Source organism: Cupressus sempervirens, chromosome 6 (genome assembly GCF_028749045.1).
Source record: "Cupressus sempervirens isolate cs-2001-9-10 chromosome 6, ASM2874904v1, whole genome shotgun sequence".
In the NCBI taxonomy this organism is placed as follows: domain Eukaryota; kingdom Viridiplantae; phylum Streptophyta; class Pinopsida; order Cupressales; family Cupressaceae; genus Cupressus; species Cupressus sempervirens.
The window spans coordinates 529,210,722-529,282,810 of record NC_143123.1 but is presented as its reverse complement, the minus strand read 5'-3'; the positions used below and the strand labels follow the sequence as shown (position 1 = coordinate 529,282,810).

Here is a 72,089-nt window from a genome sequence, read left to right as displayed (position 1 = left end):
AGTGTTGTTCTTGCTAGACATGGTTTTGGTAGGTTGGTTATTGGGGTGGAGGGTAGATGTGAGACTATTGTTCAACTAGATGATTCTATATGGAGGCTTTGTTGGTCATGTTTTCACTTTGTGCCCTTCTGAATATATATTGAAGTGAGAGCATATTCTAGTTTTTCTTTGCAAAATCAGGTTTGATGTTCTAAATTTCCTTAACCCTAGAAAAACCCTAATTCTTGTTAAATTTGAAATGTGTTGCCCTAGAAATTATTTTAAATTAAGTGCCTTTTCATTTTATTTTCAAGCGGGAATTTTTTTTAATTTTCCTCTTTGTATTCCTAGGAACCTTTTAAGGTGGGTTCCATGAATTCCTAAAGTTCCCAAAATATTTTTCACCGTCAGATCTCTCCTTGAGATTGACAGTGGTTACCTTGTCATTATGAGAAATAGCATGCCTTTTAATGTTAGTGACATAGCAACCAAAGGATGGTTACAAGTGGGACCCAATTGGTGAATAAGCAATGATTTTAGGATGAGTTGTTTGTGTTGTCAGATCAACGGTGGTCACATTGTCACTATTGGAAGTTGTAGGAACTTTACCGATTGTGACATAGCAACCACCCATAAAAATAGAATATGGTGGGTCCAATTTTAAAGGTGACACCATAAAGATTACATGTCATTAATGGTCATGTTAGCATGTCAGAATTATATGATGTAATATGCCACTAAGGATCTGCACTCAAGGAATCATACTTGATAATATGTAACATCAAATCTCTTCAAGATCAATGGTGGTCATTATGTCGTTATGAAAACTTGCTTGATCATTACTATTCATAACATGGAAACCAAAGGAAAGTTATGCAAATCCACCACATTTTCAATGGAATGATCATAGAGTTTTCACCATCTGATCAAGGCATCATTAATGATGGTTGCTATGTCGCCATGAGAAATTGCTTGATGTCTATGTTGGAAATGAGAATAGAGTAACTGAGAGGGGGAGGGGGTGAATCAGTTACTCCAAAAACTTTCACAGTCCCTAAGATGTCTGAATATCTCCTCGATCTAATTAATATGAAGTGCTAAAACTTGATAATGCAGCAAATGACAAATATTAAGAACTGATATGTTATCATGCACAAAGCAATTTAGCAATTAAGAACACAGGAGACACCAGATTTAACGTGGAAACCCAACATGGAAAAAACCACCAATGTAACTAGATATTGTTTTTCACTCTTCTGAAGTGAGCCCTATTAGGAGCCAACCCTGTTAAAGGTTACAAAAACACACTGTTAGATGTGACCCTGTTAAAGGATTTAATCACCCTATTAGGAGTGGCCTTGCTAGAGGTCTTTAGAACAATTCAACTAAACTATCACCTTGTTAGAGGATTTATTGAATGGCTGTTAAACCAACTCTATTAAAAGATTTTGAATTCACTGTTACAGTGGTTAGAAAGAAACAATGAAGTGACCTAACATAAGGTACAACTTATCTTTGCCGATTGCAGATCTCTATTATGCTTGGCTAGATCCTCACTGATCAAATGCAACTTTACAGTTCCTTCAACACATCTGATCCTTCATCAAACTTTGCTCAAAATTTGCCTTATCATTTCATACTATAATTTGCATTCATAACTTCCCTTTTTTTTTGATCTCACACGTTTAATTCATAACTGGAATGACCATATATACCTTTTAGATTATCTAAGTTGGCTCGAATCACTGACTAAACAAACAATTACAATAGTCAGCTAGAAGTAATTAATTTGCAAATCCCTATACTGGCTGACCCTACACAGTAATTTTTGTCAGAAAATAATTCCTGTGTTGATCGACTGAGCTCGATGAATACGACGAATTTCATGACAATCCTTCAATCGCCGGGAGAACTCGGTAAGTACTAAGTTTCCTAAGATAACCGAGTGAGCTCGATGGAAACTATCCTTTGGAGATCGAGTGAAGCTCGGTTAATACTGACTTTTCCGTAATTCCTTTGATGACCGAGTGAGCTCGGTGGAAACTTCCCTTTGGAGACCAAGTGAAGCTTAGTTAATACTGACTTCCTCATTTCCTTCGTTGACCGAGTGAGCTCGGTGATCACTGTCTTTCATCTTTCCTTTGTTTGACTGAGTTAGCTCGGTTGACACTATCTTCCACATTTCTTTTGATGATCAAGTGAGCTTGGTTGACACTGTAGATTGCATTGCAGACTGTCTGAGCTTGGTGAATATGAGACTAATGACTGATATGACATTTGTGTGACATCAAGGACAACATTATCCAACAATCTCCCTCTTTGGCATTGATGGCAACACAACATGTCATAACAGAATTAAATTTTGAAAACAAGTCCAACAAGATAACAGACTTCTCCCTCTTTCAATAATCTCCCTCTGTTAAGGGACTATATGACAGACTTAACAAACTTTTCAAATTTCACAAATTTCATAAGGATATGACAGTAAATCCCTCCCTCTTTGACAACACATGCTAAAGACAACAGAAGTTAAGTGAATTGTAATGTACCTTTAGTACTGATTCATATGCAATGATTTTTGATTAAACTGCATCAATAGATAGATCTTCAATCTTTCATGCGTTGATGCATTACTAGAGCTCATTTTTAGTGAACTTCAGATAGGCGAATGACCCCTAACTTACCTCTGAGATACAAAATGCATCCATAGGTAAAGGTTTTGTGAATATGTCAGCAATTTGTTCCTTTGTATGGACATATTCCAATCTGATCTCCTTGTCTTGCACCAATTCTCTGACAAAATGATATTTTATTGCAATATGCTTGGTCTTGGAATGCATCACGGGATTCTTAGATATGTTGATTACACTAGTATTGTCACAGAACATGACAACTGGTTCTTTGATGTCCATCTTCATTCCTTGCAATAACTACTTAAAAAAAACAATATTTGAACAGTTTACTGCTACAGCAACATACTTTGCCTCTGCTGTAGATTGGGATGTACAATTTTTCTTTTTGCTTGTCCAAGAAACCAATCTTTTTCCAAGAAAGAATGCTCCTCCACTTGTGCTTTTTCTGTCATCAAGGTTTCCTGCCCAATCAACATCAGTAAACACTTTCAAATCTAAATTACCTCCAAATTTGTACCATAAGCCATAATCTTCAGTTCCTTTCAAATATTTCATTATTCTTTTGATTTCCATCAGATGAGTTTCTCTTGGTTTTGCTGAAAATCTTGCAACAATACCAACTGCAAGGGCAATATCTGGCCTGGTATGAACTACGTATTGTAATTTTCCAATCATAGATCTATACAATGTTTGATCTACCTCTTTGGATTCATCATCTTTGGTAAGTTTCAATCTAGTACACATAGGAGTTCCAACAGGTTTACAATCCTCCATACCAAACTTTTTCAATATCTCTTCGATGTATTTTGATTGAGTGATGTAGATGTCATTCTTATTTTGTTGAATTTGGAGACCAACAAAGAATTTTATTTCACCAAACATAGACATTTCAAATTCTTTGTTCATTTGTTCTGAAAATTCTTTGCAAAGATCATCATGCCCTGTGAAGACAGTATCATCTACAAATATTTCTGCCATGACAATCTTATTATTTGGTCCTTCCTTTATATTCAAGCTACTGTTATCATTAGTTCTTTGAAAACCAAGTTGAATAAGATAGTTATGAAATCTTTCATACCATGCTCTAGGGGCTTGTTTCAGACCATACAGTGCCTTGTGTAAATTGCAGACCATGTTCTTTTTATCTGGATCAACAAAACCTTTAGGTTGTTCAATTTAAACCTCTTCATCTAGTATTCCATTGAGGAATGCTGACTTGACATCCACCTGATAAAATTTGAATCCTTTTTGAGCAGCATATGCAAGTAAGGTTCTGAATCCTTCCAATCTTGCAAGAGGAGCAAAGGTTTCTCCATAATCTATGCCTTCTTCTTGAGAGTATCCTTTGCATACTAATTTGGCTTTATTTATGGATACTTTACCATCTTCAATCAACTTGTTTCTGAATACCCACTTGGTTCCAATTACATTCTTATTTTTAGGTCTGGGTACTAGAGTCCATGTCTTGTTCTTCTCTATCTATTCTATTTCCTCATTCATTGCCTCAATCCAACTATCATTTGTCAATGCATCTTTAATGCTTCTAGGTTCAAAATCAGCAAGTAAACAAGTATTTTTCAGCTTGCTTCTTGTCTCCAATGATCTGATCTGGTGCATGATGTCTTCTGACATATTTAGCTAATATAGGTTCTTTACCTCTTGAATGAGTTTCATTGCTATCTCCTTGTGCTTCAATTTCATGTTATGGTTGTTCTGGCTCGGTAAGAATTGGCTTGAGTGCTTCAGACTCGGTAGATATTTGCTTGGTAATGTTTGAATGTTGTTGTGGCTTGGTTTGAAATTTTTGTAACTCGGTTACTGATGACTCAAGAGTTGAGGATTTTTGAATGAACGGTATGCTTGGTATAGTATCAGGTTCAATGTAAACAAATCTTCTGTAATCTTCAGGTACCTTTTTGCTTTCTTCCTCAGATTTGTCTGCAAACTCATCAACTTTCACATGTGCACTTTCTATGACTTTATGAGTGGATAGATTTAAACATCTATATGCTTTGCTTTTGCAAGAATATCCTAAAAATATTCCTTCATCACCTTTTACATCAAATTTTCCTTTTCTAGATTCTTTCAAAATATAACATTTGCTTCCAAATACTTTCAGATAACTTACATTGGGTTTGTAGCCATACCATAATTCATAGGGAGTTTTGAATGAGTCCTTTTTCAACTGTACTCGGTTTAAGGTATGAACTATAGTGCTGATGGCTTCCTTCTAGTATTTGATAGCAATGTTCTTTTCTATCATCAGGGTTCTTGCACAATCCATGGTGGATCTGTTTCTTCTTTCAACTATTCCATTTTGTTCAGGAGTTCCTAGTGCTGAAACCTGTCTTTTAATACCTTTTTCAATGCAGAAGTTGTTGAATTCATGTGAGATGAATTCACCACCTCTATCTAACCTTAAACATTTTAGTCTTTTTCCCGTTTCTTTTTCTACTCTTGCTAAATACCATTTGAATTTCTCAAATGCTTCTTATTTATTCTTTAGATACATGACATTCATCATTCTTGAGTAGTCATCAACAAAAAGAATGAAAAACTTTTCTCTAGTATAGCTTTCTATTCCAATGGGTCCACATAAATCAGTATGCACAATTTCTAATATATCTTCAGACTGATAGTTCTTACTTTTAAAACTAGTCTTTCCCATTTTACCAATCTAACAATTCTTGCATAGACCAACCTCAGGTTTCTTAATGTTAGGAATGCCTCTCACTTTCTTGAATTTGTTTATTTTTACCAGATTATCAAGATTGACATGACACAACCTTTTATGCCATAACCAACTTTCTTCAATTTGAGCAATAAAACATGAGCATTCACCAAGTTCTAGATAAAACAAGTTACCTTTAGTTTGGGTGCCAGATCCTATCAGCTTTCCTTGCTCATTCAACAGTCTTGCCTTTCCATGCATGAATTCCACCTTGAATCCAGTATTGAGTAATTGTGCCACACTTAGTAAATTATTTTTAGGACCTTCAACCCAATAGGCATTATTACATACAAGTTCTTTTATTAGACAGATTCTTCCTCTTCTTTTTATGAAACAAGGTTCATTATTACCAAACCTTACACTACCACCATCATAGTCTTCAAACTGATCAAACTTAGTTTTATCACCAGTCATATGATGTGAGCAACCACTGTCTATAATCCATGTATCATTCTTACTTATATGAGAAACAAGTGCCATTTTATCTTCCTCATCACTATCAAAATCATCTTTAACGGCAATATAAACAATTTCATCCTCACTATTATCAGAATTTTCAGCCATGAAGCATGATTTCTTACCTTTGTTCTTGGATGATTTGAAGTCTTTCTTGCCATTCCATTTCTTTTCATCATGGTTTTGCTTGTTTGGACACCTTGCTGCAATATGACCAATTTCTTCACAAGAAAAATAGATTAGGGGAACTTTACCTTTGTATTTTCCTCTGCCTCTAGAATATTTCTTTGCTAGTAGAGCTTCAATCACTTCGAGGTCACTATCTGAACTTTGGCTTGATTCATTTTCACTTTCTGACTGAGATTCCTTCTCCTCTTTTTTTTTCTCCTTGAGTGAGAGCTTGGCTTGAAATGCTAATTCAATGTTCTTGGAAGCTAGAACATAGTTGTCAAAGTTATCTAGTTCAAATGCAGTTAGTCTTCCAACTATGGCCTCAAGATTTATCTGATGATTTTCTTCACACCTTTCCTGAATTGTAGAAACTCTGATTGCATAAATGGGAAGCAAGGTTCTAAGAACTTTGCTTATATCTTTTTCTCCTTTGATATCACCTCCAGATGCTCTGATCGTACTCACACATGCTTTAACTCTTTCAACATACTTTGCAATGTTTTCATCCTCTCTCATCCTCATTTGATCAAATTGTCCTCTTAGACTTTCTGCTTTTGCTCTTCTCACATTATCATCTCCTCCATAGATTTCTTTTAGCTTGTTCCACATCTCAAAGGTAGTTTTGCAGTCCTTAATGTCATCAAATTCTTCATAACTAAGAGCCGATGCTATGTCTATCATCATATTTTTGTGAGTCTTCTTTTCAGCAATGTCATTGACAAACAATGTGCCAGGAAGTTCTTCATATTTTTCTTCAAGGTATTTTAGTCTAGTATCACCAACAGTAGCCAAATGAAGTCTCGTCAATCCTTGCCATGTGGAGAAGTTATCTCTGTTGAGTTTTGGAATTTCTCTTTTGTAAGACATCTTGATCTTTGGCTTAGATCCTTGAAATCTCTTCTTGCAAGCACTAGATTCTTTGATACCAATTGTTGGAAATGAGAATAGAGTAACTGAGAGGGGGAGGGGGTGAATCAGTTACTCCAAAAACTTTTACAGTCCCTAAGATGTCTGAATATCTCCTTGATCTAATTAATATGAAGTGCTAAAACTTGATAATGCAGCAAATGACAAATATTAAGAACTGATATGTTATCATGCACAAAGCAATTTAGCAATTAAGAACACAAGAGACACCAGATTTAATGTGGAAACCCAATATGGAAAAAACCACCAATGTAACTAGATACTATTTTTCACTCTTCTAAAGTGAGCCCTGTTAGGAGTCAACCCTGTTAAAGGTTACAAAAACACATTGTTAGATGTGACCCTGTTAAAGGATTTAATCACCCTTTTGGGAGTGGCCTTACTAGAGGTCTTTAGAAAAATTCAACTGAACTGTCACCTTGTTACAGGATTTATTGAATGGCTGTTAAACCAATTTTGTTAAGAGATTTTGAATTCACTGTTACAGTGGTTAGAAAGAAATAATGAAGTGACTTGACATAAGGTACAACTTATCTTTGTTGATTGCAGATCTCTGTTATGCTTGGCTAGATCCTCACTGATCAAATGCAACTTTACAGTTCCTTCAACACATCTAATCCTTCATCAAAATTTTCTCAACATTCGCCTTATCATTTCATACTATAATTCGCATTCACAACTTCCCTTTTTTTTTGATCTCACACGTTTAATTCATAACTGGAATGACCATATATACCTTTTAGATTATCTAAGTCAGCTCGAATCACTGACTAAACAAAAAATTACAATAGTCGACTAGAAGTAATTAATTTGCAAATCCCTATACTGGCCGACCTACACGGTAATTTTTGTCAAAAAATAATTCCTGTGTTGACCGACTGAGCTCAATGAATACGACGAATTTTGTGAAAATCCTTCAATCGTCGGGAGAACTCGGTAAGTACTAAGTTTCCTGAGATAATTGAGTGAGCTCAATGGAAACTATCCTTTGGAGACCGAGTGAAGCTCGGTTAATACTGACTTTTCCATAATTCCTTTGATGACTGAGTGAGCTCAGTGGAAACTTCCCTTTGGAGACCGAGTGAATCTCGATTAATACTAACTTCCTCATTTCCTTCGTTGATCGAGTGAGCTCGATGATCACTATCTTTCATCTTTCCTTTGTTTGATCGAGTTAGCTCAGTTGACACTGTCTTCCACATTTCTTTCAATGACCGAGTGAGCTCGGTTGACACTGTAGATTGCATTGCAGACTTTCTGAGCTTGGTGAATATGAGACTAATGACTGATATGACATTTGTGTGACATCAAGGACAACATTATCTAACAGTTTATGCTTAGCGACATAGCAAGAGCATGACACCTGTCTCAAAAACACAAGTGGGTTCACTGTAATGTGCCAATAGTAAAAGGAAAAGCTTATTTGGATGGATTCAATTGGTTTGACTGCGAACTTGTAAGGAAGAAGCTAAGTCATCAAAGTTTTAATCTCTCAATCGTCAGATTTTTCAAAAATTGATCACTTATGTTTAATTTAGAAGGTGGTGCCACCCATTTTTTCCTTATGATCCATTTATGAGAATTAAGTCTACCCGTGCTAAGTAAAAACTAGATATATAGTGTAGAATTTCACAAATTTCTCTCCATGCAAATAAATTTCTAATTTTCAGAGAGCCAAGAACCTATTGAAGCATATTTTTCTACCTGGTCAAATTGTGAAGGAATTTTATGCATCAACAATTTATTACAGTAATTAGAAAGAAGATAGTAGAGAGCCAAGTGAGTATCTTAATTTTTCATATAGTGCAAAGCATTCTGGTATTCTACATTATTATCAAATATGCCTCCAAAGAAGGGTTTCTCCAAAAAAGTAGAATATGCTAGTAGGAATATACATGATGATTTTTTGGAATAGTTAACTAAGTCCACAAATGATTTAGCTTAAATTAAAAAGCTAGTCCCTATGAACCCTAGGCTTAAGATTGTAGATGGTTTATATAATAAAGAGAATTGGGTTAGGGATGCTACTACCTCAAAAATAGGACTCAAGTTTTTGAGGAAATGGATCTCAGAGAGGAAGTTGTTTGCCCCCATGGGAATATTTGGAATTTTTATTTGGGTAAACTAGTAGTCCTTGGGGTTTTCATGGACTCGGACCTTCTTACATCCATAGCCCAAAATTATTACCCCATAGCAAGATAGTAAGGAGAGTAGATGGGGAAACTCTGATAAGGATTAATGCTCAAGAAATTTGAGAGGTTTTTGGTTTGGAGCTAGTCATAGATTACCATGAACCCATTGATTTTCAAGGTTTGCAAAAGGAATATATGTCTAATAAAGATCAGGTCAGGCAAGATGCATTGAGAAAACACCTAGCCACAATTGGAAATTTGACCTTTGCTACAACATCTATCAAAGAGCCCTTTAAGAAGGGATTTTTTACTGGTAGGGCCATAGATATTCACATGACTTTGTGTAGGGTTTTTAGTGAGGATGAACAAAATTTTATGCCCACAAATTTCATGTATATGATGACACATCTCTTCTTTTAGTGGTCATATCATATTTGATTTTGTATCTTATATAGTTTTAGGAGATTCATATAGGATTAAATGGGATTTCTAAAAGTAAGGTGGAGAAAACAGTTGGCCATTATTCGATGTTGATGCATATGTTCTTATTTAAAAGGGTTACCTACTTTAAAAAGGAGATGATTATAAACAGAGAATATGAGGGAAAAGCTCTGCCAGTCCAGTTTTGGAGTGTAGATATGACCTAGGATGCAAAGGAGGATAGCTTTCTTAGATTTGATAGATACTTTGCATCCAAGTTGAGACACCTCATATTAAGGGACAATCCTAGAATTCCCAAGGCACTATTAGGCCTATGTACAACCCTTCTGGTTTGAAGATATCCCACAATTGGGAAAATATTATACCCTACCCTATATCTACAGTGTTTAGAGTATATGGTTTCCAAGGGACTCCCCATGTAATTCCTTACAAAGTGCCTTTGAAGGTAGGGATAGCTGAAATGCTATGGTAGATAGGTGGGTTCGAGGAAGCACAATCGACTGGTAGGTCCAGGGGTTCAATTTTCCCCTCTTGTACTATTTCTCATCAATTCATAATCACTAAGGGTGGATGGGTGTTCCTATATAAATTTTTGGACCAATATAAAATTCTTGTCTCCCATACCCTTTTTTGTGATAGTGAGGGATTTTTTTATGTATTTAGACAAAGGGCTAAGACTAGTGTAAAGGATCATCAACCCTACTTCCCTAAAGACATAATGAGGAATGAGTTCTCTTTGCAATAGAAAGAGATCAAAAAGGAGAAATGGAGAGTTTACTCTAGGGTTTTGGAATTCATTAATTGTTTTGATAAAGATTATAAGCCTCTAGATGATGCAAAAATAGAGGCAGGTAAAATAAATAAATTGGTGATTACTTTTCCTAAGATTATGGAAGTTATGAATGAGAAGAAATTATTCTTTATTAATTCTTATACTGATAAGGCCCGAGAGGTCACGAAAAGGTTATCTTTCACCCCTATAGTAGGATCAAAGCAATTAATTGTTCAAAAAATACCTAGCTACAACATAATTCAAAATAAATCGCCCATAGTGGATAAAGGGAAAAAAATAATAGGGTCAACCAGTGCTATTCTAAAGGAGAGGCCTAATGAGCCTATGCCCAAGAGGTAGAAGGTAGAAAAGGAACAAATGCCTCAAATAGAGGAGTATTCACCCTCCCAATCCCCATTACATATAGGAGATGAATAACTCACTAAGGAGCAGGTGGAACAGTTGGGATCCCAAGGGAGAGTTTTCATTACTACATTAGAATTGGAAGAGGGAAATCCTCAAGAACCTCCTATGCCAAGCCTTGAATTATCTATTTCTAATTATAGTGGAAAGGAGTTGGACCTTGTTGTGGAATAGGCCAGCCAAGAGTTCATTTTTTATGACAATTTTGTTAAGTCTAGAGCCTTCTATCAGTTTGCTTGGAGGAAAAACATTGGACTTATTGAAGAAAGATGCAATAAATTGAAAATAGAGCATCCTTAGATGGAGGAGGCAAATCTACAAAACCAAATAAAGGAGGAAATGATGCAAGAATTTAAGATTTTAACCCCTGAAGAAGGAAAGAGAGTGATAAAATCATCTAGGGTTCTACTGTTGCCAAATTGGGATATTGTAGATGCAATGGTCTTTAATTTTGTTACCAAGAAAATAAGTATAAATGAGAAGGAAAAGAAAGAAATGAGAGGTACCAAGTTCAGTGAGGATCATGTTACATTGGTAATATGGTCGATGAGAAAAGGATCTAGAACTAGTTATTTCCAACCTAATGACATTGGCCTGATAGGAAATTTAATTGTGAAGAGAGTTGACGAAATTACAAGTGAAGAGGCTGCAGAACTGGGTGTTGGATCAGCCAATTTCACCTTAGCCACAACTTTGAGGTATAAAAGAGAAAGGGTAGAGTTACAGGATAAATATGAGAAGTTTTTAGCTGCCTATAGTAAATAAGTTCAAAAGAGGATTGAATTGGAAAATAAATTGATGGGACACCAAAGGCAATCTAGTAGGCCTAAGATCACTTACCCTTACCCACCAATGGAACCTTTTGAATCCACTTCTCTTATTGAAATTCCAGACACACCACAGAGACCTTGGTATTACACTATAGATGATTTTGAAGAAGAAAAGAGTACTGTGGGAATTATATGTAGAGTTAGATATTCAGTATGGTGATAGGCTAAGGAAATCTATCATGTATTTAGTTAATAAAATTGATTGGCCAGCTTTCTATGAGTAGTTGACAAAAGTAATAAATATATGGGATGAGTTGAAAGCATATGATGATGCCCTAAAGACAACTATCAATAAATGGAGTAGAAGGAATAAAAGTGTTACTCTTCTATATTTTTTTGTTATTAGTGTATCCTATGAGTACATAGAAAAGACTTATGATCTGACTAATGATCTATCAAAGTTTGATGATAAAAGAATTGTATTGCAAAAGAGAATCATAAATTATCTTGACAAGTATAAGAGTATTAGATTTGAACTCTTCTCACATGCCATAGATAAAAAGGATAAGTTGAAAAATAAAGAGGAGTGGGACTAGAAATTGAATGACCTATTATGCCTTCGAAAGAATAAGGTCATAAATGAGAAAGGAAATGCATGGTGGGAAAATACAACTAAAGAAGTTATAAATTGCAATTATTTTATGATTCTTTGAGAAGAGATTTTATTGAAATTGATAAATTAGGGGAATATGTGATAAGGAAGCAACATGACATTCCAAATTTTAATTGGCCAGATGACACACTTTTTGACAAGTGGATGGTAGATTTTGTTTATGAAAAGAAAATATAATGTCACAAAACTGATGATGATGAAATGGAATAGGATGAAGTACAAATAATTGACACATCAATAAACGTAAGAGAGGGCAAGGGTAAACAACCAACTATAGTTACTAGAATAGGGGCCCAAATAGATGATTTGGCAATAGAATAGCTGATGGTAACTACCAATTTGTTAGTACAAGATGGCATGGATGGAGTATCTCAGGTTCATCTAGAACTTCAAGTACCAGAACAAGGCCCATCACATGTAGAACCAATGATCATACACTTTGAGGAAGAAGAAAAACAACAAGGCCAATCATAAAATATATAGCAACAAAAAGTGTAGCATAAAGTGGTACCTACTAAAGAATATTCATGATGAAAGACATTCTATTGCACCAATTTTTGTTTCTTGTGTCAGTAACATTGTAAATATTTGTTCTATCTTAAGGGCAGTTCTCAGTATTCTCTATGCTTGAAGCTTGTTGCATCTCACACTATATAAGTGAGATTCCAAGGCTAGAGAAAGGGGTTTGAGTCTTTGTGTAACTTTAAGTTGTGCTAGAATGCAATTGGTCCATTACTTGATGCAAGTTCTATGATGTGTTTCTCTACAAATTCTGAGAACACATTAATTTTCTAGGATCATAGTGTGTTATCTTGAATTGTTTTGAGTTCTATTCAAATGTTATATAATTTTCAAAGAGAATTAATATAAAGATGAGTTGTCCCCACATCTTTCCTCTCTAAATCTTACCTCCATCTTATTGTCTGGTTATTTTGAGATTATATGAACAAAGCTTGTTAAGTTTAATGAATAGGACAAGTTGTATGCCAATTCATTATTGCTTTTGATTTAATGAATTGAGTAAATGCTTCAGTGAATGTGATAGGATCTCCATATAGTAAGAATAAAATATGTAAGAATAAGTTTTAGGAAGAATTGCTGATAATATTGATTGTAATGTAGTCAATTAGGTCAAGAAATTAGATAGACTCTTAATCCCAATGGATGAGGCATTGATCAATTATTTTAGTCTACATATGAAGAAACCATGGATAAGCATCAAGCTTAAAATCAAATCAATTTTACTTTAATATATGAAGAATTTCATAGATGGTCAGGACTTGTTTACACTTAACCTCTAAGTCTTAGTTAGTTGCTATTGCCCAGAATTATTTGTAGATCTGAGAAGAATTGTGACCAAACTACTATAAGGGATGAATATTGTAATGAAATATCAAGGAATAAATGAAGTGTGAAAGTAGTATCAAGTTTTGAATTTTTTTTCCCTCAGGTGCACCCACCTTGGTTTCGTAGAGCCAAAAGAGTAGGAAATCTCTTAGGATTTTGTTGAAGTTGGGTCTAGAGGTGAAGGTCATCTAGTTGATTATGGGAAATAGATAATCCTTAGGTTATTCTGATCTTTACCATCCTGGTATTAAGTATTTAGTTTCTTTATACTGTAAAAACACCAACAAGTTTAAATATATAGCTATTGTAGTGGAGGTTGTTAGAAGGGTCGTGTTGGTTGATATATTGGGGCTACAAGTTAGGATCGTGTGCTTGGTTGAGGTGGCAGCTGGGAGTTGCATGGAGCCAAATAGTTGGTATAAGGAAATGCTCCTATTGATGGCATCAATTTTTGTGGTATTTTTTGGTTACTTCCTAGGGATGGCATGGAAAAAAAATTGTGATACTAGGTATGGGGTTGATTGAGGATAGTGGTGGTGGTTGAAAATTGGTCATGAATGGATTATCGATGAAAATATTTGTAGTTGGTCCTTGTGACTACAAAAAACTCCAAGGACCCAGTAGAAATGTGGTGCCATTGTTTTGAACATAAGAGAAAATGGGTTGATAGTGATATTGGGTGTGATAAAAGGTGGATTGCTAGATCCCAACGGAGGCATCCCTATGGTGTACTAAAGTTTTGATGGGATGTTATGCTAGAAGGGATTGGTTTTAGTGCTAGCATATGCACATGAGGTGAAAGTGGTAACTTGAGGAAGGGAAGGCATAGTACTGCTAAGTGGGAATGAAGCAAATTGTCAAATTGGAGTAGTGATGGTGGAGGTGTTTGTAGATGCGGACAATGTAATAGTGGTATGCTAAGATGTTGTGTGGACTAATGTTTGTGCTATGGTGGGTTGGTTACTTTGTGGGATGGGAGCACCGAGTTGGGTTGATGGTATGTTTGGATTCATGAGTTTTGGTTGTACCGTTTGATGTCCTCTTTCTAGTATGAAAAAGGGGTTGTTATGATCAGATGGACCAATGGGTGGTGGTAGTCTGCCAAATAAACGATGGATGGGATCAGATATATCCAAAAGTGGTAGTCGTCAAAAGCCAAAGGTATCGAATTTTTCTCATAGGAAGTTTGTCATGATTGTTTCTCTATTTTTATTTATAATACCATTGGCAATGGTTGTGTGCCTTGGTTTATTCATAAAGGAATTTTTATCTAGTGATGGACCAAAATCATCTATATCTTGTCACGGTGGGTCATGTGTGGTTACAGACACTAGTAGGTCTGGTTGTGTGTTATCCGGGCTACTACTAATACTAGGATCCATGTCTTTCTTCTTCCTTATGTTTTTGCTAAAATGTGTGGTAGGTGGCATGAAATGATAATGATTATAATGATGAGATGTAAGGTGGTATGACAATAGATGCAAGTATATGTGGTGGGATGTTTTGCTAAACTTTCCAAGGATATGACAACTATAATGTAATGATTTTCTAGGATGTAGAGATGTATGATAGATGCAAGAGGACATTGATGGAGGATATTACATCTAATGATATGATATCTAGGAGGTCCAAAGGATTACTGATGTGATATCAAAGAAAAGGGGATGTGGTCTTATGTAAGAAGCTCAAGATATTAAGATAAGGCAAATGTTAGGATGGACTTGTGATCTTTTGGAAGATAAATGATGATCAAGTGGGGAGCCCAACCTTCAATTCAAGGTGATGAGGGACACAAATGACAAAGATAGACTACCATAGACAATTCTTAGTCAGAAGGGATAATCATGATGGGATGATGGGTGTAGTGTTGACATTAATGTCAATTTGTCTATTAGTGACTTATCACATAGTTAGTTGGTTTCAATTCAAACCAAGCTTCATTATGTCTACTGAGCATCTGAGATAGTTTATAGTATTACCTGAGAGTAGTAGAGTCTACTAAGCTTTCTAGTGTAAGTGATAAAGATCTTGTGTTAACCAAGCTCTATAGTATTAACCAAGTATGTCATTGTCTACCAAGCTCCCAGTGTTCAAAAATTGAATTTAGTGTTGATCGAGCCATGTAGTGTCAACCATGAAATTCAATATCTACTGGGTTTCTCAGTGTTCACCAAGTCATACATTGTTGACCAAGTTCCTTCTACTCAAAGTGATTAGTATGGACTGAGATTCAATGTCAGCCAAGTGCTAAAGTATGTTGAGTGTTGACAGTGTTCATCGAGGCTTAGAACATCACTGATTTGTCCACAAAACTTGAGTTACAGCAGTGGGCCTACTTTGTGAATTATGATGAATTTGATATTATAGCCAATTCTAGAAAGTAATTAAGTGGATTGGTATATATGTAATGCATTGTATCATATCCAAATTAAGTAAGAAAAATGTATGTGAACAAGTAAGAAGAAGATGAGTGTGAATTTAAGAAGGCTACAATTAGTATAAGGAATAGCAAAGACTTATCTATCACAGTTAGGTGATCATTGCAATTCAAGGAATCTCATTCACCAAATCAAAGTTACAAATTAGAGACCAACCACTAGTTTATCCTAACAAGTGCATCAATCAAATCCTCTAACAACATGGACTTAACTGTCTTATTCCAAATCTCCTAATAGAGTGCATACTTCATTGTATGTTTATAAACCCTTTACAAGGTGGAACTAACAGTCCTTATTGCTCCTAATAGGGAAAATCACCAGAAGTGGTCAATTGTAAGCCTTAATAGGCCAAATTTATATTGTAGTAATAAAGCTTGTGGGTATCATCCCCACCCAAATTTACTTTCTATTTTGGAAGGTTTCTGGGTTACCATATCTTAAATCAAAGTATTATGAATTTTTTATTGCTTTTATTCTTTCATGCATGCAACTGGATCAGATTATGTGGTGATGGTTTAATTGGTAAATTAATTTTAAATTTTTATTGGTTCCTAAATAAGCCCTCCCCTCTCAATAACCTAGTCTATATTACATTTCCAACCATTGGTATTAGAGCTTTTGGTTCTCAAATCAAAAGTTTTGAGAAAAGATCAGAGGCAATGTAAGTTTATAGACTAAAGAAAGCTATTGAAAATGAAAAGTTGGATCTGCAATTAGCAATGGATCAACTGAAGAAAGAAAAGGAGAAAATCTCTCAATCTCTAAAAAGAAGAAAAGATCTTGCACCACAAATGAATGACAATCTCTACACTAAAGAAATAATTCAAGACATTTGTCAAGAAAGAAGTTCAGATGAAGCTAATGCAGTAATCATAGAATTACTTGACAAGAATCTTACTCTCATGAAGAAGTTAGAAAGTTGAAAAGAGAACAAGAAATTCAATCGGTCAAATTATGTGAGTTTATGGAATAGAAGGACAAAACCAATGAAGAAATAGAAGAAGAGGACAATAAAATTAATCAACTATCTCTTCAACAAGTAGACCTAATTGATCAACTCAATGATGCAAATCAAGAGATTATCAACTTAAGGATAGAAAATGAAAGATTGAAGAATGATCTCAACATATAAAAGTATACCAATGAGAGGATAATGAATTCACAAGAAAGCATGAATCAATTGGATAAGAAAACTCAATTCAGATATAAAAGAAAAATTGGATTAGGATATATAAAAGAAGGTGAATCTTCTTAGCAAGGAGCTCAAAAGAACAAAAAGACTACATGTAGTCATTGTGGAAAAATAGTTCATACATCAAACAATTGTTAGAGAACTAGTAAACCAAAGTTCAATGGAAAGTGTTACAATTGTAACAAAGAAGGACATAGAGAATGTGAATGCATAGAGAAACCTAAGTTTGAAGGAAAGTGTCACAACCGTAATAAACAAGGACACAAATCTTCAAAGTGCAAGACCAAGAGATGGAACCCAATAGAACAAATTGTCAAAGCTATATTTGGGTTTGATTACAATACATGGTGTAGATGTCACTATAGTGGTGAGTTTGGGCACATTGGAGAAAACTACATAAAACATCGCACAAGGAAGAGAGATACTACAAAGAGATGTTTTGTATGTATAGAACTTGGACATCTTGCCAAGAACTATATAAACTAAGGAAGAGTAGAAGATGAAAAGAAAGCTAAGGCTAACAATATCAAAAAACAAATAAGGTAGTAATGGGTGTAGAAATCTCTATAGAATGCAAGCCAAAGTCATGAAAGTGTTGACACCCAAGTCAATGAGTTGGGTGACTCAACCATTTCAACTTAGACATCTATGGAGATTACTGGAACTAAGATTCAAAAGAAGACATCCCATACCAGTCCTAGCCAATAAGCCAAAGATCCATATCAGCATTCAAGATGTACAAGGATCAATGAGTGATGATGACAAATGAAGAACTTACCAAGAAAGATTGGGTCGCAAGATCTTACTGTGCAAGGTCAAGTTGCATATTCTTACCAAGTTCTAGATGTAGATATTAAGTTACTGACTCTACCGAGTACCAAGTTCAAAGCAAGTGGTGGTAGTTCCTATCGATTCAAGAGACTTTACTGAGTTGAAGGTATCTTCTAAGCAATAAAGTTCAAACCCAATGGAGGACAACTTGTCATCGAGCGAACATTTGTACGAAGCATTAATGGTGATCATAAAAATAGAATTGTGTTAAAAGGAGGAAATTCATTGAATTATTTCACCATGAATTTTAAGAGGTAAGAGTGAAGAGAAATTTTGAGCCCCTAAGAAACTTGAAGCATTAATTGGTGAAGATTATTTTTCATGTTCAAGAATTAACCAAATGAATGGCATCTTCAAGTAGCAAAGCAAAAAGGGTTCCAAGATGTTGATTTGTGGAGTGGATTGCAAGGCTCCCACATTTAAATTGTACCCAACTATAGAAGAAACACTTGACCTAGTTGGAGTGCAACCACAAATCCCTTTGAAGGTACTTCTAATTCATGACATTAGGTCATTTTATCACTATTCAATTAAAGAGCTTGGAACCCTATAAATGAACCATGCATTCAATGAACTTTGTGTGGATGGTGTTTTAAAACCCAAGTATAAATATTTGGAGACGAGGGGTTTGACACACATTATGCATATGCCATGAGATTTTCAAGGAAAATGGATCAAATACATTTTAAGTAGAGTTCACAAAATGAATTTTTGGTTGGATCACCCTATCTAGATCACAAAGAAGATGATATATAGGATTATTGAGTTTCCAATGTTAAGCAAGGAAAAAACCACAAAAACCCTAGGTTGGGTTGAACTAGCGAAGAGAACTCTTGTCGAGTGGGATGGTAGAGGAACAAAGCTTCATGGCGTGATAGACATGGAAATCAAGTTTGGAACACATGTTGTTATACATACTATAGCTTGTGCATACTAAACAACATTCCCTATGAAACAGTTGACCTAGTGCTGGAGGTGGTGAAAAAAATTATCTTTTGACCTTGCTGAGCTACTGTTGATTCAATTGGGAAAAAACATGGAGAGTATCCAAGTCTCTAAGAACAATCCATGTAAACTTAGTTCTCTTTTAAACTGTTTATTTTTCTATGTACAAAAGTTTTTCCCTTCTCAAGGAACTATGGTATGGAAGAAAGATACACCTTTATTGTATAAAATTAATGAGTTCATAGAAGAGATGGGAGAAAATTTTGAAAGTATAATGGATACCTACTTTGGAACATTCAAAGAGAAAATGTAGAGCAGATATAGGATTCCTAAGAAATTAGTAGAATACTATAACTAGGATATATGTTTTCTAGTAGATTGTGACAAAGTTCACATCCAAGTAGTCAGGCCAAGAGTGGCATGGGTAAGACTTTTGAGTTATGATGTTAATATTGATGAAACCAAAGGTATTTTTTGTCACAAAGGTTTGCACCCTTGTCCAATTTTTTTACCTAAGGACAACCTTGTGAAACATGGAAACAACCTCCAAGGTGTGGGACTTGAACTATGAGGTTGAGTCTCTAGAGAAGGCCAGCTTCCTTTACTATCAGGGTGCACCTAACTACTCTTGGAGAGGAAAACGGAGAAAGAATGCATAGAAGAAAATCTACCTATTCTAACGAAAGGGGGGTGATGCACCAAAAATAGAGTGTTCAAACCAATCTCTACCCATACATGCACTATTGAACCATTATGACACCAAGAGATATACACATCCAGACTTGCTTTAATCTAACAATCACATGTAGATCATAAAACCCAAATGAATGACATAAGGAAAGAGAGGATTCACTTATATACCATTCATAGGCCAAAAGAGATACAATCATGCAAGATTGCAGATATTTACAATACACCAAGGAGAGGAAAATAGTTCTTGCACTTCACATCAATGGCTAAAGGAGATAAGAATGTCATATAGTTTAGAGGCAAAGGGGATTTACAATGAAATTGCAGAGCAATATCAGAGAAAACAAAGAAGAGTCGACCAATCCAGACAAATTCTACAAAAATTGCCTTTATAGCTTAGGCATAAATGAGATGTTCACTAACTAAAGTTACTCCACAACCACTGCCATTAAGTCTTGATAAAGATTTGGAGAAACTCTGATCTAGGTATAGATTCAAATACAATGAAATATGATATTTTGTTGAAATAGGACCCTGATAGAAATGGTGCCATTAAACCATTCTGACCAAGTAGATGGATAAACTGGGGTGGTGGAGTGTTCTCTTGTTGTTTACTGGGTTCAGCATTCATTCAAGAGTAGTTGGAATTGATTGTGAGGATCAAATCATGCAAGAAAACTCGATTTCCTTTATTTCTAGCTCATCAATCAACAAAGTCAGCAAGTCAACTGAGTCTTACAACCAAAATGGGCCACGTGGACCAATAGTCTCATTTCATTTTGCCACCCCGCAAGGCCTTCTCGAGTTTGACCACCAAACCAACTAATTGTGCCACCTTCCCAACTTAACCACGATGTCACATAACCATCAACCTTAACTATGCTACCTTTCTGTTAATTTCCTTAGTCGGACCCACTGGGACATGTGTCCTTTAGGTGCTTTCCTACATTGTTTAATTTCCTTACATCTTCATAATGTGGGAAAGCGTAGATCGTTGATCTCTGTAAGATCAATGATCATGAAAGATCCTCATTACACTACACCTACCCTTAATACTTCTAGGCCCACGAACCATTCAGCATGACCTTGCACCACCTTGGCATCACCCTGCAGCTTCATAATAACTTGACCCCACAAGGACATGTGGCAACAAGGTGCTTGCCCACATTTCTTAATCTCCTTATATATTCGTAATGCAAGGAAGCGCCAGCCCTTGATCTCATCACATCAGATGGTGTACATAACCTGTACCCTTTGAACCTACGTGAATATCCTCTGTGACGTCGTTAGGACATGTGTCACCAAGGTGCTTGCTCACATTGTTAGGAAGTTTGACAAAAGATAGAATGCAATAAAGTGGGTGCCAATCAAAATGCTAGCTGGACTAACATTTCTTCCTTTCTGCAGCCCACACAAGAACATTTTCCTCACCTGCCACACATCACAAAGGGTCTTCCTCGCATTATGTAAAGGTACTGCATTTTGAGAATGCGGGAAAGTGCCTATCGTAGATCACAAAAGATCTGACGGCACAGAAAGTTGCAGGCCAATGGAAACAAATTAGGAAATAAAAGAAATACCATAAAGTTTTAATCATTTTATTTTTTGTATTTCTAGGGCATTTAAATAATATTAAAGATGGGAAGCGGCCATTGGGTGGGCTCAAGTATTTGAATTCAAATTTTTGGTGGGGGGGCAAAAATAGGTAACAGTATTATTGAGGCTCTCCTAAATGAGCATGTGGACCCCAAGGCACCTTTATTTTGGAATATATGATGAGGCTAAGGCTAGGATTGAACTTGAAATCAAGTTACCTCAAGTAGTGAAGAGAGGAAGGAAGAAATTGGAGAAGTTACTTAAGAACACCAAATCTTCTAGTTCCCCTCTCTTGATAACTAAAGAAAAAGGTGATGACCTTGAAGAAGAAGAAGGTGAGGAAGAAGATGTAGAGGAAGAAGAATTTGAAGCAGAGGAGCCTCCCAAGAAGGGGAAGGTAATTATAACAAGACCCACAAATTCATCCCCTATTGTGTTCACCAGAAGAGTTGCAGAATCTAGGAAGAAACTTAAGCTTGGAGAAGAAGAAGATGAAGCCAAACAAATCATATTTCAAAAGACTGCCCCTACATTTGTAGAAAGATTGAAAAGATTAGAAGAAGGGGGTGGCATGGGATACTTCAAGTCTCTTAGGTATGATTCTAGAAGTGTAGAGGAGAAGAAACAAATTGAGGATACCCCAGTGGAAAAATGGAAATACTCTTTGGATGAGTTGAAAGCTCAAGTTCCTAATGTAATTCTCAAGGAAGTTGCACCAATATGGGAAAATGTAGTCAAGATTGCAAGAGACATTAGACAACAAACCTTGAGATAACTCATGCCAAGTCTTAGTGAAAAAGAGGTAAAGAACTCATTAAAGGAAAATGAAATCAAGATGACTCCAAAATTCAATGCATTATTGATCCTATCAAAGGATGAGTCAGTTGTGAAATCCAATACTATTGCATGGAAAAACATCTATGGGTTGCACAAGCCTAGTGATAATAGTGTTCAAATTGATGATAAGGATGGTGAAGAAGATGACATGGAAGAGGATGCAAAAATAAGAGATGATGAAATAGAAATAGATATTGATGATGTTGATGAGGAAGAAGAACAAGAAGCTATAGGAAGAAGTCTTCTAGAAATTCAAAGTATTGAGGATACTGATGTAGAGAAGATAGCAGCAGAGGTTATGACCTCCCTTCCTTATTCTCTAAGAAAAGACTTAGTCCAATCTAGCTCAGAGAAGGTTTCTACCAAGTTGGTTGAGGTTAAAATTGGATCACCAAGCACCCAACCAATCTCTGGAGCAGCATTACCAAGTACTTCAATGAGTGAAGTGTCTAACACTTCATCTACTGAGTAGTAAGCTCAAATCATTCCAGTATCAAACTCTACCGAGCAATAGTAAGGTATTCCTACTATTAGTATTGTTTCTATTGTTCCTACATTTGTTTCTGTTTCTATTGTTTCTACTATTGTTTCCAATATGGTCAGTGCAATGATAGTTGAGACTCAGTTTCAACCAAGCATTGAAGTTTTGAATAAAGGAAAAGAAATTGTTTCCTCTATTATTCATAAGGAAAAGAGTCGAGGTTGAAACCTCTAAGGAAGAGATTGATCTAGAGGAGGAAATTGTAATACCAGATTGGGATCTCAAAAATCTGACTCTTGGTCAGATAGATACCCTTGGGGAGCTCTGGAAGAAAAGAGCAAGGCAATAAAAGCTCAAAGAGGAAAAGAAAAAGAAAAATTAGGTGCTTGAAGATATCCAAAGAATATTTTTTGATGCTCTGAGCATTGAGGTTGATGAGAAACAAACTATTTTGGATCAACTAGTTGAAATTATCCACAAATACAATGAAAAACTGAATGGACAAGAAAAACTTTTGTAGAGGGTAGAGAGAAAATTTGAAAACAAAGTTTTGGAGCAAGTAGCACAGAAGATAGCTATTGATCAAGTAGAATTATCTACTATTCTTGCTACACTGGAAACATATGTAAATAATGTTGTTTTTTTATTTGCCAAGTTGAGTGACATATCTATCTTCACTAAGGAAATCAAGGGTAAACTATCCAAGATAAATGAAGACATGAAGGCAAGTGTAAAACAATTGTTACTTGATATCAGTTGCAACTTTGCACATTTCATGAAGATCAGGTACTTGACAGATCTTCAGGAAGAATTATTAAGGGAAGAAGCCAAGATTAGGGTCATACTTGCAGATATACAAGGCATGAATCTTCCAAACATGGATGCATTGCAAAATTATATTGCACATTCCAAGACATTGATCCATGACAATAAAATCTCCAAAGATGACCATATAATGGAACTTTCAATAGAAGTATAGATAGCCTTACATTCATCCAAGGTATTGCAAGAGAATTGGGACAAGACCATGACAATCATTTTGAAGGTACATAGTGATTTCTTGTCACATTTTGGTATTAACTTGTAAATATTTTACACCTTTGGCATATATGGCAAAAGGGGGGGAGAAGATTATTGGTATACTATCATACTCTAGATATATGTATGGGAGAGATATATGTATAGGGGAATAGTAATATGAAAGGAAACACATGTACAAATAGCAAAAAATTTGTTTACAAAAGCAATTTTGAAAAATAAAATAAATATAGAGTAAAAATAGAGTAAGAGGTTACCGAGCTACAGTAGGAGACAGCAGTCTAAACCGAGTTGAAGACCTACATTATTGACTAAGGGAATTTTGACTTGTAATTTTGAGAATTTAGAACTTTTGGTATGATAAGTGTTTTTGTCACTAATGTCAAAGGGGGAGATTGTCGATATTAAGGTTAATTTATCTATTAGTGACTTAACACTTAGTCAGTTGGTTTCATTTCATACCAAGCTTCATAGTGTCTACCGAGCATCTAAGATAGTTTATAGTATTGCATGATCATAGCAAAGTCTACTGAGATTTCCAGTGTAAGTGATGAAGATCTTAGTGTTTACTAAGCATTGTAGTGTTAACCAAGTATGTCAATGTCTACCAAGCTCATAGAGTTAACAAAGTGAATTTAGTATTGATTGAGCCATACAATGTCAATCGAACAATTTAGTATCTATAGAGTTTCTCAATATTCACCAAGTCATATTGTGATAACCAATTTCCTACAACTCGAAGTGATTAGTATGGATTGAGCTTCAATATCAATCGAGTTCCAAAGGATATCGAGTGTTGATAGTGTTCGTTGAGTGTCAAAACATCACCGAGTTGTCTTTAGAATCCAAGTTATAGTAGTGGGTCAATTTTGTGAATTATGATGAATTTGGTATTGTAGCTAACTCTAGCAAGTATTTAAGTGGATTGGTATATATGTAATGCATTATCATATCCAAATGAAGTAAGAAAAATGCATGTAAACAAGTAAGAAGTAATGAGTGTGAATTAAAGAAGACTACAAGTATAAGTAATAGCAGAGACTTGTCTATCACAGTCAGGTGGTTGTTGCAATTCAAGGAATCTCATTCAACAAATTAAAGTTTTAGATTAGAGATCAGCCACTAGTTCATCTTAATAGGTGCATTAGTCAAATCCTCTAACAAGGTGGACTTAATAGTCTTATTCCAAATCTCCTAACATAGTGAATGCTTCATTATATGTTTGTAAATCCTTTAACAAGGTGGACCTAATAGTTCTTATTGCTCCTACTAGGGAAGATCACTAGAAGTGGTCAATTGTAAACCTTAACAGGCCAAATTTATACTATAGTCATAAATCTTGTGGGTATCATCCCTATCCCAGTTTTACTTTCTATTTTGGAAGGTTTTTGGGTTACCATATCTTTTATCAAAGTATTATGAATGTTTATTGCTTTCATTCTTTCATACAGCAACTAGATCAGATTATGTGGTGATGATTTAATTAGTGAATTAAATTTAAAGTTTCATTGGTTCCTGAATCACCCCTCCCTTCTCAGTCACCCAGTATATATTACATTTCCAACATGTAGGATGTAGGATAGACAACTCTAAAAGTAGGACACCAAATACTCAAGGATGATGGAAGATTTTGACCTATGATTTTGGATAAGGATGGATTTCTAAAGAATGATCTAAGAGGGATGGACCTAAAAAAACCTAAGGGGGATGATAACGTATATGATAACCCTAAGGTTCAAATCTATTATGTGATATGTGTAAAGTGTGTGTGGAAGAAGAGGGACCTAATCAAATTGAGTATAGCTAGTGTAGTTTATGAGGCTTTGATTAACTCCATATCTTAAGGTTATATTTTGAATCTTTTAGACACACTCAATTGTAAGGAAACCTCAATACATTCTTTCTCAATTTTATCTGGTTTAGAAATTCTTGGATTAGGTGTGTGTTTCTTGTGCCTCTTTGTATATTGATGGTTGCTGAAGTTTGACCTTTTTAAACTTGGGTTTTGGTTGGTTTGACATAAGATTTCCACTAGCTTTATCTCAACTTTGGGTTAAGGAAATGACTATACTAAGCATAACATTCACTTAAGTTGGACAACATAAATCTTTGGATAGAAAATGAGTCTAAGTGGAAAGATTTTTTTTTATCAAGGGATGATATATCATGGTTTTAGTTTAGAGGTAAGAGGTAAAATAGGACAAACTAGACTTAAGGGTTGTTGCGAATAGACTTTCTAACAACCTTCCAAAAAATGAAGGTAATACTTGCTGATAATAGATAGGATAAAAGAAAAACAATTTTTCAAAGGACAAAGAAACTTCAAAAGAGACAAGAAAATGATCTCTTTAGCAAAAGGATTTTGATAGAGCCAAATGTGTAGGTTTTGACAAATGGTTTTTACGAGGTTATTTCACAATGCAGACAATTCAAGCACACTTTATCCCTAACATAAAATTGGCTTTAATATGTTATTCCATGGCCCACAAATTGATGTCTCTCAATTCAAGTGCAATATGTCATTCTAATCGAAAAGGTGAGTCGATAAAAGAGTCAATTGACAAATGATACACATCAAAGAATCTTCAAGGCATGGCAAGTAGAATTTCCCATTCTATGAGAACAATGAATCTTAGGGATGAAATCCATGTAGCCTTATGCCTCTACCAAGGGAGCACGATGGTGAGTAATCTTAAGGGATGTTGTTTCCCTTACGCCGCAAATAACACACCAAGGATAAAAGGGTAGTTACAAAATTGGTTTGTAATTAGATCTGTGGAGTTAGCCAAACAGTTGTTATGGGCATGATTTACTTAAGAATCTATTATGACCATGCTGAAATCATGGGAAAGTTTTCCCAACTCATGCTACCACCGAAAATGCATTGCCTAAACTTATCTAATGGAGAAAAAAGTTTACCTTTCTTCTCATTTATATACTAGTGAGAGGGTTTTATCAGTTTGATCTTCTATCCAAAGGGGACACGCTTCCCAAAGGATGGTGAACTTGCTAGAAGCACTCGTAGGTTGTTGTGAATGATCTCGCTAACAACTTTCAGTACATGAGTCACATAATTAAATGGTTCTACTTTTCAAGAAATAAAAGATAACTCAAAGATGTGTTAAAAGACACAATCTTTAAGACACACAAAACACTTTGTTTTTTTAATTTTGAAGATTTTAAGTTTTTCCTATCTATGAATTTGAAGACACTCGTGATTAACATATAAGATTCTTTCCAACTTTATAGTGATGGTCAACAAAATAAATAACATGTAAAAGCATGAAAAGAGATGAGAAATAAGGGCATTTTTATCCTTAAAGCATTCAAGAGTATGTGGATTCTTTTTAAGACCAAAATTTGATGTTACTTTTGCAATATTAACTTATTTTAGGCACTCAAGATCATGTGAAAGTATTGTATGCCCAAATTGAAGTGTGATTCATTACTTTGGTTCTTTGGTCCTTTGCATTCAAGAGTGTAATTGTTTGTGTTAATCATTCATTCCATTGAAAGTATGTTTGTAGATTTCCTTTAAAAGACTCAAAATATGAATTGATTAATTTTTAAACCCAAATTGAGGTATGTGATTTTGAGAGAATGGTTAAGCATACAAGTAAATTCCTATAAAGACAACCTTAAAGAAAAACTTAACCAGAACTTGTACGTTGCTCCATCTGCAAGGATTCTCACAACACACCCAAATTAAAATAATAATGAACCTGTCAAAGTCAAAATGTCATCCCGCAATGTGGGACTACCATCAAAAGTTAGTGAAACTGTTGCCTAAAACTGGTGAAGAAAATGATTAAAAATGGTTTGTGGAAGAAATACTTACAGAGAAAACTTGCCACACCACGATCCCATAGACCAGATAAGCGTTCCTCTCAAAAATTTTAATTTCAAGTTTGTGGACAAGAAATAGGTTATTGATATTGTCTAAAAAAAATTATACAGGGTGATCCCACAAGATGTACATGTGAACTTGTAGGAACGTACAAGTGATCCCATGGATAGAGAAAATGTGGGAATAGAATCAGAAGACAAAGACAAGAAAAAAATGGCCATGTGACAAGCAGGGTGAGATATTAAAGCGATCCCTTTTTTGTGGGCTCACATTTTTACAAATAATTTCCCTCAAACTCATAGTGGTAGGATCACTAAAAGTAAAGTTATTCAGGTTTTGTTGTGTAAAAAAAGATGAGATGGCTGGAAGAGGATTGTCTAGATTGGCACCTGTAAACAAAGTCAAAGACCTAACATGCACAACAATAAACACAATGCATCAAATTTTAAGTGATTAATAAAAATATGCATAAAATGATTGAGAATGGCCCGAATGCGAGGTCCCACCTAGTGTGCCAAAATGTATGACTATGAAATTTTTTTTTTAAGGAACACAAATTAAACTAAGAATTCAATAAGACAAAAATAAAGAAGCGTATATTGAGAGGACAAAGGAAACAATGAAGGAGAATACAAACCAAGCATGGTGAGCTCCCCAATTGTAACCTTGATTCTTAGATATGTTTGAATGTTGGTTGGATGTGTGTTCAAGTGTGCTCAAGCTTCAAACATTTGGATTATGATCAAGTATGGAGGTGAGTGAAGGTTTCAACAATGTAAGCATGGGTGGATTTTGCCATTAAAATAATATTTTGGTAGTTCATGAGCTCTCAAAATAGCATTATAAGTCTGCATATGAAGGTGGATGATTTGTGAGAGAGGAAAGGTCCACTTTATAGGCCAAGGGGTAGTGAGATGGAGGGTCAAGATGCAAGGATGAGTGAAGGGTGAGGGAAGGCTAGGATGCAAGGAAAGGGGAACACATGGATTGTGTTTCTTCAAATCCATAGCCTTATGACAAGTGTCACAAGGGGATTGGATATGAGGGGATGGTCAAAATGGGTGGTCAAAGGGAGTTATGAGGGAGAAGGAGTGTGGAAGAGGGATTTAAGAAGCTTTAAAGAGTCATTAATGTATGTAAGATCCTTAAAGTCTTTTGGATAGGAACATAAGAGTGATAGGATAGAAGTTTGACTTTGGTTTGGCTTATGATTTCTTAACCCTTGGTTAAAGTTGTGCACATGTTTAGGGAAGGGATTAGGTTTAGCTTAGGAGGGAATTAGGATGCAAGTGGCATATTAGAGTGATGCAAGTGGGCTAGCATTAATGAGGTGGGTTAATTAGTTGGCTAAGAGAGGTTAGCATGGGTGAATGGGTTGGATTTAGCTAATGATAGGGATTTAGGAATGGTTGAGGTTAGGGATTTAATTTATTAACTGATTTATTTAAAAAAAAGGAGATGTGGAATTAAATTAAACAGGTATAGTGAGATTATTTAATTTAATAGGAGAATATAGATTTAATTGATAATTAGAGTTTTGGTTGTCATTTGATTTTATCAATTAGACTATAGTTAATTAAGTGGATTAATTAATTAGGAAATGGTGATCAATTAATTAAATAGTAAACATTTAATCAATAATGTCTTAGAAGATAACTAAATAAGATTATATTAACATGTAATCAGATTTAGGTGTCTACACTTTGGTGTATCTGGAGTATGTTCTCTTGTGATTTATGTTTTACTTTGTATGCAACTAATATCATGTTTAGAGGATTATTAGTATGTTACTTGATGCATTCATTTATCATGATGTTTTTATCATATTGCTTAGCTAGGAATTCTTACCACTTCTTTGGGTTAGTGATTCTATTGGTAGATTAGCATTCTAAATGTTTCTTAATTCATGTGATATTATTGGATGGGTTAATAGTAAGAAAGATCTCATGAGACAACTCCAAGAAAGATCTCATGAGACAACTCAAATGATCTTGTTGGCAAATTGAGATTCATGCTCAGGGGTATATGTTGGAAATATAAAAGAAGTAACTAAGAGGGGGGTGAATCAGTTACCACTAAAATAAATCTCAGATCCCTTAGATGTCAACAATAAAATTTAGACTGAGAAAATTGATTGTTGTGTTACTCGGTAAACACATTGAAAATGTTGTAACTTGGTAAAAGAAGAGTGTGAATTACTTTTAGTAAATCTTAAAACATTAATCATAATTAATCTTGCAAGCATAAGAGAAATAACATGAACACATGAGACACCAAGATTTAACGTGGAAACCCAATTTGAGAAAAATCACCAATGTAACTAGTTACTATTTTTCACTCTTCTGAAGTGAGCCTTGTTAGGAGCCAACCATGTTAAAGGTTACAAAACACACTATTAGGTGTGACCCTATTAGAGGATTTAATCACCCTGTTAGGAGTGGCCTTGCAAGAGGTCTTAAAACAATTCAATGGAATTTTCACCTTGTTAGAGGATTTACAACTAGCTGTTAAACCAACTCTGTTAAGAGATTTTAGATCACTGCTACAATGGTTGGAGAGTAACAATCAATTGACCTAATTGTGATGCAACTGAATTTCTAAATCCAGATCTCTTTTCTGCTTAAACTTGATCCTTCCTGATCGAATATTACTTTTTTTCTCCACAAGGATAACTTCTTATCCTTCAAGTTCGCTCCTTTTCTTTTCTTCTCAATTCAATCAACACACTTTCACACACACTAGAAATCTCAACTTGACCTTTTATTTATACCTTCTAGATTGTCAAGTCGGCCCAAATTCAAATTATAATAACTAATATTCATCATCATAGTCAGCTAGAATCAATACATAAAGTAATTAAGCTTCATATGCCAAAACAAGAAAAATCCTTTGAAAGCCAACCCTGCTCAGTAGAAACTAACTTTAGAATGATTCTTTGTCTTAACCAACAAAGGCTCGGTTAACACTACGAACTTGCAAAAATCTTTTGGCAATCGAGTGAACTCGGTGAATACTAACTCTGTCTAATTTTTCCTTCATTAACCAAGTGAGCTCGATTAATGCTCTTTTTTGCCTCAATTCCTCAACGCCTAAGTGAGCTCGGTAGACACTATCATTTGTTCAGAGTAAACTTGTGAATGCTCAGTAGACAAGGAAAACTATTTTCACTGACCAAGTGACCTTGGTAAGCACTGTCTGTCAACTAATATGACTTTTGTGTAATATCAAAGACAATGCACAATTAATCAATTATATCCAACAATCTCCCTCTTTGGCATTGATGGAAACACAACATGTCATAGCACAATGAAATTTTGAGAACAAGAGTCCTTTTGATAGAAAATTTCTCCCTCTTTAATTTTACACAAGAACTTTTTCTTTATGCTATATTCTCCCTTTGCATACTTTCTTTTCAAACTTTTCCCTCTACAAAATTTTAGAAAGATAAAGATATGATAGTAAAATTCTCCCTCTTTGACAACACATACCAAATTTGTATCATTATACCTTGAGTACTGATTCATATACAATATTCTCTTGATTATAGTGCATCAACTAATTGATTTTTAGCTAGGTTCTTGTCGATGCATCACTAAACTTCATTTAGTGAGCTTCAAATAGTGGAATGACCCCTAGCTTACCTCTTAGATAAAAGAATGCATCCTTAGGTAATGGTTTGCTGAATATGTTTGCAATTTCTTCTTTTGTATGGCCATATTCCAATTTGATTTCTTTGTCTTGGACCAGTTCTCTGACAAAGTGATATTTTATAGTAACGTGCTTTGTTTTGGAATGCATCACTAGGTTCTTTGATATGCTAATTGCATTGGTGTTATCACAATACATGACTACTGGCTCTTTGATTTCAACCTTCATTCCTTCTAGCAATTGTTTGAACCAAACAATGTTAGAACAATTCATTGCCGCTACTACATACTCTACTACTGATGTGGATTGGGATGTGCACTTTTTCTTCTTGCTTGTCCAAGATACCAACCTTCTACCAAGAAAGAAAGCTCCACCACCTGTGTTTTTTCTGTCATCAAGATTTCCTACCCAAACAGCATTAGTGAATACCTTTAGGTCTAGGTTTCTTGCAAGTTTGTACCATAAGCCATAGTCCTCAGTACCTTTCAGATATCTCAAGATTCTTTTGATTGCCATCATATGATTTTCTCTAGGTTTAGCTAAGAATATTGCCACTACCCCAACTGCTAAAGCAATATTAGGCCTTGTGTGAACTACATGTTGTAATTTTCCAATCATTGATCTGTATAAGGTCTGATCTACTTCTTTGGAGTCATCATCTTTGGTAAGCTTGAGTCCAATACACATGGGGGTACCAACTGGTTTAGAATCTTCCATACCAAACTTTTTGGGTATCTCTTTTACATACTTGGATTGGGTGATATAGATACCATTCTTGTTTTGTTGTATCTGTAATCCAACAAAGAATTTTATTTCACCAAACATGGACATCTCAAATTCTTTGTTCATTTATTCTGAAAATACTTTGCATAGGTCAAGATTTCTTGTAAATAGATTATTATCCACAGATATCTCTGCCAACACAAGAAAAATTCTTCAAAAGTCGACCATGCTCGGTAGAAACTAACTTTAGAATGATTATCTGTGTTAACCAATAGATGCTCGGTTAACACGAGTGAACTTAGTGAATACTATCTCTGTCTGATTTTCCCTTCATTAATTGAGTGAGCTCAGTTAACACTCTTTTTTGCCTCAATTCCTTCGACACCTAAGTGAGCTCGGTAGACACTATCATCTGTTCAGAGTAAACTTGTGAATGCTCGATAGACAAGACAAACTATCTTTACTAACCAAGTGAGCTCGGTAAGCATTGTTTGTCAACTGATATGACATTTGTGTAACATCAAAGACAACACACAATTAATCAATTGTATCCAACAGTATAGTTAGGGCCCTTGAGGTCTCATGATGCTATTATGGTAGGAGGAAATGAGTATGATTGTATTGAGTTTCTTATTTTATGTTTAGAGATAATATCTTATGGTTCTTTATTCCTTATTAATGTGATGTTTTTGTTTGTGCTTTTCTTATGATGCTATGGTTTAGAATGGATAGATTCTTTTGCTTCTACATTCTAGTTTACTAGGATGATTTGATCTTTTGGATATGGTTTCAACTATTTACTCCTTGACTATGGTGGTTCTGGTACTCCCCAATGTGGAGGTTCTAACCCTACTTGCCTTCTAAATTGTTCGTTTGGCCTTGTGAGTAATTTTGGGTGACCATTTTCTAGTTCTGTGTGATGTTGTTCTTATATCGCACCACTTCTTGCAAACTATCATATGATACTGGAAAGTATCATACTGCCTCTTGAGAAATGTTGTACGATATTGGAAAAGTATCATATAAGTATTCTATGTATTATCATACGATATTGAACTAGTATCGCACAAGGTCTGAGAGAAAACCTGCTCGACTAAATAGTGGGTGCTTTCCAACTAGTTCATTATGTTGTAGAAGGTGTTTTAGATACCATTTTCATAGGTTTTTCTTCCTATAGTGAAGGGATATATAAAATATATCATTTAAGTATATATATAATCCTTTGTTTATCGATTCCTCAAATATTTTGTACTTAGGCATAATGTAATTCAAAAAATTACTTGAAAAATGAACTTCATAGAACCATCAAATCTTCATATGTGAGGCTAAAAATAGAAAAGTGGGATGAATGTGAAGGGGATAACACACCTATCATATGGTGACATGTAAGCAATGTCAAGACTAGGCCTCTAGAACAAGTGCAAAAAGGTAATATCTTAAAATCAACAAAATTTTAGTATGGTATTCTCAAGAATTTTGAGGGTACAAACACAAAGAAACAAAAGGAATGAGAGGAAAGGAAAATAGGGGACCCAATATATATATATATATATATATATATATATATATATATATATATATATATATATATATATATATATATATATATATATATATTTTTTTTTAATTATATTTATGTACAAGTATGCAAGGCATTACAATTCTCATGATTAGTTATCTTATAAAGGTATCAAGAGAGCCATTGTCAAGTACTTTGTGATATATAGTCTTATCTTAGCTAATTTATTTCTTATTATCTAATGCTAGTATTATGTTGTTTACTAACATCTAAAAGGCTTCATCTACATCTTGAGTAGAGCTCAATTTAGAGATTCGCGATGCTAGTGTATCATCATTAATGCAAAGTTTATATTATTAACATCTACTCCCTCGAAATCATGCAATTGTTATCATCATCATCATTTTAATTTTGGGGATGGGAACATCTATACAAGGCTTAATTAAGGATTGTTATCAGTGTTTCCTTGTGCTATATCTTCGTGAATCCATGTAGCTTCACGACCACACTTTGCAGCTATCTTTCCCCATGGGATAGACCTAGGTACAACTTATCACGTCCTTCTCACCCTTATCTCTTGCCCAGGGTATGAAGTGACCGTATAGTCTCCCAAACACTAGCCACTCTAGATCAGTGAAACCCTGTAGTGTTCCTCTCCACCAGTGACACTCCTCCCACAACACTTAGCGATAAAACAAAGCCCTTGGTTGCCTCAGTCCTTCTCATTCATTGTTGTCCTTCTTCCCTTCAAGGAAGGATCCCTAAACCCTAATCTTGTTTAGCGTGACTCTTTCTCTCTTCCTCATCTTCTATTTTAGATTTTTGTGATTGTTCTTTTATCAACATCATTTGGTGTTTTTTTTGTTGCTATCTTCTTGGTTGTAAGCTCCTAGCCCCTTAGACCCATGTTGTGGCCTCTTGTTGGACGTTAATATTGTCTTATCTTATAGGCCTCAATTTTTTTCTTCTCTTTCATGCATTTTGATATAGATTTAAAAATATCAAATTATGGAAGTTATATTGAAAAATAGATTAGACTATGTCAAACACTTTCAAAACAACCCAAAACCATATAACTATTGCATCTAGAAATAGAGTTCAATTGATTTTCCCTCAAATTTTGAAGACTACTCAAATTCATGCTCAAACCATCCTCAACATCTAACTCCCATCAACATAGTGCTTAGATAGTACCACCCAATGTTAGAGTTCTACCTAATTTTAAACCACAAATTTATACCGTAGGTTCCTCCATGTACCTCTCTTTTAGCTTTGTCTTCCTCTTTTGTGCTCTTTTGCATAATGTTACATTTGTTTAGTTTAGCCATCTTGGGCTAGTTCATTGTACATACTCAACCAATATTTGACCACTAACAAAAAAAATTGATAATGAATGTTAAAAATCTTAGCTCCCTCTTGAAAACTATAGCCAAGTCCATTCATTTTTCAGTAATGTTGTATGGAAGAAGGATTTGATCAAGTTAATGCATTCTTAGTTTAGGATCACTTTTCTTATACATCAAGAATCACAGACATAATAAAAGACATAATTATCATAGCTCACACAATTATACTAGAATCATAAAAAATCACATATATTAAGCAATATGACTAGAAACTCTCATATAAACCAACAATGCTAAGATCTTTGATAAGATTTTTCCCTCTCTTACAAGCAAGATTACACTATAAATATTAAAGAAACTATAATTAAGTGAAACAAATCTAAAAGACCCAATTCCTTATTAGCTAAATTAACCATCTAATTACACTCAATTTTACTTACCTACATTTTTCAAGCTATAATTCAATTTCAACTAGTTAAAAATTGATGTAACATTATTATTATTATTTTAAGTAGTGAATTATGCACCCAATTATTTTACATTATATTTATGACTCATACTATGTGGTGATTTGATCTTCTGGATATGATTTCAATTGTTTACTCCTTGACTATGGTGGATTTGGTGCTCCTCAATGTGGAGGTTCTAACCCTACTTGCCTTCTAAATTGATAGTTTGGTATTGTGAGTAATTCTAGGTGACCATTTGCTAGTTATGTGCGGGGTGAAAGCACAAACCTGTGTCACCGTTTGTGATATCTGGGGCGTTACGACCAAAATAGTTTCGGCCATAAGGGTTTCAACTGAACATGTTCTGGCCGTAGAGATGTGGCAAGTTTTCCTATTGACATGGCATGGAGGGTTACAACTAAAACCCTTTTGGCCAAAAAGGTTTCGATCGTAATCCCCATGCTTTAGAAAACGATCGTCAATCACTTTTCGGCTATCATTTTCACTAGACACATATATAATAGAATATATGTGGAGAATAATGTGCCCATATCAAATGTATAAAAATATCATGTATCAAATGTCTCAAAATATCATAAAAAATTGCCAAAAAGTGATTGACAACGGTTTTATAAAGGATGAGGGTTTCAGCTGAAACCCTTTCAACTGAAAGGGTTATGATCAAAACCCTCTATGTGGCATCCTAAGTGGCGACCACCCAAGCAAAAATAAGAACTTTTGTAAACATCTCACTTTGAAGGCCAATTTGACCTACTAAAATGAGGGTTTTTAAAAACTAAAAATATACTTCTATAGGTCTCAAGTCAAGATTATGATCATATAAATTTTTTATTATTTTGATTATGGATAATATGTTATAAATTGAAAATATTACAAGTAAGTATTTTAAGATTCAGGAAGATGTCTATTCAAAAATAGGAAAAAAATAGTAAATCGTGTTCACAAATTATTATTTTTTCATGTTGCACTAGAGGAGAGAGTCTTCTTCAAGAATATGTAATTTGTTTTAAAAAATACATAGATTTGATGGAAAAAGTTTGAGAGGAAAAATTGTCAATTTTTGATAACTTTGACTTTGACCAATTATAACTTGAAAAATATTAGCCAAATTTCAATTTTTCTTTTTTGGTGCACTAGGTATACATGTCAAGTCTAACATATTCCATAATCAAACCAAAATATGATCATTTGCATATATTTGTTTGACAGGAAAAAAACTCTATATTTTTTACATTTTTAAAAAATCAAAAAATAAACTTTAAAAGTTCAAAAATAAATAAAATTTTCACTCAATTTAAAAAAATAAAATTACAAACATAAACTTATCCAATTTTTATACATTTCATTAGTTTACATCATCTTAAAATTCTAAACACAAATGCCACTTTTATGTCATTAAAGTTGAAGAGTTTAGATTTTGATATCACTTTCCTTTATAAAAGGTGACACAAGTTTGTGCTTTTACCCTGCGATGTTGTCCTTGTATTGCAACACTTCTTGCAAACTATCGTATGATACTAGAAACTATCATACTACCTCTTGAAGAATGTCGTACGATATTGGAAAAGCATCATATGAGTACTCTATGTAATATCATACGATACTGAACTAGTATTGCACAACGTCTAAGAGAAAGCTTGCTCGACCAAACAATGGGTACTTTCCAACTAGTTCAATGTGTTGTAGAAGGTGTTTTGGATACCCTTTCAGAGCTCTTGCTTCCTATAGTGAAGGGATATATAAAATCTATTGTTTGAGAGAGAGAGAGAGAGAGAGAGAGAGAGAGAGAGAGAGAGAGAGAGAGAGTAATCCTTTGTTTATTGATTCATCAAATATTTTGTACTTGGGCATGATGCAATTCAACAAACTACTTGAAGAATTAACTTCACAGAACCATCAAATCTTCATATGTGAGGCTACAAATAGAAAAGTGGAATGAATGTGAAGGGGATAACATACCTATCATGTGGTGACATGTAAGCAGTGTCAAGACTAGGCCTCTAGAACAAGTGCAAAAAGGTAATATCTTAAAATCAACAAAATTTTGATATGGTATTCTCAAGAATTTTGAGGGTACTAGCACAAAGAAACAAAAGGAATGAGAGGAAAGGAAAATAAGGGACCCGATATTTTTTTTAAAATTATATTTATGTACAAGTATGCAAGGCATTATAAAGGTATCAAGAGAGCCATTGTCAAGTACTTTGTGATATATAGTATTATCTTAGCTAAGTTATTTCTTATTATCTATTGCTATTATTATGTTATGTACTAACATCTATAAAACTTCATCTACGTCTTGAGTAGAGCTCAATTTAGAGATTCGTAATGCTAGGGTATCTTTATCAATGCAAAGTTTATATTATTAGCATCCACTCCCTTGGAATCATGTGATTGTTATCATCATCATCATTTTAATTTTGGAGATGTGAACATCAATACAAGGCTTAATTAAGGATTGTTATTAGTGTTGTCTTGCACTCTATCTTTGTGAATCCATGTAGCTTCAACACCACACTTTGCAACTATCTTTCCCCACGGGTCGAACCCAGGTACAACTTATCACATCCTTCTTGCCCTTATCTATTGCCCGGGGTATGAAGCGATTGTATTCTCCTAGACACCAGCCACTCCAGATCAGTGAAACCTTGTAGTGTTCCTCTCCGCTAGCGACACTCCTCCCGCAACACTTAGCGATAGAACAAATCCCTTGGTTTCCCTAGTCCTTCTCATTCATTGTTGTCCTTCTTCCCTTCAAGGAAGGATCCTTAAACCCTAATCTTGTTCAAGGTGACTCTTCCTCATCTTTTATTTTAGGTTTTTGTGATTGCTCTTTTATCAACACCATTTGGTGCTATCTTCTTGGTTGTAAGCTCCCAGACCCTTAGACCTCTGTTGTGGTCTCTTGTTGGACATTAATATTATCTTAACTTATCTTATAGACCTCAATGTTTTTCTCCTCTTTCATTCATTTTGGTGTAGATCTAGAAATATCAAATTAGGGAAGTTGTATTGAAAAATAGATTAGACTATGGCAAACAATTTCAAAACAACCCAAAACCATATAACTATTGCATCTAAGAATAGAGTCCAACTAATTTGCCCTCAAATTTTGAAGACTACTCAAATTCATGCTCAAACCATCCTCAATATCCAACTCCCATCAACATAGTGCTTAGATAGTACCACCCAATGTTAGAGTTCCACCTAATTTGAAACCACAAATTTATACCATAGGTTCCTCCATGTTCCTCGCTTTCAGCTTTGTCTTCCTCTTTTGTGCTCTTTTGCATTATGTTGCATTTGTTTAGTTTAGCCATCTTAGGCTAGTTTATTGTATATACTCAACCAATATTTGACCACTAACAAAAAAAATAGAGAATGAATGTTAAATATCTTAGCTCCCTCTTGAAAAATATAGCCAAGCCCATTCATTTTTCAATAATGTTGTATGGAAGAAGGGTTGGATCAAGTTAATGCATTCTTAGTTTAGGATCATTTTTCTTATACATCAAGAATCACAAAGATAACAAAAGACATAATTATCATAGCTCACACAATTATACTAGAATCGGCTTAAAAATCACATATATTAAGCCATATGACTAGAAACTCTCATATAATCCAACATCTTACAAACAAGATTACACAATAAATATTTTAAAAACCATAATTAAGTGAAACAAATCTGAAATACCCCATTCCTTATTAGCTAAATTAACCATTTAATTACACTTAATTTTACTTACCTACATTTTTCAAGCTATAATTCAATTTCAACTATTTAAAAAATGATAAGACGTTTTTATTCTTTTAAGTAGTGAATTATGCACCCAATTATTTTACATTATATCTATGACTCATAATATGTGGTTGTTGAAATTAAATGTCCTTTCATGGACTTAGATATGGTGATCTCTGATTAGATTTGCTTACCTTTTTCCTACACTCGGAGCCAATGGGGGCCGTAGTCGGTGAAGTGATGGAGAAAATGTTGGCGCATAGTGGGGCATTTCTTCTCTTAGATATCAATATTCCTTGTGAGCATTATGGAGTACTGTCATCAACCCTCCCACATCCCTTCATCATTACCCACTTTATCGGGAGCATCGTTATTGCTTGTGATTACGGACTACGATGGAATGGATTCTCTTTACTCTCCCCCATTCTGTTCACAATCGACAACCCTCCATTTCTGTCCTTTTTGTGTTACAGTGAACCGTCCCCAGTCATCTACTTTTTTAGGTTTCTATAAACGTAGAAAAGTGTAACCTAAGTTTGTTTGGATTTATTCGTTCAAAAAAAAGTACTAAATTGCTAAGTGACACATTGTGTGACGTGTACCTAATTCACCCGTTTTTGTCTAAAATAAAATAAGACTTCGTTTTAAGGACTGTTAATGGTGGGCTTATTCTGTTGTCTATTATCAACATTGGCTTGGATAGGAATTTTATGTATCTTGAGTTTTTGAACAGTATATCAGATTTTGATAATTCCTTTTGGTTGTATTTATTAATATATAATTTTAGAAATAGTAATTTAAAGTAGAGTTTAAGATATATTCTTTATTTTTCTATTATTTACTTTGATAACAAAAGAAAAATTGTAAGATTAGTAGTCATAATTTTGTACAATTAATCTGATTGCTACCTTTTTCTCCTAAAAATCAAAGGTTCTTAGTCTACTGGTTAATTTCTGAATAGATCTTTAATAAATAAAATCTATAGACAGATTGGTGCTCTTCCTTGTATTGAATGCAATGAAATTTCAATTTAATATTTATCTATATATTGTATATTCAATAACATTTAAGAATAATTTGTAAGATCATTCTTATAAACTATATAAAATTTATAATATTTTTTAAAATGAGATCTCTCCTTATAAGAATGGCATAAGACTAATTATATTCCATATGCATAATTACAATTAGATATAAGAAAGATATAAGATTAATTATATTTAATATGAAGAATTACAATTAGATTTAAGAACACTCTTTTAATAAGTATATATACATCTATTTTTACTTACAGACATCATTCAAAGTTCGTTTTGAAGAAAGATTTTTTTGAGGGTTTTTAATCATCTATGGCGGAAAAGTCTCATAGCTCTCTCTCAGAATTAAAAACTGAAGTATTTGTTCTATTATTAATGTTTAAAGCATGCTCCAAAGCCCAGGTCTTGTCCTATATATATCATGACTCGTAAAGCTTGAATTTGCCTGATGATCTCCGTATTTTTAACAGTTAGAATTACAATTTAACATAATACATATTTCTAGTTTTAAACAATATCTTCAAAGCCTAAGTAATATCCTTAAAGCTTAATTGCAGGTAAAAATATAAAGAATATAACTCTGTAACGACTTTTTAAATTTGCTTGAATGAAGAATGAAATAGATTGAGAAAAAATAGAAGGAAAATTCAACTTGTCAGATCCTATCACACTTACTGTACCAAATAGCCAAAACCAAGAAAAGGATATGATGATGATTCTCCAAAACAGGTCCCGCTCTGTTCTTCTGCTGTGTACAACTTGACTGAACAGTCCCCTTTTTTCTGTTTGATCAAATTTTTAAAAAACTTTGCCGTATATATATGTGTTTTCAACTTTCAATTATCAGAATGAGTCAGATCTAAAGAATTTGCGAATGCAAAATGTAATGGGTTCAGTAATTTCTTTCATCTTTGTTACAGGTCCCACAATGTTCTTCACATTGACTTGTGACATTTGCATCTTTCGGCAGAAAGTTTCTTTTGAGAATCCTGTCTCCTTGATGATACGAATCCGAGGATTCTCTCAATTTGATAACCTCCTCCGAAAGCAACCTCACGCTCAAGATGTGCACAGTAGCTCTGGAAAACGCTAACAGTGACATGCAACCTAAAGTTAAGCTTGAACAAAAACTCCACTTCAAGCCTATTAATCTCCCTTGTTTTAATGCCTCCAATTTCTGCATAATATGCATTGTTGTAATTTCTGCGGCACACAGCAAAATACTTCACTCAAATGCTTACAAAAGACAAAAATTAAGAACAAAAAATGAAAACCTAATCTTAAAACTCCTGAAACCCTAATTTTAAAACCCTAGAATATCCCCAAATACTTACACATCGTCAAGAAACTTGGCAGCGATCATGACGCTGGTAATAAGAAGCCTGTGCACATTCAAAGAAGTGACACGGAACGTTTTCGAATGGTAATAAATCAGTCTGTCGATGTAAGCATACGCCACAACAAAAACCGAAGGGCTGCACCTCACATACTTAAAAATCCTTTCCAAAAATTCCTCAATGCTCAAATCGGGAATCAAATTCGCACTGAAAATGCAGGAAAATGATAAATCTTTAGAATTCTCCGGCCTCCTCTCGTTCCTGACTATAATTCTGTTTAGAAGAGATGAAACAACAGACAGAATGCATGGGAAATTCCCGCGCCGGTCTGAAAACGAATACAAATCCGATCGAATATGAGTCGGAGTTATGATCGAGTAAGCCATGAAAATTTTGAAGCTAAATTGAAAATGAAACCCTAATTAAAGATAATCTGATTTAGGAACGGGCTTTATAGCAACGCCATTAATCTAAAAACCCTACACAATTTCATTTTTCCCTTTTCACAGATGAACACTTGGCAGGCAAGCATTTCGTGGTAATGGACTTGTATTGTATAATTTGTATGTCGTATAAACAGGCTTTTCCATATTTTAATCGGTATTTTGGCCGGGCTTGCGGCTGATGAAAGCCGTCTTTTGCCGGCAAATCAAAACCTCATAAATGAAACTTCGAGAGTCAAGTAACAGTACTGTTAAGACCGCCATTGAAACTGTCTAATTATCGATCCATTTGTAATTAACTACACCTAAAAAAGATTCGTGAATTCCTCAAGAAAAACCGTTGAAACAGAAAATTCCTCCGACCTACATTCTCCTCTTCACGTGTATCTCTGGAGTACGCATTGCGCAAGGAAACATTTAACTAATTAAAGTTTTTGACAGTCCCAAAAATATCCCGTGATAAAGAAAAAAAAGTAAATTGGCATTGCTTTTCCTGCGGGAAATTACAACCAATTTTACTTTTTACACGTTTTCGAAGTTGCTTAGGAGAAGGAACTGACTTTAGCCGCAGAACCGATGAATTCTCCCGCTTTTCAGTGGAATTGTCCTTTTTATATTGAATTTAATACATTTTGAAGTCCTTATCTCTATATTACTTTAATTGGGTATGATTTGTGTGTCCACTTCGTTAATGTTTCTAATTTTAATGGACTTTGTTGTGTGTCCTACGGCACGGGTTTCTCTACTGTCTATTTCATTCATAAAAGATGTCATGATGTATGTTTACTGTACACATTAAGGAGGGTTTCCCTACTACCTATTTCATTCATAAAAGATGTCATGATGTATATTTATTGTACACATTAAAAGTGGATGTGATGTTTTTTAATTTTAGAATTTCTTTAAAAGAAATGTAGCATGGTGATATTGCTATAAGGATTTAGCTCATTTTGAATCAAACTCATTGACCCATGTTTCATGAATAGTGATTCAACATGAATCCATCTCTCATGAGAATAAATGGAACACTTAACACTCTTTGGATCTAGGTGATGCTCATAGGGGTGAAGCACGGGGACTTCCCAGGAGGTCACCCATCCAAGTACTACTCCAGCCTAAGCGCACTTGAGTGTGAGCATCACCTTGATCCAATGAGTGTTAAGTGTTCCATTTATTCTCATGAGAGATGGATTCATGTTGAATCACTACTCATGAAACATGGGTCAATGAGTTTGACTCAAAATCACACAGCGAAATCCTGATTGCAATATCACAATTTGACTTGATGTGGAAATTTCCTACTTATCAAGAAATGTAGCAGTTTAGTATTTGATTTGTGTAACTATGTGTAAGAATTGGTATTCAATTTGTACATCATGATATTAGATCTCTATTTTTTTAATAGTTTGGTCTATACCATTTCAATTCATATACCATTCTAATATTGTAGTGTATACCATATAAGAATTGATATTCAATTTTGACGATTTCTTCTACAATTTAATTTATAAAAGATGTCATAATATAATGTATATTTATTGTCCATATTAAATTCAATATGATGTTTTTAAATTTTTATAATTTATTTTAAATTACTAAATTTAATAGTTTAGTATTTGATTTGTGTATTTATATGTAAGAATTGATATTCAATTTGTACATAATGACATTAGATTTATTTTTTATAGTTGTTTATTCAATTAATTTTTATTATTAATAAAAGAGTATTGATCTAGTTATAAGATTTGACTATTGTGGTAGTTACTAATGATCTAGAGGCCTAACTAAAAGTACAAGAGCAAGAGAGAATCAATATAATAATAACAAGAATAAATTAAATTCTCTTCAAGAATGGAACAGAGTATATTAATTGGATGAGTGTACATTGAAGACCCTTTAGTTAGGTACACCAAGGTGAGACCTACAAAGATGTGAGATTATGATGTGCCTTAATATTATGACATGATGCATAAAGTGATGACTTATCACCCACCTAAGGTGGAAAAGTGATAATGTGATAAGTCCACTAGGTGAAAGTGAAAGTGTTTCACTTAAAGTATAGAAGTGATAATGTGTTAAATGCACTAAAATGTAGGAATAATCTTATATGGTTCCCAAGTAACATGTCTACTTAGGACGTGTTGGCTCCTGATTTAACAATGATTTCAACTGCCTTTTGAGAATGCAATAAATACCTAGGAATTAGCTAAGTACAATGAAAGATATTCCCATGCAAGCCAATAGGACCAACTGACAAGACTTTACAATCTTCTTCCCTTTGAATTTATTAGGATTTGGATGGGTATACCTCAGAATTTATTATTACTTCTCTTTATAACAATATTCATCATAAATTCCTCTATATAGCAAATAATTGCCTTTGAAACTTCTAATTTAGACATTATATGAAGGATGAAAAATAGCTAATTCCACATACCTTACACCTTTCTAAATCAAGCATAAGCTACCTTTCTAGATCTACAAAAAAGACAAAAATATTAAGAATTTGATTTATAAGATTTAATATTATGTAGCTAGGTAAAATGTCCAACATTAACTTATGATCAATGTCTTATCCATTGGGGCCAAATACTCACAAGATATGACACACTACAACAAATCTATCTTTTCACTTTGTAAAAATGAAATCAATACTTGATTCAAAATCTCATACTTATCGATATCTTCCTATGATACTTTCAATTATCTTCAATCATCTTAGGCTTTTACATAATCATTTTGATTAACAACAAAATATGAGACAAGATATAATTCAAACTGAATTACAAATAAAATTTAAAGTACAAGTGCCATTGAATTTCATAAAATTGAAAGATAACACACAAAGAAACAAGATCTGAATTGGGTAGCCATGTTTTTCTTCATTTGTATTAGTTTTCTTTGAAAAATAATACAATCCAAGTTTCAAAATTGTTGAAAATAAGTTGACTCCCAATAATAAGAACACCCTACAACTTTTGAACTTTCATTCCAAAAAACCAAACCAGATCTATTTTGCTACATAACATTGGACCAACCTAAAACATGAATATGACATTCTCTTTTAAAACTCGAACCCTCCATATCAGTCTTGCAAATCATTTTATAAGCAAGGATTGCAACAAGCTTTAGACATGGGAGAGTGATAGATACATGTCTCCAAATAGTAGGATACAAAACACAATTACAAACAACACAAAAGTGTCATTATCAACAACTTTATGAAATAGTTACCAGACATACAACTGACAGTTTGCATATTTCGAAGGAAGCTTCATAATTTTTCGAGTAGGCATATCCATAGTAGGTGAACCACAAAAGTAAGATACCCTGAATTTTGATGACTGCTTCTTCCCTCTCTTTTTTTGACATGTCCTCTGCAGTTGTTGGTTCACTATCCTTGTCAACTTTAGGGGCAACCTCCTTGGTAGCTTTTGGGGCAACCTCTTCAACACGTTCAGGGGAAACCTCTTCAGTAGGTTTGGGGGCAACCTCTTGTTAGGATTAACCATATATAGAAATAACAATTACATGCAAATATAAACAATATCAAAAAATAATAAATCACAAAGAAGAGAACTTAAGACACCAAGATTTAACGTGGTTCACCTAATCCCTGGGCTATGTCCACCAAAGAACAAGTCTAATATTATTATGATCCAGTGATTACAACTTGATGACAATTTGTAATCCCTTACATCTCAATACTGCCACAAGAAGCAATTTTTGCATCACACCTTATGAAAATCCCTAACCCTAAGCTCTTTTATACTAGTATTTTTACTGCTTTAGGGTTATAATTACTTATTACATGTGAGCCCAAAATCTTGATAAAATAGGACCCAAATTTTTTTATGAAGTATGTACAATACTTGCCTAATCAATCACCACAAACTAACACCTCTTCAGTAGGTTGCATAACCTTTTCAACTTTATCTTGGTCTTGTGCTCGACCCTCAATTGCCACCTATGGATCTTGTATTTTGGAAGCATGCTTTCTTATCCACTCATTGTAAATAGTATCATTAGGCCACATAAAATCCATGATTTCCTTTTCTATTCAAGCAACATTTTCCATTTCCCTTTCAATTGTTTAGCCTAAAAAATATAAGATTTGTAAAAATTCCTTGTTTCTACCATCTTCTCCATAGTTTTTGCAAATAGATCATTATCATCATTTTTATGATATCTTTCATTCTATTTTTGAGCAAGGTATACAAGTCTTCATCCCATTCGTTAAAAGTTTTAAGGCTATGATACTTGTTGGAAACCAAGGGAAAAAGGTTGAAATACTTATTCTTATATTTGGAGAGATAGAATTTTACCTTTCTCTACAACAACTCTTTATTTATATCAAACTCCACCAAACCTATTACCTAATCGCATGTCTTTTCAATTAATTCGTCAATTTGGACTTTGTCTATAACATTTGTGCATATACTGATAATTTCTTCTTCTTGGTTAACTCATTTGTGAAAATTTTTCCTAAACACATCATCATTCTCACTAAAGGATTTCTCAATAACTAGAAGCTTTGATATCATAGGGTGAAGTAATCTAGTATCAATTCTAGATACAAGGTGTAAAATGGTTTCCCTCATCTTTTCTTCATATCTTTGCACCACCTCTATCTAAGTAGTCTTAATGTTATTCTTTTTCTTCTCAATTTCTTCACTCAATGATTCTCTAGTGTGTAATTGATGTAGGAACATCCGGTGGTGTAAGGGCAATCCTATATCACCCAAAAATACACTTAGTGTTAGTTTTTGTTTAACGTGTTTTTATATTTGGATACCCATTTGGGTCAAATTAAGAATCCAACTCTCATAGTTTCACTATTGATTTTCTGAGTTAGAGTTTTTGAGCACCTTGGGATACATGTCAATGTAGAAAATAGGTTATTTTATAATTGAGCCATAATTATAATAAGTTAGAGGGTGTAAGTTTAAGGGATGATTATACTTGTAATTTAAAGAACACCTGGAAAAAGAATCAGGTCAAAAGGCTTTATAGTTTGAAAGTTATTACAATTTTAAGTTGCCTAAAGACCTCCTAAGAGCACTTCAAAGTCAAATTTGGGGCACTAAGCGGCCTTGTACAGGCCCAAAAAGGGGAGAAAATTGAAGCTGGTCTATAGGGCTACAAAGTGCTTGGAGAGCTTTCTGGAAATGTAAACGGTTCATCAATTAGATCCCAGATCAAAAGTTATGCCTCTCGGAAGTTGGACTACCATTTCTAGATTCTTCTAATTTTACACTGGCTTCTAACGTGTTTTCTAGAACCTTCTATTTTGGTAGTAGATGCCAAATGGCATATTCTAAAATTTATTCCCAACCCTAAACTTAATTTGGGGTACTTAAGGAGATTTTTGACATTGTAAAGGAAATTTTTGGTGGAGTTTGGGAGAAGATACTATGAGAGGGGTTTTCTCCAAAATTTGATAACATTGTAAGCCCATAGGACATGTCATGGAGTATATTTTTGTTGTACTAAATGTAATAGCATATCATTTTTTTATAATAATATTTCCCCTTCCTTGTTGTGTTCATTTTTGTCTTGGATTGTGCCCCAATCAAGTGATATCAGAGCTAGTTTTCTTGAGTGTATAGACAAAGCACTGACTATGAGGCAATTTGCACCAGAACTGTGTGGTTGTGGGTTTTGATACAAGAAGATGCCTCCATGAAGGGAGCATGGTGGAAGGTTCAGAGTTGTTTCTCCTGAGGTTAGAGCCCTCTAGAGACAAGTCCAAGCATTGCAGGAGGAGATCCGTAGAGGGATGAATGTTGTCATAGACGACGAAAGTGAGGAAGAAAATGAATAAGGAAATATTGGGCAAGAAAGGGAAAGAGATGGAGAAGTCCTAAACCAAGTGGAGGAGAGGCTTTTTAGGGCCATTTCCAAGCTTGGAAAAAGACCTAAAATTGATGTCAGCATGTTTTCAGGAAATCTAAACCCAGATGAGTTGATCGACTGGATCAATGAGCTGGAGGAATATTTTGAGTATGAGGATATTGGGGACCCTGATAGGTTTAAGTTGTGAAGGCCAAAATGAAAGGCCATGCCAAAATCTAGTGGCAAGAGATTCAATTGGAAATAAATAGAAGAGGAAAGGAGAAAATCACAAGATGGGATCGCATGGTGGACATACTAAAGAAGTAGTTCATTCCTATTGACTATGAGCTCGATTTGTTCAAAAAGATGCAAGGGTTAAAGAAAGTGGGAAAATTTGTCCAAGAATACATAGAGGAATTTTATTGAGTCCTTATTAGGTTGGGGCATGTAGAAGCAAATAAGGAGAAGGTTGCACGTTACCTTAGTGGGTTAAGACCTAACATTCATGAGGAGTTAAGTCTGGTTAGAATGACTAGCATTGAAGATGCATACCAGTTTGCCTTGCAAGTTGAGGAGAAACTAAACAAAATGTTTGAAGGAAGGCAAAGAGGGCACAACCAAGGAGGAAGGGGTAGTGGCAGGTCATTTGGAGGTTGAAATGAGAACCAAAAGAAAAATGAAGATGTGGGTACTAGTCAAATTAAGAGGAATAAGGATTTCATCTACTCCTGTGATCAAAACTTTGTAGATCAGAGAGGAAGAGACAAAGGACATGGACAAGGTTTAGGATGAGGAGGCTTCCATGGTACCTATTTTCATTGTAATGAAGAAGGTCATCGTGCCTTTGAATTCCCTCAATGCCAAGGAAGGACAGATAGGAGAGTTTATGGTCAAGCAAGGGTTGCTCATGTGGATGATGATACACAGTCATCACATTCAGAGGATGTAGAGAGAGGAGAGGTTCTAATTAATGAAAGGGTCTTAGTGAGTGGTGAGACTTAACCTAGACAAAGGAGGAGTTTGTTTTGTACTAGGTGTAAGTGTGAGGGTAAATGTTGTGATGTGATTGTTGATGATGGGAGCACTAACAACTTAGTGTTAGAGGAGATGGTCTCAAAGCTAAAGTTGAAGAGGGAGAAACACCCCCAACCCTAGCAGATTGCTTGGGTGCAGGATGATCATAAATATATGGTTAGTGAGCAATGTTTAGCAAAGTGCAAGATTGGGAGTTACCATGATGAGGCTCTCTGTGATATCATTCCAATGGATGTCTGCCATTTATTGTTGGGAAGGCCATGGAAGTTTGATAGGCATGCTATACATGATGGTCATGCAAATACATATTCTCTGACAAAGGATGGAGTTTGCCACAAATTGAAGCCCTTGATAAAGGAGGGTGAAAATGTATGTAGTAGTGCTAGGGTATGTCAGGTTGATGGAAGAAATTTTTTTGGATGGCATGAAACATCAACATATGTGTTATGCTTTAATTCCTAAAAAGTATAAGTAAGGTAGTAGTGAAGTTCTACTTGAAGTTTTAGGCCTATTAAGTGAGTATGGAGATAAAATCTCAAATAATGTTCCAGAAGGTTTTCTGGCAATAAGGAAAATCATTCATCAAATATATTTAGTCCCTAGAGCTAGTTTTCCTAACAAGGCTACTCATAGGATGACTCCTACTGAGACTGAGGAGCTAAATAGACAATTTTATTAGTTGTTGAAGAAAGGTTTAATTCGAGAGAGCTTGAGTTCATGTGTAGTCCTTGAGGTGTTGGCACCAAAGAAGGATGAAGACTAGAGAATCTGTACAGACTCTCAGGATAGAAATAAAATAACCATCAAGTACCGATTTCCTTTACCAAGGATGGATGATCTTATGGACTACTTGAGTGGAGCTTAGTACTTCACAAAGATAGATGTCAAGAGTGGCTATCACCAGATACAGATACAAGAGGGAGATAAGTGGAGGACTGCATTGAATACCAAGGAGGGTCTATATGAGTGGTTAGTCATGCCCTTTGGATTAATCAATGTGCCAAGCACCTTCATGTGGCTTATGAATGAGGTACTAAAAAATTTTTTGGGAAAATTTGTTATTGTTTATCTAGATGATATTTTGATTTTCAGTAAGTCTTTGGATGAACATTTATTGCACATTCATAGTGTCCTTGAAAGTTTGAGGGAAGATAAATTATTGATTAATTTGAAGAAGTGTAGCTTTTTCAAAAGGGAGTTAGTCTATTTGGGGTTTTTTGTATCAGTTGAAGGTCTCAAAATGGACCTAGAGAAGGTGAGGGTCATCCTGGAATGGCTTACGCCAAGGTCTACCATTGGGATAAGGTTATTCCATGGTTTGGCCAATTTTTACAGGAAGTTCATTAGAAATTTCAATAGTATATGTGCACCCCTAATTGAAACAATGAGGAGGGATAGAAAAGAGTTCAAGTGGACTGCATGAGCTACAAGGAGTTTTGAATTGTTAAAGAAGAGGTGATAGAGCAACCTATCTTGGCACTTCTTGATTTCAACAAAGTTTTCTAGGTGGATTGTGATGCTAGTGTTAGTGCTATTGGGATTGTGTTGAGCCAAGAAGGTAAGCCTATTACCTATTTGAGTGAAAAATTGAATGATGTAAAGAAGAAATATTTTGTTCATGATCAAGAGTTCTATTGAATAGTTCAGGCCTTAAAGAAATGGAGGCATTATTTGTTGCCAAAAGATTTTTTTTTGTATACTGATCACTAAGAATTGTAGTACCTAAATAGCCAAGGTAAATTGAATCAGAGACATTTGAAATGGGTAGAGTTCATGCAAAGCTATACATTTGTATTGAAACATAGAAGTGGAAGGTCTAATAGGGTTGCAGATGCATTAAGTAGGAGACAATTGTTGTTGACATTAATGTAGGTTGAAGTGGTTGGGTTTGATGAACTTAAGAATATGTACCCTAAGGATCTCGACTTTGTAGAGGCTTGGAAGGCTTGTAAACAACATATTACTCTAGATAGGACCAGGTGGCTAGATTACATGATTCAGGATGGTAAGTTGTTCAAGGGAAGTCAATTGTGTATTCCAAGGAGTTCCATGAGGGAGAAGTTGATGAAGGAGAAGCACAGTGGAGGGATGGTAGGACACATTGGTCAAGATAAGACCATTGCCATTATTAGATAACATTATTTTTGGCTTCAATTGTCACAAGATGTGAAGAAGTTTATGCAGAGTTGTCAAGTATGTCAAATAGCCAAAGTATTTAGTCAAAATACTAGACTCTATCATCTATTGCATGTTCCATCGAAGCCTTGGAAGGACATAAGTATGGATTTTGTTCTTGGATTACCAAGGACACAAAGGGGTAATGACTCAGTATTTGTGATGGTTGATAGGTTCTCCAAGATGACACATTTCATTCCTTACTACAAGACTCATGATGCAGTGCATATTGCAGATTTATTTTTCAGAGAGGTGGTGAGGCTACATGGTCTTCCAAAAAGTATTGTTTCTAATAGAGATACTAAATTTCTTGGATATTTTTGGAGGACTTTGTGGAAGAAATTGAAGACTGAATTAAAGTTTAGTTCTACACATCATCCATAGACTAATGGACAAACAAAAGTAGTAAATAGAAGTCTGGGTAATTTGCTGAGGTGTTTAGTAAGAGATAAGCTCAAGGGATGGGATTTGATTCTACCACAAGCAAAATTTTCTTACAATAATTATATGAATAGAAGTACTGGTAGATTAATATTCCAAATTGTGTATGGGAGTAGTCCAAGGATTGCACCAGAGCTGAGGAAGATAAAACAAGGGGAGAGGACACATGCTGAGGTAGAAGACTTTGTTGAACATGTCAAGAACCTACATGAGGAGGTACATGCACATATTACCAAGATGAACCCACAGTATAAGGCTAGAGTAGATCAAAAGAGGAGACATAAGGAGTTCCAAGTCGGGGATATGGTTATGGTATACTTGAGGAAGGAATCATTTCCAATGGGTATCTACAACAAGTTGAAGATGAAGAAATTTGGCCCTTGCAAAATTTTGAAGAAACATGACTTAGGAAATGCATATGAGGTGGAGTTGCCAGATGGTATTCAAATTTCTCCTATTTTCAATATTGTAGACTTAACAAAATATCATGATGATGGTGTAGATGAGGATTTGATGCTAGAGCCATGTCCAATTCCTACTTCTAAAAAGGAAGAGATTGAAGAAATTTTGGATAGTCATGTGGGCCAAAGTACTAGAAATAGAGAGTATGAAGAATACCTGGTGAAGTGGAAAGGATGACCAATAGAAGATTCAACTTGGATATATGTAGTGGAAGTTTCCCATTTGGGTTTTCCTCTAGTTATAAAGTGATAGGGTCACTTTTTTATTTACCCTGGGTGTCTGATGTAGGAGCATCCAATGGTGTAAGGGCAATCCTATATCACCCCAAAAAAATGTGCTTAGTGTTAGTTTCTTTTTAATGTGTTTTCATTTCTAGATACCCATTTGGGTCGAATAGAGATTCCAACTCTCATAGTTCCACTACTAGTTTTCTAGGTTAGAGCTTTTAAGCACCTTGGAATATGTGCTAATGTAGAAAATAGGTTATTTTGTAATTGAGCCATACGTATGATGAGTTATAGGGTTTAAGTTGGAGGGATGATTATACTTGTAATTTAAAGCACTCCAGAAAAAGAATCAAGTCAAAAGGCTTTATGACTTGAAAGTTATTGCAGTTTCAAGTTGTCTGGAGACCCCCCAAGAACACTTCAAAGTTAGATTTGAGGCACTAAACATTTTTTGTATGGGCTTGAAAAATGAGGGATTAGAAAAGATGGTCTATAGAGCTATAGAGCACTTGGAGAGCTTTCTAAAAATGTAGACAATTCATGAATCAAAGTCCTAGATCAAAAGTTATGCCTCCTAGAAGTTAGACTACAATTTTGGATTCTTCTAATTTTGCACTAAATTTTGACAAGTTTCTAGAACCTTCTATTTTGGTAGTGGATTCCAAATGTAACATTCTAAAATATATTCCTAAACCTAAACTTAATTTGGGTTACTTAAGGACATTTCTGGCATTGTAAAGGCAATTTTTTGGTGGAGTTTGGGAGAAGGTATTGCGAGAAGGGTTTTCTCAAGAATCTAATAATATTGTAACCCCATAGGGCATGTCATGGAGTCTATTTTTGTTGTACTAAATGTAATAGCATATCACTTTTGATAATAATATTCCCCTTTTCCTATTGTGTTCATTTTTTCTTGGGTTGTGCCCTCATCAAAGGTACACTATTCAACCTACTTGACTGAAAGAATTTGTGTGAGATAATCTTTACTGCAAAAGCAATTAGGGGATCTTTTATGGTGTCATTTTTAATTCCTCTCTTGTTCCACACAACCCTTGTATTTTTCTTAATGACCTCTTTTGCTTCATTTCTCATGGTTTTAGGTCTATCTAGGGTTTGATACCATGTTAGCCTTTGCACAATATTCTTCGTGATCTTGATTAGTCCATTTTCTAACCATACATGTTTGGAAAATCTAGGGCATGGGTTAACCCTTTTCTTTCTGTAATCTTATATTTCTCCTTTAGTGCACCATTTTCACTTCATTTTTCGTATAGGTCTTTGATTTCCATATCACCTATGCTACCCACCTTGCATGTGTAATAGTATCTCACATCTTGAATCATTAAGACTTGTGGTGGTATCATGTATAATGCACCAGACGAGTCTTGTTTATAAGAAATGTTGGGAATTGCCTTGAAATTTAGTTGTCTAATTTCATTGTTGATTAATTGAACATTAAAACTTCCTTTCCCTCTTTGACCTTAGTAGCAGAAGAAGTAGATGCCATATTTAACACCTAGGGTTTGCACAAATTCAAATAGCATAGCTCAACACACGATAAATACCTTCACAAATCTAATGAATGGTGTAAAATAGTGATTGAATTCACTCTACAAATGCTTGAAATTATCTCTTCAATTTGCCTTTAGCTCTTCATTCTCTCTCCACTTTTGAATGATTTCAAATGAGTCAAAAAATTGATCATATAGACCTTAAAACTTCATAATTAATGCTTAGTGCTTACACAGATGTAAGCTTGGCTTGAATAGAAATTTCAACTCACTTAGCTTCCATGTAGTTTCCTTTATACTCGGAAACCACTATGAGCCCAATCAACACTATCACTTACAATAGCTTAGCATTAACTATATTTCACTCAAAAACCATAGTGAAACTTTTCATGCTTAGTAGTAACATGAAAACTAACAAAATTTAAAGATTTCTTCCAAATTCTTAAACAAGACTTTGCATCTTTCTTCATGAAAATATAATCATTTTAGAGGTAAAACCTTGGAACTGATGTATAATATATCTTTTAAATATCAGTCCCACACATACCTCTTGATTGCTTAATTGGAGGTGGTGTGATCAACTGACCCATTGGGTGAAGTGATCCCATATGAACTTGATGTGATGAAATCTTCCTTTTTCTTCCATGTTTTGTTCATCTCATCTCTAACATTCTCAACATTTTTCTTTCATTTTTCTTTGTTGAATTCACTGTTAGGTGCCTTTGACCTTTTTGGACAATTCCTACTTATGTGACCAATTTTCAAATAGTTAAAACATGTAGTTTGACTCAACCATCTTTTGTAGTCACTTCTGAAATGTTTTCTAATGCAATTTCCAAAAGCATGTCCATACTCTTGACAATAATGACAACTATACCTTGTATTATAATCCCAATTATAAGAGTTGTCATTTTTCTTTACCTTTGTCTTCTTGTTTGATGACCATTTTGGCTTGGATCTACATTCATATGCTCTATGTCTATACTTTTGACAATTATAGAAGTATCCTTCAAATCTATTTGTTCTTATGGTCTTGGTTCTGCATTCATGTGCTTGATGTCCTTTTTTGTTGCATTTGTGATAGTGACCCATAAACTTCTTCTTAGGATTCTGATTTGTAGTCTTGCTCCTGTAAACATTGGCAGTATGATATATATTACCACAATTATGACAAGTAAGTTTTGAGTTCTTACAATTAGCATTTCTTTGTTCACCACTTTTAGATGATTCTCCTTCTTCAGTACTAGTATAACCCAATCTAGTAGTATCACTGTTAGATCTAGGAGATCTCATCAATTGCTCAAAATTCTTGCTGGCTTCACTAGGTTTGTTGAAACTTTCAGAAAATTATTTTTTTCTTTTCAAATCATTTCTCAATTGTTCATTCTGAAAATTTAGTATTGTGATCTCAATATCTTTTCCATTCAATTCATGATTTGTGATCATCATTTGATTCAATGTTTCCAAATACATGTGAGCAATCCTATTCAACTCTTACGAGTTTTCTCCTAGTCTATTGTTCAATATCCTTTTGTCATCTTCTATTAGGACTTTGACTTCTCTAGCTTTCTTCTTTTTCTCGGCCACCTCACATAGCAATACTAATTGGACTTCTTGTTCTATCTTGAGATTGCTAACCTCTTCAATTAGGGCTCCATTCTTTTCCATTAGATCTACAACTGTTGCATCAAATTCACTTGTGTTTCCATCTACAAATAATTTAGTAGTGGCAATCTCTTGGTAATGTGTGTCATTCTCTTCAATGGCTATCTCTTTCATTCTCTTTAATGACTATTTTAACTCATCTCTTTTTTCACTCGGATGATGTAGGGCAAGTAGTATTTCAATCATCTATTTCTCAATAGTCTTTTCCAACCTCTAGACTACCATCTTCTAGAGCTTTCCTTAAAGCTATAAATCTTTTCTTTTACAAAGAATAAGGCTATGATACCAATTGTTAGAAATACAATAGGGAAAGTAAAATCTTTGTGGGGGGGGGGGATGAAGGGTGAATTAGTACTTAAAACTTCAACCTTAAAATCATTCACCACACATCCATCTCATAATCTATGCACGTGAACTGAAATACCAAATTAAGCATATACATCCATAGTATGAAAGTAAATAAACATTCAATACATGTATGACACAAGATATTTGGTTATCTAGAAACCCTCAAGGAGATGGTAAAACTAGGGTGGGGATGACACCCATAAATCTCCTCTAGTGTAGTAATAAAGTGTATCCAATGAAGGTTACAATATTTGATCATGAAACATTATCTACCCTATGAAAGGTCTACCCTATTAAAGGCTTACAAGATTGTTAGATCTTACCTTGTTAAAGAATTTCAACACCCTGTTAGAAGTGTGCCTAGTAAAAGGAATTTAACTTACAATGAAGTAAGCACCCTATTTAAAGGATTTATAAATTCTTGTTAATACTACTCTGTTAAGATATTTAACTAATTCACCTATTAGAATGTCTCAGCAATGATCTTGTAGTTAGCGCTCTACTACTAGATAACAAATAAACTCTGTCTTGATGTGTACTTGATCCTTACTAATCTAATGTATCTCTTCTATCTTCTAATTTGTTTCCTCTATTATCATTGAACTAATTCTGTAATGTATCTCAATTGACAACTCCTTATTCATTATAAATGCTCTATTTGCACATGCAAACTTCTCTCTTTTCTCCATCTATATTCATAATTTTTGTAGGGTTTTTCCTCCTTAAGAAGACCTAGGTAACTTAGGGTTAGGTATGAATCACCAATTGTGATTCACCGTATTATCTCTTAATCCTTCCCTTTTTATGATTGGTTGCATGTACTACATATGTATTCACAATAAAGATCCATCCTTATCATCTAAGATCACAAAAAAATCCTTAAGTCAGCTCCAAAAAGGTTTACATAGTAGTTCGTGCCATTACAAATGACTATGTCAAAACTATATTAATCCACACTTGAAGTCCCTGATGCTCAACATCAACTACAACTTCAATGATGCAAGTGAACCTCTAAATGACTAAGCATCCATTGACCACTTAGCATCTAAATGACTTGGCACTTACTATCTTCTTAGCACTTGAGTGACTTGACACTTACTAGTTACTCAGCACATACTATATATCTCTCACTCAACATATACTATTTGACAACTTATGCTCGACATGTATTACTTGTTCAACATGAACTATGTAAATGACTTAAGTATATTGCCACTCATATGTTAAAACCAATCCAAGATTAAAAATGGGCACCTTCCTTACAATAATTTCCAACACAGAACTACAAACCATCATCCAGATCTATCTGAGACAATGTAAGAGCATTCCTTGAGTAAGCATTTTTAGACCACTTTCTAGACATCAAACCCTAACCCATGAGATTGACTAACTCTAAAACAACATATAGAGCCATCTCAATATACCTTTGGCACTTATTTTCAAAATTTTGGTCATCCCAACATTGGAAGGCTATAACTTTTGAATTGTTTCTCTGATTTTCTATTATACCCACTTTTTAATTCCTCAGCTTCTAATATACATGGCATAACTTGTGCACACTCCATTCAACCCCATTTTGGAGCCCATCTAGAGCCTCTAGGATCTTCAAAACTGAGCCTAATATTTTATACCAAAATTAGACTTAAAAAATCCATAGTAACTCCATGAAAACTAATGATATGGCACTAAGCCTCAATTGGTAGTTTGATATATCCAATATGAATATCCACCTCTAGAATTAGGACATTCTGAGCTTATATGAATGACTTACTAAGTAGAAAGCCTTCATAGACAATAATTTTGCACATAGACAACCCTTATTAAAGAAATAAAAAAGAAATATTTTTGGGTGATACAAGATTTCTCTTATACCCAGGATGCTCTTGCATCAGACACCTAGGGTAAGTTGAGAAGTGACCCCATCACATCTTAGGTGGTCACAAAAAAATCAAGATGGTTAACCTCCTCCTTTCCTAGCTATGATGAAAAAAATATTGGCCTCCCTTTTCACTTGACTAGTTACTCTTCATAAGTTTTGGTCCTTGTTCATTTGCAAACATGGTTGTCTAGTATCTCAATCTACTTTATAGCCAAACTAGCTACTAAATTACTTCACTGTGCCTTTGAAAGTTCATCTCCATCACCTCCTTAATAATACTCTATCAAATCAAAATGTTAAATACTAGTGAAATATTCAACTCATCAAGAAACTCCACCTCATAGGCATTTCTAGAATCATGCCTCTTCACTATCTTGCATGGTCCAAACTTCTTTGTTTTCATCTTATTATATGTACCCACTCAAAAGTGCTCTTTTCTCAAATGATCCATGATTTCATCTCCAATCTAAAATTCCTTGCACCTTCTTTCCACATCTTCCTTAGCTTTGTACTACATCTTTGTCTTTGTAATGTGCTTCTTCACCTCTTCATAGATGTTCTTCAATTTTTTAGCAAAATCTTCTACTTCAACACTATTTATTTCTCCTTTATCCAATTGCCTCAATTCAAAAAAATTCCTAGAATTTCTCCCATATATAATCTATAATGATAATTTACTAGTACTATAGTTTAGAGAATTATTATATGCAAATTCTGCCTGTGGCAAAATCAGATCCCAACCTTCTAACTTATCTCCAACTAAATATCTCAACAAATTCTCCAAACTCTGATTCACAACTTCTATTTGTCCATCAGCCTATGGATGATGGGATGAATTGAATTTCAAACCTATCTTCAATTTCTTCCATAATATACACCATAAATATCCAAAACATTTGGTATCTCTATCTGAAACTATACTCTTTGGCAGCGCATGTAGTCTCATCACTTCTCTAAAAAAAAATCTTCCACATGAAAAACATCACCAGTCTTCTTATAGGGAATTAAACGTACCATTTTTGAAAAAAATTCAACCACTAGAAATATGGAATCATGCCCATGTTGTGTCCTTGGTAAACCAGGAACAAAATCTATGCTGACATCCTCCCATGACTTCTCTCGTACAAGTAATGGATGATGCAACCCAGTATTTTTCTTCACACCTTTTTTCATCTAACATACTTTAAAAATATACACAAACTTCTTTACATCTTGTTACAGTTGTGGACGACAATAATTATTAGTAACTAAAGAAATGATCTTATCTCTACCAAATTGTCCAGGTAACCCTTGACTACACTTCTCCTTGATGAGAATCTCCCTCATAGAACTTTTGGGAATGCACAACTAAATTCCTTTAAACAACATACCATCTTAGATTATGAAATCCAACCACTTAATTCTATTAAGTTTAACAAGTTCTGCACAAGCCTTCCAAGCTTTAGCAAAATTAGGATCCGTAGAATACAAATTCTTGAGTTCCTTGAACCCAACCATGTCAATTTGTTTCTCTGTTAGAAAAAATAATTTTCTACTAAGAGCCTCTACAAGTCTATTAGAATTCCCACTTTAGTATTTCAAAACAAATGTATAACTCATCAAAAACTCAACCCACTTCAAATGCCTTTGGTTCAATTTTCCTTGACTATTCAAATATTGCTAAGCTTGATGATCAGTATACCAAACAAGCTCCTTAGGGAAAAGATAGTGTCTCCACTTCTTCAATTCTTGAATTATACCACAAAATTATTGATCATAAACATAATATTATGTGTTGGCATACTTCAACTTCTCACTAAAATAAGCAATAGGTCTACCTTCTTGGATCAAAATAACTCCTACTGCAGTACCACTAGCATCACAGTCTACTTGAAGCACCTTGTTAAAATCAGGTAGCACTAAGATTGGCTTCTTTGTAACTTTTAATTTCAATGGATTAAAACTCTTATCTTATAGTTTAGTCCACTTAAATACTTTCCTATCCCCTCTCATTATTTCAGTCAAAGGCCCACAAATACTACTTAAACCTTTGATAGACTTTTTGTGAAAACTAGATAGCCCATAAAAAGATATTACCTTCATTAAAGTCCTTGGAATAAGCCATTTGAGGATAGCCTTCACATTCTTAGAGTCTACTTATAGACCTTCTTTTGACACTAAAAATCCCAAGTACATCTACTCCTTAACAAAACTAAACTTCTTCAGGTTTATCAGCAACTTTTCTTCCATCAAATTATCAAACACCTTATGAATGTATATGAAATTATCCTCCAATGTCTTACTAAAGATCAATATATCATCTAGGTAAGAAATGAAAAACTTACCCAAAAAATCCTTGAGTACCTCATTCATGAGCCTCATGAAAGTGCTTAGTGCATTGGTTATTCCAAAAGGCATGACTAAACACTTGTACAATCCTTCCCTTATCTTGAAGGCAGTGTTCCACTCATCTCCTTCTCTAATGTGAATCTAATGGTACCCACTCTTCAAATCTATATTTGTGAAATATGTAGCTCAACTCAAATATTCCATAATATCACCCATGCATGGCAATGGAAATCTATACTTGATTGTGATTTTCTTGTGTTGGGACTCATAATTGAAGCCTTGATTTTGAGTACCATTCTAAAAATCAAGCCCTATAAGCATGTTTTAATGCATGTGTACTATGCTATCCTTTTGAGGCCTAAGAGGTGTTTAATGCTTCTAACACCTTGCATTTAGTATATCCACTCATCCCATGAAGATAAACTACCATTCTGAGTCATTTTGTGAAGTTTTGTTTTGAGCAATTTCTAAATCTGCATTTTGCCCAAGTGTCAAACAATGATAGGAGGCCTTGTTTGCAAATTAATATCTTGCACCTAGTTATGTTTCATGACTTGCTACTTTGGGATTGTTTAGTATCCATACCAGAGAATATATGTTTCATATATTGAGTCATTTCAATATGTTTTGACTAGGTTTTGAATCCCTCAGAGTTGGTCATTTATTGTTGTCATGCTAATGCTAATTGTTTAAAATTATGGGAGGCCCTGTTTGACATGCTATAACTTTGACACAATTGACCAAAATGAGGAAACTCTTTTTTCATTTCATTTTAAAGGTCAGAGCTTATGAAAAATCCATTTGATCAGTTTTCAAACATGATTCCAAATGCAATTTGTAAAGTTTTATTCATGTCAAAAGGCACATATTGGTTGGTACCCCTATTCATGATGTCATATCTTTGAATCCATGATAGGTGAGATCTAATGGAGTGCACCGTTGCATTTTGCTCTGAAAATATTTAAGTGTGCCAATTTTCAAGTCTTGATGAATCCATCTGCACACTTTCCCAGGTCCATTTTGTTTGTGAAAAATGCTTTTCTACCATTGTTTCTAGTTCTGCAAATTTGAGTAGCCTACTTTCATCATTCGTCAAATATGTCCAATTATTTATCATGAGCCTAAATTTGAGATTTATACTCTCTTGATGATAGTGAACCAATGCCCCAGTTTTTAAGCCCCCAAGTATCCATTTACCTAGTTTTCGAAGCCAAAACAAAATGCAATTTATGGTTTTCTGACATGTTTTCCTGCAAGCAATTCTGAGAAGGCAACTTTGACAGTGAATATCTTTTCACTCCGAAGTTGTCATGAGACAAGATTTGGCAAGGTGCAAGATTATGGAATAGAAAATTAGCACATCTATTTTCAGAGCCTAGATAGGTGTCTGGATCAATTTTTAATTGGCCATTAATGTTTTTTTTGTGAGATCAAACTTCCCCTCAAAAAGGTGGTTATATGCTACAATCATAAAATCTTTTGAAAGGTATAATGTTGTTATGATTGAACCTCAATTACCATTGTTAAGAATCATCAATGAAATTCTATCCTAAAAGCCTTGATATAGAATCTAAATGATTCCTAATTAACAACTCATTGGCTATAGTTGTATTTCCCATTATACCCATGCCAACAAAGCCATCAATGTTGGCTTAGTTTTCTCTTCCTCAAACTTACATTGATTTTCAAAGTCTTGTGCAATCTCATTAAAAGATTCCCTTTCAATTCTACCTACTAGCTCATTCATAGAGTATGAAGTAAGGGACAATAGTTTTGATCGCTACATCTACAACTATGGGAGGAAAAATACGAATGATGATAGGGCATTCAACAACAGGGTCGACTAGTCTTGGATTGGTGTGAGAAAATGGCTCTCATTAATTTTTCTTCAAATAAGTCCCCACCAAAGTTCATGCAATTAAATGTATAAGGGAAAAAATATTGATTGTGGGGGGAGTTTCTTTTGCCTCCCATCAGTCATTTTGATCATTAGGTATTGCAGAGAAGAAGCCCCAACATTCCCCCAGCTTACTATAGTTTGCCTGAAGAATGTGGTATAGACGATGGTCACCATTTCATATTGGAGAACCAAGGCAAGGATTGATGAAGGCCCATAATAAAAAAATGGAAGGACAAATTTGCAAACAATGCTAAGAGAACCAGTTTTGAAGACAATGCATAGTAGTATTATATATCACAAAATGGAAGGAAAATTTGTAGACAATGCATAACAATATTATATATCACCGAAACTGGGAGAGAACAAACTTTCTATTTCTTGATTTTTTTTTGCATAGGAGGCCATTGGTTCAAGTTATACAAGGATTTTTCTTACATCCCAATTTTCAATTTCATTTAGTTGGGGCAATTTAGATTTGATTTCCAATGAAATGGTGAACTAAGTGAATGTAAAAGGTAGTAAAAATGTAGTTATGGGCAAGTTTTGCAACATCCAAGTCAGTTAAATCAAGGTATTATCAACATTTCATGATGCATTTTAGATATTTTAGTAACATTTCATAATTGAAGTAGAGATATTTTGAGTTTGTTACAAAATAATGATGAAAATCAAATTGGATTTCATGGGTGAAAGATCAGAGAGGTTTTACAACTATAGGGAATGAAGATTCAAGTGGACATATGTCATTTCCAAATAAGATTTGGGATCCCATTCTTCTTCTATATCTTTTTTTTTCTCATCCATTGTAAGGGTTGGCAATTTTCACTATGAGACCATGGGGTTGGTTCTAGTTTGTCTATAAGACCTCAATGTTGGATCCAGAGCTATGATTCCACCACATTCTTTAGACATTTCCCTTGTAATGAAAAACAAGAAATAAGAATACAGATAGTTTTGATCTAATAGGCAGTTTTACATTTCAATTTTATGCATCTTATTATATTTTTTTCAAAGAAATGAATGAAAATGTAGCACCAAGTTAATCTTCATTCTAATATCTTGTTTCCCATTCATGTTGTTTTTGATCTTTTGTGTTTTGTAAACAAAGAGTTTGAAACTTAGTTGCAATCTATTGGTTGTATATGTTGATTTATTTTTCTTATGACTAAGGGAGTCATGTAAATGCTTGATTTATCATCATAGGATTGCAGATCTCATGAAAGGATAGGTTGAGTATGAGGTTTAGAAAGATGCAGATCTCTGATTCATAAGGTGAATAGATAGATTAGGAAGTCCTAATGTATGGGATATGTCAATGACTTTCAGGGATGTGTCTTAGGGATTTGTGTGATTGCCCAATAGATAAGGCACTAATTAGCTACAAGATCAGAGTGTTATGTTGTTCATGTCATATTTTTTGCTGAAATCAACATCATTAATCAAATATCTTTCCCTTTCATGTTGAAGAACTAAAATGTGATACCCTCACTTAGCTTAGCAATTTCTTTGGTCATGTTATTAGTTATTCCATGATGTGATCTGAAGCCTAATCAGACTCAGAGGTTTATTTGGTGTGGTTTCCCTCCAGATTATTTCTATAGGGATTTGGGGGCAGTGCCACCAAGATGGGGTCAAGGGGCAATGCCCTTGTAGGGTCCTAGGGTAGCGCCTCTAAAGCCAAAAATTGACCTTATATTGTAAAAGGCATCAACTACTATTTTTCTACTATTCTAGCCCTAATTTTGTAAGTGGAAAAAAGCTTGTATAAAAGGGCTTAGGGTTAGGGATTTTTATAATGTGTGATGTGAAAATTGGTTCTTGCAGTGGTATGGAGCTATAAGGGATTACATATTGTAGTTAGGTTGTAATCACTAGATCATAATTTTATAAGACTGGTTGTTGGTCGATGTAGCCCAGGGATTGGGTGAACCACTTTAAATCCTAGTGTCTTGTATTCTCTTTTATGTGATCTACTATTTTTCGGTATTGGTTATATTTACATGAAACTATTATTTCTTTCTAAGGTTAATCCTAACAAATGGTATCAGAGCCAGATGACTGTCATTTGTTTTTAGCCAAACCATTGTCATTTTTTTTTTTTTGGTGATCCTCTATAGGAAGGTCTCACAGTTGAGTGGGAGTCTCATGGTTGAGTGGGAGCTATGGAAAATGAGCATAAGGTAAGGGTGGAGAAGTTTAATGGGCATAACTTTTAGTTATGAAAGATGCAAATGGAAGATTATCTTTATCAAAAGGATTTATGGAAGCCATTGGAAGGAAAATCCAAGAAAAAGGGACTATGTCATATGAGGACTGACATATTTTAGACAGAAAGGCACCTGGAAGCATTCGATTATGCTTGGCACCATCAATGAAATTTAACATTACAAAAGAGAAGACAATAGAAGAGTTGATGGAAACCCTAGTAAAATTGTATGAAAAGCCCTTTGCTTCAAATAAGAAAATTCATAGGAAATCCTTAGGTGGATCTACACTAGGAAGTGCTTTGAATGCACAAAGCAGAGGTAGAATGACTGAGAGAGGAAATAATTCCAAAAATTGTGGGAAATCAAGAGGAAAGTCAAAGGAGGAAGAGGTCTCAATCCAGAGGACTAAGAGATTGTTGGTAGTGTGGTAAAACATGGCATAAGAAGAAAGATTGTTGGACTTGAAAGACTAATGAAGGAGATAAACACGAAGGGAACAAGAAGAAAAATGTGGTAAGTAAAAAATCTAAAGAGGATGCTTTGCTTCTATTTTTAGAAAGTGTTGATGATTCATGGATTTTAGATTCTTGTGCTTCATTTCATGCTACACCTCATAGAGGTTATTTTATTGATTATGTCCAAGGAGATTTTGGGCTTGTTTATTTGGAAGATAATGAACCTTGTCAGATTTTTGGAAAAGGAAAAGTTAAGATTAAGTTTTAGAATGGGAATTATTGGCTACTACATGAGGTAAGACATCTTCCAAGGCTGAGTAGGAATTTAATTTCAGTAGGGCAACTCAGTAATGAGGGTTGTATAGTTACTTTTAATGATAAAAGTTGGAAGGTTTCAAAAGGTTCCCTTGTAGTAGAAAAATGAGTGAAAGTAGGCACCTTATATATTTTTATAGGTTATATTGTTCCTTCTACTTTGATTGTTTCAGGGAAAAATGAATGTTCAGGAATAGTTACTACTATTGATCAAGGGGAACAAATAGCTGTTGTAGATTCTGATACAACGTTGTGGCACAACAAACTTGGGTAAATGAGTGAGAAAGGTATGAAAGTAATTCATTTAAAGAAAGTTTTACAACATTTGAAATGTGTCAATATGGATTTCTGTGAAAGTTGTGTGTATGGAAAACAAAAGAGAGTCAATTTTATGAAGACTAGGAATGAAAAGAGAAGTGAGAGATTAGAGCTTCTACATATAGATGTATGGGGATTGGCTCAGGTATATTCCCTTGGTGGCTCTCATTATTATGTTACATTTATTGATGATGCAACTAGAAAAGTATGGTTTTATTTCCTTAGACATAGATATGATGTATTTCAAATTTTTAAGAAATGGAAATGCTTGGTTGAAAATGAGACTAGAAAGAAATTAAAATGTCTTAAATCTAATAATGGTGATGAGTATTGCAATCATGAATGTGAAGATTATCACTCCACTAATGGTATTCATAGAAATAAAACTATTCCAAGGACTCCATAGGAAAATGAAGTGGCTAAGCTAATGAACAAGACTATAATGGAGCATGCAAGGAGCATGAGGTTGCATGTAGGGTTGCCCTTAAACATGTGGGTGGAGGCTATCAATACTATTGTATATTTGATTAATAGAGGTCCCTCTAGTCCTTTGGGTTGTGGTATTCCAAAGGAAGTATGTAATGGTAAGAATATGAGTTATTCTTTTCTTAAAACATTTGGTTGTGAAGCATTTGCTCATATAGATTCTAAAAATAGAACCAAGCTGGAAGGTAAGTCAAAGAAATGTGTATTTTTTGGATACAACATTAATGAATTTAGTTATAAGCTTTGATATTTTGAAAATCATAAAATTGTAAGAAGCAGGGATGTCTTATTCAATGAGAAAGTGTTGTACAAATATCTATTGTAGCAACATGAGAAGAAATAAGATGATTATGTAGTGCTAGATGATACTCCAAAAGCTAATGTTCCATCAAATCCTCATGATGTGTACTAACTGTAACAACAAATACCACACACCCCTGTATATGAGCAATGTTAGTATGCTAATAGAAACCAAATTTAAATAAAGCTTCTACAAACTAAACAAAATTCATAAACTTCAAGATAGACTAAGATGAGCTCTCAATTGAAAATATGAGCCATTAATGGGCTCTCTCAATGAGAAGCTCTCTTGTTGAGTAGCTTTGTCTAAAAAGATAGGATGTATGCTCAATATGCTTCCAAAGGCTTCAATGGATGATTGTGGATTTTTGGTGTGGATAGATGGCTTTAGTATGGATTTGGCTCTCAAAATAGCATTATAACTTTACTTCATGGATTGTGTTAAAATGTCTTGGGAGAGGATTCCTTAAATAGGCAAAGGGCTTGAGGGATCAAGGGCTAGGATGCAAGGATGGGAAAAAGCTCATGGAGGGCTTAGATTGCATGAGAGGAGAGCACATGGATTGTGCTTCCTTACAACCAATCAAGGAGTGACACATGTCACATGGTGAGAGGATGGAGGAAAGGGGAAGGATGAGTCAACAAAGGAGGCTCAAGGGATAAAATCTTCATAAAGACCCTCATAATGACTTGTAAGAGCAATAAAAGGGCTTGTAAGAGTCATTTATGACCTAGTGGACTTCATAAAGTTTTATGGTTGAGATATTTTGAGGGTGATGAGAGCAAATTTGACTTGGACTTGATTAGGAAGGTTTTAAGCTTGCTTAGGCTTGTGAAAATGATTAGAGGATGGATTAGGATGGTTTAGGATTAGCTTAGGGATAGGCAAGTGGATGGCATTTAATGAGGGTGGGTGAAGGAGGAGATATTTGTTAGCTTTGGCTTGGGTTAGTAAGTCTTAACCCATGTTTAGGGAATGTGACAAGGTTAGGAGGGGATTAGGATTAGGTTTAAAGACATCTTCTAGAAGAGTCTAGATTTTGGAGGAGGATAAAGACTTTCTAGAATAGTCTAGAATTTCCTAGGATGAGGATGGAGACTTTCTAGAAGAGTCTAGAACTTCTTAGGATGAGGATAAATTAGATTTTTAGGAAATAAATAAAGTTTTATTTATTTCAAGGGTTTGGGTTGAGGAGATATTTATTAAAACTTTTTTAATAAACATGAGGATTAATATTTAATTTTAATTAAATATTTTGAGTTGGGATTAGGGGTAGGAAATGATGGGATTAGCCTTTAATCAAAATTAAAGAAGGATTAGAAGATTTTGGAAGAGGTTATTGGTCATAAGGAAATTGGCCAACTTTTGGGAAAAAACTAAATTTTTTATTTATTTTAGGATTTTTGGTCAATTTATTAATTAAATAATTAATAAATAAGGAAATAATGTTTAAATAAGATTTAAACATTTTTGGGAGGGATTCCTTAATTAAATATTTTTAATTAAGATAAAGGGATTTAATGGCATAAAAATTAATTAATTAATTAAATAATTAATTAATTAATAAATGATGATGTCATCAGGAATTTTTCAGAAAATAAAAATACTTTATTTTCTAAAGGATTTTTAGGTGTCTACATTTTGCCCCTCTTTGATGTGATGCCGCAAGTGGCATGATATCAAAGATAAGAAAATAAGATGCCCAAGGCTAGAGCAGAAGAGGAGAGAATGGACTATGAGATGCCCCCTCAAGAAGGCAGCGGGGAGAGAAAGCGAGGCTTGGTGGCTTCTTGAAAAAATACAAGAATCTGGGATGAGCAAGGAGACTCAAATTGGAAAAGAGAAGGGGTTGAATTAGCTCAAACTCTCACTATGGGAGAATGATAAAGGAGAATCAGATGCACAATAGGAAGCAAGCTTAATACCTCAGGGATTGCAAAGGATGAAGGAGTGGAGCGCTATAAAAGGAATCCAGGATGGGGAGATGGATGAGGGGATTAAAAGCAGATGCAACAGGATTTCAAAGAGTCAGATTGGTAGAAGATGGGTTTCGGAGATCCCTAGGACTAGGATTGTGGATCTCGAAAGATGAGGCTTGGTGGATTGATTTGGATTGGTGGATCCCTAAGACTAGGATTGTGGATCCCTAAAGCTAAGAGTGATGAGTGATTCAAAGAGATACTGATGCATAAGCTGGGGTAGGAGAGACAGATGCTGGATATGGATGGGGGATAATGGAGATGAAGGGAATCCATTGAAGCTTTTTGAGCGGGGGGATACTTCAAAGAGAAGTACCACCATGTAGTTGAGCACTAGATTTGCTATAGGACTATTGGTTAATTGCCAAGGTTACCAAGAACATCAAGGCCTTTTCACCAACTGTCCAGAGGACTGACGAACTGACTCAAAACAAACACACAAGGATTGCCCCAGCATCACACATGAATCCTAGAGGAAGCAGTGTGGAAACGACACTGGAGAACCCACAAGCAGAAAAGAAAAACAAACAAAAGACCTGATCAAGACCTTACGCTCTAATTGCCCCATTCGCACCATACCATGATATGGAAGATCGTGGCAACCTTGAGGAGGGAAAAAGGAGATTGCTTGGAAAAGATACTTCAAAACCCAAAAGGGAAGATCCCAAATCAAAAGAAAGTGAAAATCCAAAAGAGAACCGTTTGCCAACGAGATGGGTAGGACGAGGTACTAACGGACCAAGATCAGACATGAGGAAAGCTAAATCCTGCAAGGACCTATCGGAGAGCACCTAAGCTGGTGGATTTGGATGAGTGATGCATCTGGCAAGCTGAACTAAGAAAGATAACACTTTGGTGATAGGAAATCTAGCTAAAGGATGCATTGGAATAGCTAACCAAGATGTGCGATGGGTGCAAGATGCTGATCAAGGAGAAACTGACACGAACACTGGATAGATACAATGGTACTAAGCTAAAGAGGATGTACAAGCTGACTGACCAAGATATATACAAGCGAGCTAATCAAAATATGGTACAAGCTAATAGACCAAAGATAGGTATGATACAGATGGATAAAAAAGCCCAGGATGAGAGGATAGCGGGATGGCTCAATTTGGTGCAAGAGGCAGAAGCTAAGGGTGGGGTGATAGCAAAAGATATGGATTTGGCAAGATGCATCCAATGATGATGAGAGATTTTGTGACCAAGGATAGCTAGAGGAGCAGGATGAGATGGCTGGATAGGATGGTAGATAGCTAGGATTATGATGGATATAAAGAGATGACATTGGGTTTGCATGAGGATAGCCTAGAGCTAGATACCAATAACAAGGGAGGATGGACAAGACAAGATCTCCAAGGAATATAGTGCCCCCAATAAGAAGATAACACGTGGAAGGAGGTCTTATGATGGATGTGATAGGATTGAAGCTAGGATGGAAAAAGCTGAAGGGGCTAGGGAGATGGATGATAGCTGAGATGATTGGCTGAAGCTGCATAAGATTAGTGAATGGTGTGAGATGGAAGCTGGAGGATGGAGGATAGGTGGATAGATTGGAAGATGGAGTTGGATGTCAAGAGATGACCAAAAGCATGAGGGTGATAGGCTAATCTGGGGATGGTGGGATTACGCATGACGCTTGTTTGCCAAGTTTTCATCATGGTACTTGTCCAAGGTGCTTGAATTGCCAAGTTTTCACCTATGGACGCTTTATTTTTCTTTTCTTTTTTTTGACTTTTTGACTTTTGGACTTAGCTGGAATGATTTTGGCTTTCTTCAGCTATTTTGACTTTTTTGGGATTTTTCACTGGCTGTTGGAATGTTCAATTTTGTTGCTAGTTGTTGGTACACCGGATGTGTGATTTATGCAATAGATTGGATTAGATGGGATTGATGGTAGGAGATGGAGGGATGAAAAGGTTGGAAAGGAGCATGATATGGGGATGCTTGCAAGAGCAACATTGGCACATGTTGGGACGGGTGTGAAAAGAGCATATGGGGGATAGATGGTAGATGGGGGCGTGATGGAGGATTTGTGGAAGCGTGCTTGGGGATATAGGCACCCAAGATGGAGTTAGGAGATGGGGGACATGAGTCACTAGATGGGGGATTAGCAATGGTGGATGCCATTATGCATTGGGTTTCAACTTTTTTCTTGGGGATCCACATGGTTTTGGATTTTCTTTTCATAGGCTTTTGCATTGTTTTGCATTCTTTGATTGGATTTTTCCTTTTTGGAGTATGTCTTTTAGAATAGACATATGATTGCCTAGGATGTGGATTTTTAGCTTTATGCATTTTGAAGTTGGCATTTACATTGTTGTGGTAAGCTTTGGGAAGATGGTTAGGAGAAGCTTTGTGAGATGGAGAGGATATGAAAGAGCATGTAGGGGGATGATGATGGATGATGTGCCTTGATATGTGCCTTTGTTGATCTTGCATAGAAATGGATGGAATAGGATTTTTATGATGGCTGATAGGAGGATGGAGGATGGTAGATTTTGGGACATAGGGACCCAAAATGGATTTAGCGGATGAAGGGGGGATATGGTAGGTTGTTTTGGGTTGCAAAGATGGTGGAGGGGGGATGACATAAGATTTTTTGAAGGAGTGATGGGAGGCTGGCATGGTGGGCTTGGAGATAGGCTTGGTTTGGGGGTGTGGTGTACCAACACCTTTAGATGGTGAGCCTTTGGATACATATCCAAGACCATGAAATCCTAGATTTTTTTGTGCAATAATAGGCTCTCTAATTCCTTGCTTTTGTGGTCCTAAACCTTGACCTTGATAATGCCATCGATTGAGCATTTGAACAAGCTGAGGAAACTTTTTGCTTGCAGAAAATGGTAGAAGTGATTTATTAGGTGTATTGCAATGGGGAGATAATGTTCTTAATTCTTCTGCTGAGAGAGGGCCACCGTGGATGAATGTAAGTGAACCAAGAGGGTAGATTATAGATGGTGGAATAGCTTGGATAGGTGGTAAGATGGAAGCATGGAGCGGGGGAGATGGAAGGATAGTATCTTGATGTAGCTGGTGGGATGACAAGATATCTTGTAGTGGAGGAGATATGGCTTGAGGTTTTGGAGATGGAGGAGATGGTGACTGCACTATGGATGGAAGACATGGTACGATGATATCTTCATTTATGCTTCGGGGGATGTCAACATGCTTTTGGGCAGGATCTTGATAGGATTGGTTTGGAGTGGATGGTGCGATAGGAGGTGAAGGGATGGATTCTTCAAAGGAAACGGATGGATAGATGGGAGATTCAGTAGTGGAGATGGGTGAGTAGAAGATGGATGCATAAGGGTCATTATGAGAGATTTGGGAAATGCTTGGAGGTGATGTGGATAGGATTTGGAGGGATTTGATAGGTGGTGGGATTTTGATGCTTGCGGGAAGTGGAAGGATTTTAAGTAATTTGATGGATGGTATGGGGATGATAGCTATGGGAGATGGAGGTGATATTATTGTTGGGGAGGCTTCATCACTAACTACTTCACATGGTTGGATTAGATGACATGGCTTATCGACTGTTGGAGGCAACTTTTCTTGTATTTCCTCTAGGAGATTCCTTGGAGACTCGTGTGTCGAAGGTGGAGGTGGATTGACAGGAATAGCTAGTGTGATGGGGGTGGAAGATTGGAAGTTTGGTTGATTGGGTGATGGAGGGGAAGCTGGGATATCAAATGGCATGACTAGATAGTTTGGAATAACTCTTGGATTTTGGGGGATGCTTGGGGGAATGTTTCTAAGGCTTTCAATATACCCGTCATAGTCAACAAGATTTTCATCATCATTGGAATAGGAGGTGGCGGGAGCAAGGACAATGCGACCAAACACATCATGATAAGATTGGTACTTCATGCTTTGATGATGAGTTTGATGGGGATGGGGTCTTGCATATGGATGAACACGGAAGCTCATGGTTGGATTTGGATTAAGCACAGATTTTGGATTGGCTGATGAAAGATTTCCTAGGGAGAGTCAAAGTTGTATGACAGACCTAAGGAGGATTGGCTGGAGATTTTTGGCTTTTCTGTGGATGGAAGACTTCAAGGGAATGCTGTCAAAAAGTGAGAGTTTTGCTTTCCTATGCGCTGGATTGGTGGAGATTGTGTCAACTTAAGGATAGACTAATGATCCTATGGGCATGACACGAGATTGACCACTTGTGGATCCCAACCTTTAGCTCAAGGTGATGAGGGATAACAAGTGACAAAGCTAGATTACCCTAGACAAAGCTCTGTCAAAGGGATAACCTTGGTGAGGCTGGTTGATTGGTAGGATTGATTGGATAGCAAAATCTAGCAAAGTGACAACAACTCTTTAAAGGCTTGGGTGATTTTGGATTGGGTTGCTAGCTGGCTGGGGGGATGATTTGGATGGACTTTGGATTTGGGATTGTTTTAAAGCAAGGAACTAGACAGATTCAGTTGCAGCGAGGGAGCTTGGATGATTTTCTGATAAGGCAGTGACTACGCTAAGTAAGCCTTGAGTTGGGAGATTTCTGCTTTTCTGGGATTTTGACCAAAATTGGCAAACATTCATTCAAAAGCTATGAACAAACAAGCAGACAAAAGTTTTCAGCAAGCACGTCAAAC

The 72,089-nt window shown here is 35.0% G+C and overlaps 1 protein-coding gene across 1 annotated transcript; it reads right to left on the bottom strand.

The window, feature by feature from the left end:
* Window positions 1-40,354: 40,354 nt before the first annotated feature.
* Window positions 40,355-42,015, bottom strand: LOC149553348 (cyclin-U2-1-like). The gene is made up of 2 exons (XM_089788810.1): window positions 41,170-42,015; window positions 40,355-41,038 (listed from the first exon to the last, which is right to left on the bottom strand). Exons 1-2 carry the CDS (start codon window positions 41,556-41,558, stop codon window positions 40,771-40,773), a joined length of 657 nt encoding a protein of 218 aa, XP_089644936.1. The 5' UTR covers window positions 41,559-42,015; the 3' UTR covers window positions 40,355-40,770.
* Window positions 42,016-72,089: the final 30,074 nt, after the last annotated feature.

What these genes read in the sequence shown, in the direction of transcription:
- LOC149553348 (XM_089788810.1), bottom strand. Translation starts at nt 41,558, where the DNA reads ATGGCTTACTCGATCATAACTCCGACTCATATTCGATCGGATTTGTAT. An exon ending in GCCAAGTTTCTTGACGATGT is followed by an intron (nt 41,039 to 41,169) that starts GTAAGTATTTGG and finishes TGTGTGCCGCAG; the next exon opens with AAATTACAACAATGCATATT.